The sequence below is a fragment of the Hydra vulgaris genome, chromosome 01, assembly GCF_038396675.1.
Source record: "Hydra vulgaris chromosome 01, alternate assembly HydraT2T_AEP".
Taxonomy (NCBI): domain Eukaryota; kingdom Metazoa; phylum Cnidaria; class Hydrozoa; order Anthoathecata; family Hydridae; genus Hydra; species Hydra vulgaris.
In genome coordinates this window covers 19,991,846-20,063,934 of record NC_088920.1, presented here as the reverse complement: position 1 = coordinate 20,063,934, position 72,089 = coordinate 19,991,846, and the positions used below count along the sequence as shown (strand labels likewise).

The window sequence follows — 72,089 nt, the reverse complement described above, 5'->3', positions numbered from 1 at the left end:
AAATATGCTGTTTTTATGAAGAAAGAAAAGGTTTTCTCAACTCGTCAATATTGCAACACACCTAACTTGTCAGTACGCCATCATAGGAAGAAATCATTATTTTCGTTTAAACAAGCCCTGTCTGCCTTGTTTAAAAGAAAAAATTAAAATAAATATTCCACTAAATGCACAAAACTTGGAAATAAAATGCATGCAAATTATATTTCTGCAAAGTTAATAATAAAATCAAAATCTTAAATATTTAAAGAGATTAAAAATACAATAGCTCACCCCAAAATCAATCTTTGTTGATTATAAAAGCAATATTTGTGCATAAAGGACGTATTTCTACTAAAACTAATTTAAAGGCAGTATAGACATGTTAGTCTAATCACTTTTTTGTCATAACCAATATTTATGAAAATGTGACTGGTATGCCTTCAGAGGCGCTATGCCATCATAGGCGCCTTTCCCCTATTTAAAACTGATGACAAAGCGATCAGATAAAAAAGCGAAGAAAACTTGTTAGCTTGGCAGTTGATCAATGCTTTTATCATGATAATTTCATAAAATTGATTCACTGTTAATTAATTTAAATTGATTTAAACATTTGAAGAAAATCACAGACTATTTGCACCTTGAAAAGTTTATAAAAATTATTGTTTTTAACCAGTTTATTAAAAAGGGAACACCTTGCATAGTAGAAAACCTTTTCAAGCAATTTAATCGAAGTTGGAAGCCTCGTCACATTAACCGTTTTCAGAGACAAATTGTGAAGCTGAACTGTATTGGCAATTTCCATCTTTGGATGACTATAAATGAAAAAGTATAAGACAAGCTCAGCTTTTATTATTTTTGTAAATTGACTATTATACAGAATTGGACGATTATACTGACGAAGTAAATTGACTACTATACATAATTATACGCAGCGGCGGTTTTAAGCACAGGCAAAGCAGGCATTTGCCGGTGGCCTCGCTTTTTTTTTTCTTAGTACAAGTAATATAAAAAAATTTTCTTAGTACAATAAATATAAACAACGAAACTCATTTATCAAAATTCAATATAATGTATGCGTACAGTATTTTTATAAACAGTATTTTTATAAAATATTCAACTTTACATATACATCTATTATTATGTATGTAGCAATTTTTTTTTGCGTTATACATAATGCCTGGCAACCATATGAAAGAGTATGCGGTTTCTAGTCTCATATACATTGATAATGATTGTGACAAATATATCTTTGCCCATATACACCTACACGTCTCAAAGGCTTTTTCTGTTTTTCCATCCTCCTAACTGAATGACTTTTTGTTTGTTTGTTTATTTATTTTATATAATATTGTCTTTACATTTTTACTGTTGCACAAGACATAATCTGAGCAGTGATGGGATGTTATGCTGGTTCCGGGTATTTTTTGTAGCGGTTTCTCTTTGAGCCATAGATCAGTGTTTATTCCATGTATAGGTGTTTTACCCATTGTGGATTCGATGAAGTATGGCTACATTTGCTAACAGTTATTGAAAATAGTCCCATAAGCGGGGCTGCCCCCTCCCTGGAATATCCTTGGTGAGTTGGTGAAGCCTTAAGTTGGAGACTCTCCTTGCATTGCTGTTAAAGCCATCTTGGGTTCTTGATTTACGAGTGGCACTTCCCTTATTATTGTTGTGGCTTTTATATTCACTCCTTACGCTGGCTTTTGATTAGACTCGACGTTACAGAACTTACAACAAAGACTGATTTTTCTTTTACTAATTTATCACATTTACATACTATTTTTATTATTTTACATTAATGTTTTCATGAGGACGCTTGTTCCTTCCTTCTGACTTTGAGTCTTTATGGATTTTATGAGTTGAGTTCTTTATGTACATTTTAATATACAAAATCCTGGTACGTTTTTGGTTTTATATTGAAAAGATTTGTAGTTTTTGTAGTATTTGTTTGACGTCGCTATGCCATTTTTGTTTTTGTAAGCACTTTAATGTCTTCATTAACGATCTTTTTATTTTTCCTGACAACAATTATGTTTTTAGTTTCTCGTTTGTTATAGTTTGTTATATTGCTATAGCTATAGTATGATTGTTGTTGGTATAAAAAATGTTGTGTTATGATTGTGTGCGAGTTACAATTTTTTGGTATAATGTAAGTAATGAATGATGTAAAAATAGAGATTATTTGTTTTCCATTTCACTTCTAAATTATAATTCTTATAGTTCAGACGTTCTTTTTTGGTGTTCTTAGTAATTTATGCGATTTTAATATTGACGATTTTCGCTTTTCTCCTGGTTATTCTTCTGATTATACATTTTATATTGACGACTTCTGCTCTTTCCTTGGCTATTCTTCTGATTATTCGCTTTTATATTAATATTATATAAATTATATTATATATTTATAAATAAATATCAAACTTTAGAAAAAGTTTAAATTTATATTCATCGTTATTTAACTATGAATCCTCATCGTGATCGAGACACTGGAAGAAAATGGGCTTCGGGTGCCGAAAAAAAAATAAATAAGAAAAAACATACAGATATGTTAAAGAAAATTAAACCAGTGACAAGTTTTTTTAATATATCATCAGGTACTAACACAACTTTTGATGCAGGTGTTAGTACTTCGCAAGATGTTTCTGAAAAATTGGTAGATATTTTATCAGACCAGTCTGAAACATCTTTAGCGTCTTTATCTTTTGATGTTTCAAATTCTGAAGTTTCTGCTGTCCTATTACCGGACACCCATGAAAAAGATTTTGAAATGAATTTGTCTCAAGAGTCTTCGTTAGCTTCTAATGATTTTGTTTTAGCTTCGAATCCTCAATTGCATGAAGCACAACAAGACATAACTGATGTGGTTATTGTTTCCGACGACCCGGCGTTATGGCCTATTTCGTTTAATGAACGAGAAAGAGTCGATATTGTTAAAAAAGGACCGACTCAGGTTAAACAAATAAATTTTAAAGCCGATAAATCGGGTCGCAGATTTAATACTAGTTTCTACACGAGAGTTCTTGCTAACGGTGAAGAAGTTTCTAGAAGCTGGCTAGTGTATTCTATACAAAATAATTCGGTATTTTGCTTTTGTTGCAAAATTTTTCCTACCCGAAAAATATGTTTATCGTCGACTGAAGGTTATTCAGATTGGAAAAATATAGGTTCTAGCTTAAAACAACATGATAAATCTCAGGATCACATTAGCTGTATGCAAAAATGGATGAATATGTCAGTTAATTTAAAATCAAATGCAACAATTGATCAAAATTTGCAGAGAATGATAGAAAATGAGAAGAAACATTGGCGCTTGGTACTTGAACGTCTTTTTGCTATAGTGCTAATGTTAGCTGAAAGATCATTACCTTTTCGTGGACACCGTGAGCAACTTTATCAGCCTAATAATGGAAACTTCTTGGCACAAATAGAACTTATTGCAAAATTTGATCCAGTTATGTTAGAGCATCTCAAACGAATAAAAAATAAAGAATGCTTTGACACTTATCTTGGAAAAGATGTGCAGAATGAAATAATTGGACTTATATCGAGAAGAATACTGAAAACTATCGTATCTTCTGTACAGTCATCAAAATATTTTTCTGTTATCATGGATTGCACTCCTGATGTAAGTCATAAGGAACAGCTTTCAATTCTTTTGAGATGCGTTAAAATTAATCAGGAAGAAGTACAAATTGAAGAATTTTTTTGTGGTTTTTTTCACATAACTGATAGCACTGGTTCAGGTTTAGTTGAAACTTTTTTAAATTTATTAGCTGAGTATAATTTGGATCTAATGAATTGTCGCGGGCAATCGTATGATAATGGTGCTAACATGCGAGGGCAATACAAAGGGTTCAAGCTTTAATCAAAGAAAAAAATCCCAGAGCTCTTTACGTTCCATGTGCTAACCACACATTTAATCTAATGGTATGTGATGCTGCGAAATCAGTATCAATTTCAATTAACTTTTTTGCTGCATCAACCGTTCGATGGGACACACTGCAAAATGTTTGTAAAATGACTGTTAAATCATTATCAGATACGCGTTGGATAAGCCGTATAAATAGTATAAAAGTTGTAAAAGATAATTTGGTTCAAATTATAGAAGCTTTACACAAAGTTGCAGATTCAAGTTCAATTAGAGTTTCTGTTTCTGAAGCTAACGGTCTTGCAAATGAGATATCCTTATATCAGTTTATACTTTCACTTACAATTTGGCATGATTTATTGTTTGAAATTAACAAAGTAAGTAAAGTTATGCAGAATCCCTCAGCAGATATTTCTATTATGATAAAATTGGTGGAAACTACGAAAATTTTTTTAGAATCATTCAGAAGTGATAAATCATTTGAAGCGATTATTAAAAAATCTGAAGAAATAGCTATAAAATTAGGTATTGAGCCAGTATTCCCTCAAGTGCAGCTTAGCCAAAAACGACGTTTTTTTGAATATGAAGGAACTGATACACCTCTAAATGGAAAGTCTAAATATAAAGTAGATTTTTTTAATGCAATAATTGATGTTGCATTAGTAAGCTTAAATGAAAGATTCAAAATGCTTGATTCATACAACAAAATATTAGGTTTTTTAACCCGTACCGAAAAAATGCGAAGTTTAGATGCAAATGAATTGTTGAATGATTGTAAAAATTTAGATTAATCACTGAGAAATCCTAGTACAGAAGAATAGGACGTGAACCATGAAGAGTTATACTCGGAAATAAATACATTTTTAAGAATGGAAGCTTCGGCGGAATCGAAAGATGCACTGGAAATTTTGAAGTATATTACGGCAAATTCTTTAATCGAAATTTTTCCAAATTTATTTATTGCCCTACGAATTTTACTAACTTCCCCTATTTCAGTGGCAAGCGCAGAGAGGTCATTTTCCAAATTAAAACTCATAAAAAACTATTTACGTTCCACTATGGGTCAAGGCCGCTTATCTGCATTAGCTTTAATTTCCATTGAAAATAAAATAAGTCGGTCCTTGGACTGTTCTGATTTAATTGATGAGTTTGCGTCTTTAAAAGTCAGAAAGGTTAAGTTTTAAGTCAATGTAATCGATCCTCCTAAAATCTGCGAAAAGTATAAATGGTATCGCATTTTGAGTAGTCTTATTAGTGCAACTTCATCCAAAATAAAAAAAATACTTAATGTACATTTAAAACCTATGTGCGTTTTTTGCTTCGTTACGTTCTAATAAATATCCATAACACAATAGAACACAAGAATTAAAAACTCGACTAATATAATAGAAAACTTGCCTATGGCCTCGCATATGGTAAATCCGCCACTGATTATACGTATATAAACTTGACTATTACACTAAATTCTGATTCTATTATTCTATTCTAAATTCTATTATTCTAAATTCTATTATTCTATTCTAAATTCTATTCTAAATTCTATTATTATATTCTAAATTCTGATTCTATTACACTAAATTTGACTATTACACTAATCCAAAATTTACTTGAGGAAATTAAATACTTTTTTAATATTATTTGCTTAACTGAAACTTGGGCTACCTCAAACGACACTAATAAAAATTCTAATTTTTATCTTTCTCGTTTTGAAATGATTTCTCTTGAAAGGCAAATAAATAAGCGTGGTGGTGGAGTTTAATTTACGTTCATGAAAATAATAGGCATTGCTGTAGAAATGATCTTTGCGTTTCTGACGGCGATGGAGAAATATTAACAATTGAGATTATTGATGAACGAACAAAAAACATTTTAATTAGCTGTTGTTATCGACCGCCAGACGGCGTGAGCGAGAACTTGAGCATATTTTTACAGCAAAAAGTTATTGCGAAAGGTAACAACGAAAAGAAAAAAAAACTTTCTAATTGGTGATTTTAATATGAATTGTTTTGACTACAATGACAATAACAAAGTTAGAAATTTTTATTATGCAATTTTTGAATCTGGAGCAATTCCTATAATAAATCGTCCAACTAGAGTAACAAAAAATTCAGCAACCTTGCTGGATAATATTATTTCCACAGACTTGTTCAACAGTTATATAAAATTGGGCATTTTAAAAATAGATATTTCAGACCACTTTCCTATTTTTCTAACCATAAACACTAACCAACCACAACAAAAATTAAATAAAGTTATAAAAAAACGTTTTATTAAACCATCAAATATTGAGTCTTTCAAAAATCAGCTCTCATTATTACATTGGAAACACTTAAATTCTAATGAAAACGCAAACAACCTTTATGAAAAGTTCTTAGAAACATTCACCTCTATTTACGAATCTTATTTCCCAATTGTTACAGTTACATTAAAAACAAAACGCTTTAATAATCCCTGGATTACCAAAGAATTCAAAAAATCATCCAAAACAAAACAAAAGCTATACATTAAATATCTGAAAACAAAAACACCAGCTAGTGAAAAAATTTACAAAGATTACAAAAATCTTTTCGAAAAAATTCGAAAAAATTTAAAAAAAACTTACTATTCAAAATTAATTAATAAAGTTAAAAAAGACTCAAAAAACACTTGGAAAGTATTAAAAGAAATTACTGGAAAACAAAAAACATGCTCAAGCTCTTTGCCACAAATGCTGAAAGTCGATAGCAATAGCTTGTATGAACCACAAATAATAGCTCATGAATTCAATAAATATTTCACTGAAATTGGATCAACTCTGTCAAGAAAAATACCAAATACCCAAACCTCATTTTATGATTTTTTGGTACCTATTGATAAAGATATTTGCTCTGAAGAATTATCTGCCGAACTATCATTTGATGAGTTTGAAAAAGCTTTCAAATCCTTAAAAAAAATAAAGCACCTGGTGCAGATGAAATAAACGGGAATATTGTTATAGATTGCTACGAACAATTAAAAAATGTTCTTTTTAAAATTTTCAGAGCATCAATTCATCAAGGTATTTTTCCTGAACGTTTAAAACTTGCCAGGGTTCCCTCTATCCATAAAGAAGGCGACAGAACCAATATCAGTAACTATCGTCCTATCTCTGTTCTTTCTATATTTTCTAAAATTTTAGAAAGAATTATCTTCAACAGAGTATACAATTATTTTAATTGCAACAACTTATTTCATGACAATCAGTATGGTTTCAGAAAAGAAAGTTCAACTGAACATGCCATTATTCAATTTATACATAACATCTCTAAATCTTTTGAAAATCTCAATATACACTAGGTGTTTTTATTGACCTATCAAAAGCTTTTGATACGGTCGATCACCGAATTTTAATCAAAAAAATTAAACATTATGGTTTAAACAATAAAATTTTAAAATGGTTTAAAAGCTATTTAACAAATCGAAAACAACTTGTGTATAGTAATGATGGTCAGCAAAGTGAAGCCCTGAGCATAACCTGTGGTGTTTCACAAGGTTCTATTCTCGGACCACTACTATTTTTAATCTATGTAAACGACTTAAACAATGCTTCCAAATTGAAAAGTATAATGTTTGCTGATGATACTAATCTTTTCTTATCCCATACTGATGTTTATGAACTCTTTTCAACTACAAACAAAGAACTCAATCTCATTTCTAATTGGTTCAAAGCTAATAAATTAACTTTAAATATTAACAAAACAAAATGGATTATCTTTCACTCCTGCGCAAAAAAACGTTTTTTACCAAGTAATATGCCTCAAATTTATATTGATGAAACGATAATAAATAGAGATACTGTAATAAAATTCTTAGGTGTTTATCTTGATGAGAATATTACTTGGAGAAAACATATTGATCATATAAGCACAAAAATTTCTAAAAACATTGGCATTTTATACAAAGCCCGAAATTATCTAAACAAAAAAAACCTAACCCAACTCTATTATTCATTTATACACAATTATATAAATTATGCAATCATTGCCTGGGGAAGTACGGATAAAAGTAAATTACAACATCTTTATCGCCGTCAGAAACATGCAATCCGCGTAGTTAATTATGCGGATCGCTTTTCACATTCAAAATAATTTATTGATTATATGAAGGTTTTAGATGTTTATAAACTGAACGTATTTAATGTCTTATGTTTTACTTTTATATGGAAAAACGATTTATCTTTATTTGTTTTAAACGACCTTTTTTTTTTAAAACCAATAAATAAATACACATTAAGAAACTTTAGTTTTTTATGTGAACCTTTTTGTAGAACTAAGTTCAATCAACTTTGTATTTCATATCGTGCATTCCATCTTTGGAATAAAATAGTATTACCAAACTTTGATCCTTCTATTACTCTTCCTGTTTTTAAAATTCAATTAAAAAAAATGAATTCTCTCTATGGACAACATTCTGAAATTCTACTAAAAATAAATGTAAAATGTATTTGTTAAATCTTTAGCTTATTATATATTAAAATGTGTAGTATCTTTGCATAATGTAAATACGTTAAATCTTATATGTATATATATATATATATATATATATATATATATATATATATATATATATATATATATATATATATATATATATATATATATATATATATATAATATATATATATATATATATATATATATATATATATATATATATATATATATATATATATATATATATATATATATGTTTTACATATATATATATATGTGTATGTGTGTATATATATATATATTTTTTTTATTTTATATATATACGTTATAAATATTACTTTTTAAGGTTCTGATGATAAGATCCTTATGATCTTCTTTTGGAAACCTAGCTTTATATTGTTAGTACGCTGAATTGTATTATTTGCGTAATTGTATTACGACTTATGTTTATGTATTACGGCTTATGAATTATGTAACAAGACTAACATCGTAAACTTAAATAAAAAAAAAAAATATAATTATATATATATATATATATATATATATATATATATATATATATATATATATATATATATATTAAACTTTTTTTTAAAAAAAAGCGAATTTTTTGTTACTCATTAACAACTATATTGTCGTCGTAAAAATATAGTGAAGATGAAGTGTACTCTTTTCTAAATATAATCTGAAAATCAATCTGAAGCAGTAATCTACCTCAACTTTCAAAAAAAAAATTATTTTTTGAAAATAATTTTTTTTGGCTATCTTGAACTTCAAAGTTATTAAAACAAAACACTTTAAAGAAACAATGTCGATATTATTAATGCAATTGAAACCGAAATACACAAGAAAATGTAAGAGTTATGTTATTTTGTGAGAATATAGAAGGTAATAAGTAGCCGTGGCGCAGTGGTGGCGCACTTGCTTCTGAAAAAAAGGATTTGTGATTCAAACCCTGGACAAGTTTTGCGACATCTGTCAGAAAGGAGGCGTGATTTTCCAATCAAATGCTCATCCGCGGTGCTCTATGATATGACTATAAGGACATCTTCAAGAACCTAAAAAAAAATCATCGTTTCTGATAAGTTTTGTAACATTGGATTCAAAGTTATAGAAGTTAGACCCCCTAAAAAAACCTCCAGCCTTAAAATGGTAAACTAAATATTTCTCGAGTGTCCAGTATATTTAACACTTGAAACTTGTAGGAATGTATCTTTAATATATGAAGAAGAAATACAGAAAAAGTTTTTGGATGTCTAGTATCTGCTGAGATATCTGAATTAAACTTTCTATTATAATAGGATTCTGGAATTGAAAATCGGTCCTTATGAATTTATTATATAGTTAATATCTTTTAAACAGATGAACATTTTAATGTAAAAATGTATTTATTTATTTTTTTTAAACAAGAAATTTAAAAGAAAGTACATTAAGGCTTATATTTTTCCAATATATAAATACATTCGAAACTCAAAAAAAAGCCAAGAAACAAATCTCAATAACAATAAAAAAATGTAAAAAATAAAATAATAAATAATAAATTTTTTTCTTAAATAATAGTCTTAATAACTTTGTTAAACATTTAAAATTTGATGATTTTTCTTGATATTCTTGCTCAGAAGTTTTGATAGGTTCTTGCTAGAAACCCAACAATTGTCTTATCGCATGGGCCATATAAAGCTTACTCCCTTTTGTTGCATAAATTTTATATAAATATCTGAGTCATCTAAAGTTTCTTGTACAATTTCAATGTACCATTCATTATCATAAACACATGCATGATATATTCCAGCATGTAAATCACTCATGTGTTCCGAAGTCGAGGCTTCTTTATTATTAGTTGCATTAACTGTTGTAAAACATGCATCACCTTATAAACATTTCATTTCTAGCTTCCTATCATTGCATGGTATAAAACAGTGATGTGAACGCATTACTGGAAATCTTTTAGAACTAGAGTAGCGGTCGTCAAGCATTTTCAATATGATCTTTTATAATAGTTTTTAGAAATACTAATGAATCTAATACCTGTTATACTTTCAGGACGCCATTTAAACATTTTAGTGACAGATGATATTTAGTTATTTTCCAGGCTTGTCTAGTAAGCAAGCTAAAAGTCATTTTACGGTCCCATCAATGCCATCAGATGGAATTTTACCATGACTTATTGCAAAAAAACGGCACTCTGCACGTACTTCATGGTCTTAAAATTGATGACATAGATTGCTAATGAAATCGTTGGACTGCGTCTTGTGCTATAACACTATAGTTTTCTGCAATATGAAGCAAAATAGTAATTTAGTTTTGTTGAAGGTTTTCTATCAGAATTCGAAAGAATAAGGACTGCGCCTTTGAAATAAAATGGTGAGATCGCAAGTTTTCAATTATGGAAACAATTTCATCAAGAAACTCTTTTAACGTAATTTTTAAAGTTATCACACTAACGACTAAGGGTGTTGTGATTAATCATTTTGAGAAATTTTTGATTAACGATTAATTGGTTTAAAAAAATGATTAATCGATTATTAATCGATTAATTTATGAAAAATAAAAATAAATTTTTTCTCTAATTACACAATAAATAGTATTATTTGAGTTTTTTTAATATAAATTATTTTTGTTTCAAAGTAATAAAAATTCCACTGTAATAAGAATGGTTATAATATTTTAATGGTTAAAAGTGGCAGAGAACTTTAATTTATATAGTTATTGAAAACATAATAAGTTATAATATTTTATAACTAACTCGTAATACATAATATTTTATAACTAATTCGTAATACATTAATGAAAAACGTTTCAGAAGTTCAAATACAAGTTTTATAAGAAATTTTTAATATAAGTAAATAAATAACGCTTATTTCATGTCCATTTTGTTTCTGTATAAGATATGAGCAAAGAAAGCATAACGAATAAATTGTCATCGTATAATCATCAATTAAGGATGTTTTTAATTTAGTTACAAAAAGCCCTGCTGCACTAAAACACCTTTCAACTTCGAACATTTGTTCAAATAAATGACTTCCATCAGGTTCCAATAAATTTGTATGATTAGCATATAAAACATCTACCACAGTCAAATGTATGCCATGACGTTGACAAATTTGATGATAAATACCCATTCGTCTCATTTTTTTTATTACATACGATTCATCTGTTATAACAGCAATTATGTGGTTTTTGAGCTGCAAACCGAACTCGCCTAGTTAATTTTTCTCTAATCTGGTTAGCATGCTTAAGTGTAATACTTTTAATTCCTTGTCTTGTTAATGGTATTTTTAAACCTTGATCTTTCCATCCTTTCATAATTTCTTCACTATTTGCTAAAGTTTTTAAAATACATCGTTATTTTAACTAAAGCTGTTAACTTTGCAAGAATTAACCCAGAACAAGAATTTTGTTTTTGAAAATAGAATGAAACTATCTTTTTAGAATTACTTTGTGCAACTAATGAGCCTTCTGAAGCAGGCTCTAATAGAACGTCGTATTTGTGAAGGTTGCATGCGGTACGTTAAGGATGTAGTTGATAAATGCGATTTAAATTTGGTGTCACAATGCTTGCATTTTAAAGTTCGTGAATCGTTTATATTTTCTAATAAATGAACCCAAACTTAGATTTCCTTTTTTTTGGCTGCACCCATATATCATTGCTGTTGCATATATTGTGTGATAAATTCTAAAATTATAAAATAATTTATAAAAATCTTTGCAGGTACACTATAATTCAAAACAGAAAATACATTCCCACGAAAATACATACAAAAAGATTAATATTAACATACCATTATGAAGTAAAAGACGAGGATTTAATTTTTTTTTAAAGTAATAAATGTAAATATTCGAAATGTTCTTGGAAATTATGGCTTATTCAATGTCAACGATCCGGTGTATGAAGACGGAAAAACTCTAAAGTGTTTATTTTTGTATAAAACCTAATCCTAATAAAAACGTCGATTAATCGTTCTATTTCTTCGAATAATCGATTGATTAAACAAATCAAAAAATAAACGATTAATTGATTAATCGATAACAGCCCTACTAACAACATTCTCCTTTTTTAACCACTGTTAAAATGGAGAATATTATTAGTGTGTCAACTTTATCCTCAAATTCAAACCCATGTTAAAGATATCACTCATATACTGTTTTAAGTTTTCTACATTATCACAAATATGAAGCATACAGCTGCGATTCTAAATGTCACGAGCTGTTTTTAATAAAAGTCCTTTATATTTAATGTTACCGGGCACGGCATATGTAATCAACTTTATATTTTGATGTACTTGACAGACACAAACTGAATGCCCACCAGATGAACTATCTACTGTTACACACCATTTTGTAATAATCGCTTTTAGACATGTTGTTTTTGACTATCAATTATAACTGAAACAAATACTGTCTTATCAGGACAAATCCTAGAATATTCGTCAAAACTGATAAAAATCTTGGTTGTTGTTTTAAGTGCTTGTGATATCTTATTTCAAGTTTTTTTTTTACACTCTCCTTAAATACCATTAGAACCCTTTAGTTTACGAGCTTTTTTAATCATTGGCTGTGGTACAGAAAAGTGTTCTGCTCTTTATTGTATTGTCCAACTATTTAGTGTTAATTTTAATAGATTTATTTTTTCATTTCTGTTTAAATTAAGTAATTTTTTGCTTAATGGCTTCACTCAATAAATCTTGGTCTGTCGATTTTTTTAAATATTCTTTGTTTATTGAACAACGAATAAAAATTTTATTATTGAAAATTCCCAAATAATTTGAAGTTAATGTTTGGCAAGAACTTGAGACCTCCTTTAACTAATTTTTTTTCAAAGCTGGGTTTGTCTCGAATAGACACTGATTTTAACGGAGACACGGTTTGTAGATTTGGGGTCTTAATATCAATGAAATACCTTGTGAAAATCCTTTAAGGTGGTAGTTGTGTATACGAATTGTAGCACAAAATGAGTAATTTCAAAATCATGCATTAAAATCTAACGGACTTATATGACATTTAAGTTTTTATCCAAAAGTTCTCCTTTCATATACGTATTGTATACACAATTACCTACCAAATCTACAACACCTCAATATAGACTTCCATAGACATATACTATTACAAACTTAAAGGATTTTCATACGGTATTTCATTGATATTATTGCCCCAAATCTACAAGCCGTGTCTCCGTTAAAATCAGTGTCTATTCGAGACAAACCCAGTTATGAAAAAAAAAAAAGTTAAAGGAGGTCTCAAGTTCTTGCTAAATATTAATTTCAAATTGTTAACAAACTAGCATCCTGAATGTTTTATTTGCAATTTCAGAACGAGTCGGAATATATGATGTATTGGCTTCATCATTGGTTCTATTGTTTTTAATAGTTTCACCTTTCTTACAACAAGTTCTACAAAGTTTTTGACTTGGGCGAAACTTCATTCTTAAAGCGGTTTTTTCATTGATTGACCGAAGAGATTCTAAGAAAAAAAAAAACTAAAAAAATCTATACAATCATTACAATTTTTACCAAAAATATAAAACCTTGTATAAACATAAACTGCACGACCTAAGGAAGTGTTGGATGCCAATATTGCCGCAATTTTAAAACGATCTTTCCAATTATGGAATTTAAAGGAACAAAGACTTATATTTAGAACTTCGACAGAAGAGAATAATCCAAGAACAATACAAGAACACACATAGCATGTTCTTTTTTTAAACGCGTCCATCACAATTTTTTTTGCTGTTAACATAAAGCAATGACAAAAAAATAACTAAGTAATTTTTAATTTTAAAAATTTTTGCAGAAAAAAATGTTTTTGTAAGATTTTTAACAATTACTTACTAAATGCTTTAGTTTTACGAAATTTATGTGGGTCACAACAAGCTACTTTTTTTTATGATGAAAACATATAGAACTACAATCATTTAAAATTAAATCAATGCATTATTTTTTTCTTTTTTCCCGAAAGCTTTGAATAACTCTTTCGCCAACCATTTCAGTAAAGTTTTATTACAATCAAGCTTTAGTAAAACTATGAAGGTTTATTAAAATTAGAAAATTTTTTTCTAAATATAAAAATATATGTTATTTCATTTATCAAAATTAATAAAATGTATTTGCATCATACGTATTCAATAACATAAAAGAAATATTGCATCATCATAAAATGAAGTAATACTTGGTCACTATTTTTTTTAACCCCACTTAAAAATAATTAACTATTAAGTTACTTTTTAGTTTCTTGTTTAAAAAAATAAAAAATAAACAAACTTTTACATTAAAATGTTCAACGGTTTTAAAGTGGTACTCCCCTATTAAAAACATCATTTAACAAAAAAAAAATTTTATTCGAATATTAGCAGTTTGAACATCCTGGATCATGAGTATCACTTTTTTTTCTTCAAAAATTAATATAAAGTTTTTAAATTAGTATTCAAAGGCAACATTTTCCGAATCCTTAGCAACGGCCTTAGCAACTGTGTCTGTTTATGTTTTAGCCCTAATTTAATGTCTAGATCCATAAATATAAGTTCAAAACTGACTTATTCTGTTTTACTCTTTGTTTCTACGAAGTGAAAAGTCATAAACTTAAACAACATTTGATGTGATATACGACTTTAGTTTGTTTAACAAGCATGTTAATAATTAATCTTTTTAAAAAACTTCATAATTGTTAAGAAAATTATTTTTATAGTTTGCTATTAATAATGGCAAATGAAAAAGCAACAACAGAAAAAGCAAGAGAAAATTTCGAAGGAACTTTTACACTAACAAAGTTGTATCAGAATTTTGTTCAACTGGTGACACCAGTGGTGTAAAGAAAATGCAAGTCATGAACAAAAATAGACAAAAATATTATGAATTAAATGACTTTCACTTTAGAATGCATTTTAAACAGCTGAAATTAACTTTTCAAAAGTACTCTTATTGTCAAATTTGTACAAGCAAGCTGGAAATATCACATAATATGCAGCTGCATAAAGGATTTTCTTTGTCTCTAAAAGTTTATTGTATTCATTGTGATAACATTGATTACTTTTTTACATCTCCTGCAGTAAACAATAAAAAGTGTGGAAATAAACCTCATGAAGTCAATATTCGCAGTTAATGGCATTCCGTGAAATAGGATGTTGCAGAGAATCAATGATACGCTGTGCAAATATTATGAACATGTCACCCTCTTTGAATTATTGAAATATTAACAGAGGTAATGACGAGTTACTTATCGCATATCAAAAAGCTGCAATTTATAGTATGAGAAAATCTGCTATGGAAGTAACACAAAGACTTTTAAAACTAAATAATAATTTATCAAGTCTTGTTGATTGATCTGCTTCTGTTAATGGTACTTGGCAGAAAAGGGGATATTCTTTCCTTAATGGTGCTGTTGCTGTGGTAGCGCACAAAAATAAAAAAGTTATCGACACTTAAGTGGTGTCCTAGTTTTGAAAAAGTTGTGAAATATGGAATAAAAAAAAGAGTTCTTTAAAATTTGAATAGTGGAAGTTGAAACATATTTGTCAAATAAACCATTCTAGATCAGCAGGTTCAATTGAAGCAGCTGGACCCATTTAAATATATTCTTATTCTGTACCAAAGTACAAGCTTCGCTATGCTAAGTATCTAGGTCACGGAGATACTAATTCTTTTACAAAAGTAGTTAAGTCAAATCCATATGGAGATTTATTGATTCCAGAAAAACTAGAATGCATAGGTCATTTTCAAAAAAGAACAGGTAGCAGATGTCGGCAATTGAGAAAAGATTTGAAAAGCGAGATATTATCGGGTGGTAAATAAATATGTCGAAATCGAAGATTAATAGATAAAGCTATTAATACACTTCAAAATTATGTAGGCATGGCCATTAGGGAAAATACATAAAATTTACTAGAGATGCGTAACTCTAGTCTAGCAATGCAGTGATACAATGTCTTTGCAACATTGTATCACTGCATTGCTTTTGCTTCAGGCGAAACAAATCACTTAATTTGTACTAAAGGCAAAAGTAGTTGCATCAATTGGCAGTCTGATAAAGTAACTAAACTTAATGCAAATAAAAGTAAAGTAACTTTGCCAGAAGTTTTAATGAGCAAATTAAAAATCAATTTTTTAAGAGTTGTCCAAGGTGGAGCATCTTAAAAAGTGTTTGCATGGCTTGACTCAATATTGTAACAAGCCATTCAATCAATTAATTTGGAATCGTTGCCCAAAAAAAATCTTTGTGTAAAAAAAAAATTGTTGAAATTGCAGTAAACTCTGCTGTTATTGCACACAATGAAGGATTATTAGGACTTGCTGAAGTTTTTAAATTGCTAGGCATTACACCAGGATAATATTTCAATCTTAGTGCACAGTGATTTGACAAAAAACGTCTATAAAATATTGAGTTAAAGTCAAGTGAAATAGCTAAAAAAAAAAAAAAGACATTAAGATCACTCAAAAAAGGTTATTTTGACAAAGAGCAAGAGGTTGAGGGTGTTCAATTGTATTGTGCTGGCCAGTTTTGATGTTTTTAATGAATTATTTTTTTAGTTTATAACTTTTTTGATTTTAAAGTTGTTTTTCTCAGTTTTCTACTTCTTGAATATTTCTAAAAACAAGGACACGAATATCTTAGAAACTATTAACTCTTTTTAGTTGAAATTTTCACAGTTTATTGTTTGATATTGTAGAAAGGGCTGGTAGCAGAATAAATTAAAAAGTATTTTTATTTCAGTTAGAATCTGCTATTATACATACCCTGTGAACCATTTCTTATGTTTGTTGCATCTCTATAAATGCAATTTTAGTTTGGCCTAATATTTTTTTAAATTTTACTTGGGGCTCTCAACCAACCATTTAGCTATATGCTTAAAAAATTTGAGGCGTCTCTACTGATATATTTATATCGCGAAAATTAAATCTAATCGAGGGACGAAAAGCACTGGATCATACTAAAATGTCAACATGTGACAATGAGGAATTTTAAAGAAAATTTCCTAAACATTTTTTAAATTTAATACCTGTTTACTTATTTTAATTCCAAGAAAAATTGGCCTTCATTTAGCTATCTTAGAATTGATATGCTGTAGACCTGGTAAGATATACGAATGCCTCATTCCACTCCATGTAGAATTTTTAATTGGACTGAATCGCTTTTACTTTAAACGATCTATGAGTTTTCAAAGAAGAAACAATTTACCACTTTTAAATACTTCTTTAGAGACCGAGAGATAGTAAAGGAAAATTAGAAAGTCTTGGTTGTCAAGCTAAATATAAAAAAAACATTTTTACTGTTAGGAAAAAAGGTTTTTTTTATTTGGAGACTCTGATGACTCAATTTTAAATCCCTTAAGAGAAAAAAATAAATAAAACATAATTAAAGAAAATGTTCTCTTCGAAAAATCACAACGATGATCTCGTAACTTTAAATAATTTGAAAGGGATCCTTTAAAATGATCGCATTTTGTTATTTTTATCTCGAAACAACTGGCCAGGAATAGGGCCTAAATATAAAATATATAAAAAGTATATATAGAAATAAAATAAGGAGAAAGCATTATTCATTACCAAGTCTGGTTGAGCATCACATTCTATCCTGCTGGATAAAAATTCTTCTGTTCGGCTTAGTTAAAAGTCCTCTAAATTGCACAGATTGAGTGCAGCAGCAACTGGGTCGGATTTAGCAATTTGAACAGTTAATGAAAAATATTTCATCAACTCCTCCCCTCCTTCCCCACCAACCTTCTTAGGATATAAGGAAAGTCAATTTAAAAAGTGGAGTGACAGAAACAAGCATAGCAATAGTAAGGCGGACATGCCCTTGCTAATTTTTTTGAGGAGGGGCGTTGCTGTTTATGTCATTAAATAATAACTAAATTTGTTTTGTATGGCTTTTGTAGTATCTATTTTTTTCTGACAACATTTGTAAAGAGAAATTTTTACAAATGTTGTCTTGGCTATTTCGTTCATAAAAAAGAAATGTTATTTTAAGCCTAATTTGTGTGCACCAACGAGAAGGTAAGCCAGAGGACTTTGCACTTCATCTTTATACTGTCATTTTGTTTAAGGTTAGCCCTTAATTTTTAGATTCTTCTGTTTTCTTGATAGTAGTTTACGTAAAGTATTTGTAATGTTGCCTATAGTTAGCCCTCCAGTTCTAGATTCTTTCCTTTTCTTGACTGGAATTTTTTTAAATAATTTTTAACTGTTTTTTTTAAATAATTTTTGCCATATTTTTTTATTGAAGTTATATTCATTATTACATTTTTTATTGAGAGTAATGTAGAATAAATATAGACTAATAGTCTGTATATATATGTATATATATACATATATATATGTATATATATACATATATATATATAAAATGAGGCATATTAAATGAAAAGAAAAATTCATAAAAACCAGATTTCCATGGTATTTTAACTTGTATTTTGGAGAGTACAGTTGAAGGAACTGCTGCTAAGCCTTAATAAACAAACATACCATTTTCTGGATTAGTTTATATCACTGCTATGATATGTCGAAAGATGTAGTTTAAAGAGTTACAGTAATTGCATAATGAAATCCATAATGAAAACTGTTTTGTTATAACTAAACTAAACTTACAACAAAAAAGAAATAATTTGTCAATAGTTTGAATATAAAAAAAGGGTTTGGAAGCAGTTTCATTGTTATATTCCTTTGCTTCATTTAATCTCATTTTCTCATTTTCTTTATAGCATGATTATCATGTATAACATTATCGCAGCATTTAAATCTTGTTCAACAAGTATCTAATAATTTTTCTTTATTTGGACATTTAGATTAATTTTTTCTGATTTGGACGTTTAAAGATAAGTTAAAAAAATAAGAATATCTTTTACTTGATCAAGATTTTTAACTTTTTGAACTTGGCATGCAGTCCCTATAACTAAACTTGTCTATGGCTTGTACAATGAACAAAATAGCTTTATGATTAAGAGCTTTTATTTAAGAAGCAATTCCTTTATATTCACCTGCCATACAACCTAAAATATTTTGTAGAAGGTTCAAAAAGTAGAGAAGTGAAAGTATTGTCTATTTAAAAAATAACTTTCAATTGGATTTTAAATTGTTTTGCAGAATTAACTTATTCTGTGAAATAGGCATTAGATAAATGTTCTTTATTTGTTACAGTTTTAGTTCTAATAAAGTGAAAAGTAGCATCGTTTTTTATGGCCATGTTTTTATTATCACATGAAACTATTCTGTACTTTTTAACAATTGGTACATATTGGTACGTAATATATTGGTTAGATGTGATTATTATTTTGCATTAATAACATCAGTATTACACCGTAAAATATTTAAAATATTTTGGTTTTTAATAAAACGAAATGAAAAAGTATATTCATTAAAAAGTTTTTTGAATTATTCAAAACCAAAATTACGATATATTAACATAATAGGAATATTTAAAACTGATGACAAAGCAATCAGATAAAAAAGCGAAGAAAACTTGTTAGCTTGGCAGTTGATCAATGCTTCCATCATGATAATTTCATAAAATTGATTCACTGTTAATTAATTTAAATTGATTTAAACATTTAAAGAAAAACACAGGCTATTTGCACCTTGGAAAGTTTATAAAAGTTATTGTTTTTAACCAGTTTAATAAAAAGGGAACACCTTGCATAGTAGAAAACCTTTTCAAGCAATTTAATCAAAGTTAGAAGCTTCGTTACATTAACTGTTTTCAGAGACGAATTGTGAAGCTGAACTGTACCGGCAATTTCCATCTTTGGATGGCTTTAAATAAAAAAGTTTAAGACAAGCTCAGCTTTTATTATTTTTGTAAATTGATTATTATACAGAATTGGACTATTATACTGAGCAAGTAAATTGACTACTATACGTAATTATACGTATATGAACTTGATTATTACTCTAAAGTACAAAAAAATTAAAAAGGAAAGTTAATTATAAATGAAACTATGCGGACCTTTTTTTTTTTCAATTGCTTAGGGGCGAATGACAAAACCCGCCCCTCAGCAACTGACGCAATTGTTCTAAATTTTTTGAAAATTGATTGGTTATAAAAAACTGAAAACTAAAATTGATTCGTTATAAAAAAACATTCACTATCTTTTTTGAAACATTTAATATTTTATTTTGGAAGTTCTGTAGCAACTGTCGCAATTGTAATTTTAATAAAAAGTGATTGGTTAAAACTGTTCAACCAATCATTCATGATTTAAAGTACAATTGAGACAAGTTTTACATCACTTGCTACAAAGTGATCGGAAAAAATCAAATAAAATTAATATTACATCGAAAAAAAATTTTCGAGTTTATATTTAAATGTTACATTTTTGTTGAATATTAGATTCTACTTTAACTTTTTATTAAGGAAAAAAATGGAAAAGAAAAACGCTTAAATTTAGCGGTGCAAAAAGACTGATGCACGCGCATCAGTAGCGACACCCGTGATCCGCACCTCCTATTGGGTAGCAAACTACCATTGAAAAAGAACCAGAAAATACTTTGCAGCACATGCCTCTACCTTTTAAAAAAGGGTTAGCCCTACCGGCTTTTTAGATAAAGTTCAGGGATAACCTTCAATCTTTAGCAAGAAAAAATGCCTGAGCAAAAAACTTCTGTAGTATAAAGATAAAATATGTTTGTTTTGGTTTCAGGACAAAGTAGTGCCCAGCCACTATCAAGCACTATCAAAATTGACCTCACTAGCTCTTGTAAATGTACAAATAAATTCGTGACTATCAATCAACAAATCAAAGAAATTGGTCAGAACTGTAAACTAAATAACAACAGCAATATGGTACAGCCGAATGTTATAAGAATTTTTGAAGAGCAGGTAATTAATTGAGTGATTTCTTCTCCTGCTGTGAATTGTTATTGCCGACGGAAAAGGAGGTTCTGGTACAGTTTGGGTTGATGCTTACTACAATGATTTATCAAGTCTTGTAAATCAGAGACGGATCCGTGGGGATATGGGGTATGCGTCTTCCCCAAAAGAGTCCGAAAGTCCTAAATATCCTAAATATTGAGGACCATTTTTCTTTTTTTTAGGAGACGCAAATGTTCAACATACAACATACAAACATACAACATACAAAGTTCAAAAATAATTCAACCTCCCTCTCACCCCATTAAAAATTCGTGGATCCGTCACTGTTGTGAATCATGAGTGTTATGAATCATGTTATTCAATCTTGCAAAGTTTCTGGACGATATTTGTTAAGCTAGGTGATTGATGGTAGTAGAGATTTTCTCAATTTTTCAAAGCTTTATTAATACTGCGTTAAGGATTGATACCAGTTCACCGCTAGGATCAATATTAGATGCAGTATTAACAAAAGTAAAAAACCATTATCAAAGACTTGAATTAAAAGACTAATTCCTGTTGCGGTATTAGAAGTTTTGCCAAATACTCGAGCTAACATTGAAGAAGTCTGTCTGGCGAAGTCCTTTAAAAGCCTTTTTCAATTTTAAATTTTTTATATTTTATATGCAAACGTGACACCCAAAATTCAAACCGTCTTTTACCATATCAAAAATTTCATCAGTCGCTAAGAATCTTCCTTCTGACCCTTTAGTGAAAAGACTGTTGAAACTGTTCGTCAAGACCTTTATAAACATTGGTCAAGGTATAAACAAAACAATAATCATCCAAAGCACAAAAAAAAAATTGTTATGCTGTATAACTGATCTGAACAGTAAGCAAGAACTGCTACCACAATTCGATTTATGAGATTAACTAGCAGAAAGTCATAGTTTACGGTTTATGATAAACATTTTAATCATTTTAATCCTTAACTGCTGGTTGTGTTTATAAATTTTAATATTGCATGTAAAAATATTAAAGAGTATTTAACTAAAAAACTGTATTGAGCTATTTTAAATAAATTTCTATTGGAGAAAGTAAAAGAACATGTATTACATTTTAATCAGATATTTGATGGTAATATAATGTAAAAAATAATGTTTATATAGTTATTTTTCACTTCGTTTTAAAGTCAAAGTTTTTGAAAAGGTTCTAAGGGCCAATAAATGATGAAGGAAATTTTTTTTTACGAACTGATTGTCGTTATGACACAGTTTGCAATTTTTTTTGCACTTTTTTTTTTGCACTTTGCCAATAGGTTATAAATTAGGAAGTGTTGAGATATTTATGCTATGCATAAACCAAATCAAACCACGCATCAAATAGCAAAACAATTTTTTTGTCTATAGAATCTAAATAGTACATGTGGGAATAAAACAGTTATAACAAACATTGTTGATATTACGTAGTAGACACTTATGAAACCTTTATTTTTAAAATTATGATCGAATATCACAATAAGAAGTAAAGTTTTGAGGTCTAGCAAAAATCAAACAAAATATAAACTCAAACTGCCATAAATTCTGAACTAGAAAAAAATTCCGAATAAAATTTTATATAGGATTTGGTTTGGCCATATGCTTTATTTGCACCAATTTTTATCAAATTTATATAAAGTGGTTTATTTTTTTTTTTTTTTAGGTGCCCTAAAAAGTAATCATGGCCTTATCACAGAGCACCGCGGATGAGAAGTTCACGCCTCTTTCCTAACCAATGTCACAAAAATTGCCCAGAGGTTTGGTTTGAACCACGGATCCTTCGTTTGTGTGCTACCACTGCGCTACATATGCTCAGTTTGGCACTTGCTGAGTAGCAAAGGCTGCCACTTGCTAAGCAGCTACGGCTGCTCAGCAAGTGGCGCGACCACTGTGCCACGGTTGCTCAGTTTCTCATTCTACAGGTGTTTTTATCGTCACACTATAAAGTCAAAGTTTCACTTAACTTGGACAAAAACTTTAAAAGATTTCAAAATTTGCAACATAGGGTACTTTGATGTGTACGCCATCATCCCATATAAGTGGTGTTCTTAGGTCAGCTAGGTTGGCATTATCAGGATCCGTGCAAACCGTGTACGATCTTATTTGAATCTATGCGTTTTTTTAAAAAGTTTTTAAAAACGAAATTCTCGTTCATACGTAATTTTTTTATTAAAACACCTATTTAGAATTAATAAAATAAAAAAAATAAAAATATCATTAAAATGTTACTATTATTAAAACAAAAACGTTTAAAGAATTCTCTTTACGCTTTATCGCAACTTTTTTATCTGTGTAACCAATGAAGTTAGATCACTATTATTTTTAATTGCATTTTTAACTAAATTATAATAATACATTTTGATAACTATTTTTTCTAATTTAAATTTTTATTAAAATTAATATTAAATTAATAAGAATATTAATATTAGTTTTTACTTAATAAGAAGAAAAGAATTAAATCGTTATTACTAACACATAGTAAGTGATTATCGTGAGAGTTAAAAAATACATCAAATAACGTTTTTCTAATATTCCATACTATAATTCCTGAGGGAATGATATTAATGGTTTCATCCTTTAAATACTCTTTAAACAAATAAGTATATATATATATATATATATATGTTAATTTTTGAAAAAAATTACCCCCCAAGCTGAATATAATTTTTCCTATTTTTTTAATGTTATCCTAATAAGTTATAAATAACGTAATAGACATACAAAAATTGCTAAAAATGGTTTTGCTTCAGACAAGAATAAGAAAGTTTGGGAATCAAATTTAGTGAGATTTGAAAAAGCTAATACTTCAAGAATATGTGCTATTGTTAAAAGCATTAGTGAAATGAATAAAATGTCTTTAGAACAGCATATTGTTGATTAATTTAAAAGTTTCTCATCAAATGTAAAAAGCAGAAAGGAGAGAGTTGGCTAAAGAAATTGAACTAATATGGAGAAAGCTGAATATTCCAATTTTACAAGGTAAATCACCATCAGAAAGAAAAATAGAAAATGTATTGAAAACACTTGACAAAAATAGTCGAAAACCTTGAACTCAAAATTTTACCCGATTGTTTAACAAAACTGATGAGAAAGTTGAGTGGTTGTGTCAGGAAGATAAAGAGTTTTATGGTCTGCAAATGTCAATAAATGGAAGAGCTATATATTGTGCCACGATTGAAGATACTGAAGGTATTCATCCAAGAAAACTGGTGTTGATAAAGAAACAAATGTTCAAGAAACAAATCAGCCAAGACTGAGATTTCGATGAATCAGCTAGTGAAGGAGGTTATTCAGTAACTGAAGAGCAGTGTTCCAGCAGTGATACTGAAGCTAAAGATGTCGAAAGTTTGTCATCATCATCTAAAAGACAAAAAACAAATTTGTCTGTAAATTTGGTGATTTCAGCAATGATTAGTACCAAAAAAGCACATAAAGTCTGCAAAACTTTATCAAAAAATGGAATTTCTATTCCTACTCCAACTCATAGTGGTGTCTACAAAGATGTCGGGAAAGAAGGAGAAAAGTTGAAAGCAAATTATATGGAGAACTTAAAAATAGAAAAGCGGTCTTTACACTTTGATGGAAAACACATAGAGAAAATGGAACATCAAGTAGTTGTTTTTAAATATGAAAAGAAAGAGGTTAGACTTGCTGTTCTTGAGCTGATGAACGGAAAAGGAGAAACAATATTTAATGGGATAAAACTTGTGCTGGATGAATATGAGCTGTGGCTAGCCATAAAAATGGTTGTATCTGATACAACATATGTAAATATCGGAACAAGAATTGGTGTAGTAACACTGTCACAGAAACATTTCAAAACCATTGGACTAGAAAAACCTTCTTTTTTAGGATGCCACCGCCATATTTTACATGTTATGAATGATCTTATTGAAAGATCAACAACAAAACCAAATCTTCATTACCCATATGTGACAAAATTACGGCAAGAGTACAAGAACCTGAAGTTATTACTTTAGAATACTGGAGATCCTTTGACAAAAGTGAATTGGATACGCTGGCGAGATGACATGGACTTCCTATATCACTTAATAGCTTGTTATAAAAAGTTCAAAAGCACAGGTACCTTTCCAAAAGTGAATTTCAAATCAGTTCCTGCTATAGACAATTCAAGATGGAACTTGAGAGTAATTTGTATTCTACTTGCTTACATTCTAATACCAGACTATCAAGAATCGAAATCTGCTCAAGCAGCATGCAACTTCATCTGTGGTTCATGGGGTGATATATGGTTTGGTGATCACTACTTCAATCCTGAAGATTTTGTTCATCTATTAGAAGCATGCAATGAGCATCCAAAAGCATTAAAATTGTTGAAGACATTTTGGTCCACAGAGCCAACACCAATTCCAACACAAGGGTCAAATATATGTGCAGAACGTGCAGTAAAAGTGATGCAAGATTTAGTGCCTTTATGTCATAGCATAGAAAAACTTAACATTAAATACTTATTGTTAAATATACTGTAAAATAATTTTAATTATTCTTGTTTATTGGTTTTCTATAAAGTACTGGAACATGTGTTGCAAAATTACATTTCTTATATTTCATAAATCTTGTTTTTAAATGGGGGGGGGGGTGAACTTTTCTGAGATAGAGTATAACTGTTTGATATTTTCTTGGTTTTTGCATAAAAACTCCACTAAATTGAGTAGGGGGATACAGGGTTGAAAAATTGTCATACCCCTAATATATAGCCGTATTTATTGAATTCTACCCGTATTTTAACGTATAACAAGAAAATGACTTTCAAAGATTATATATATATATATATATATATATATATATATATATATATACATATATATATATATATATATATATATATATATATATATATATATATATATATATATATATATATATATATAAATTATTTTATATTTATATATATAAAAAAATCTTTGAAAGTCATTTTCTTGTTATACGTTAAAATACGGGTAGAATTCAATAAATACGGCTGCGTATAAACTTTTTTTAAAAAATAAATATTTTTTTTTAATAAATAATTATATATTATTAAAAAATATATATTTTTTACAAAAAGTTTATACGCAGCCGTATTTATTGAATTCTACCCATATATATATATATATATATATATATATATATATATATATATATATATATATGTAAATTATGTTAGTGTATTTTAGATTAGTTTAGATTAGTTAGATAAGTTTAGATTAGATTAGTTAGATAAGTGTTTTTTACTAATTATATATATATATATATATATATATATATATATATATATATATATATATATATATATATATATATATATATATATATATATATATATATATATATTTATATATATATATTTATATCGCAAAAACAAAATCTTTGCTTTTTAATAACATAAGACTTTTAGTTTAAACCATAAATTAGTTTTACCTCTTTCAACTATTTTAAATTTTAAAATATAAAAATTTTAATAAAAACTATAATATATAATAAACGCTATAAACACTGAAACAAGCAAACTTTTTTAATTTAAAAATTTAAATATTAAAAAGTAGGATTTTATTTATAAGAATTAAATACAGAGTTCTCTAACTTTTAAAGTAAAACGTACGTCAATTATATTTTACCAACAGATAAACTTTATATATATTAAAAGTAATATAATAATCAAATAATTAAACAACTCGTTTGATTTTTTTCTAAATTATTCAAACAGATTGCAATATTACGTTTTGTTGTCATTGTAAACGGATGATTGATACCTAAAATTTCAGTTTGTAATTTATCAACAGAATTATAAATATCTAAAGCTTCGTTATATTTCCCCATATTGTACAAACAGATTGCGATATTATGTTTTGTTGACATTGTAGACGGATGGTTGATACCCAAAATTTCAGTTCGCATTTGATCAACAGAATAATAAATTTCTAAAGCTTCGTTAAATTTTCCCATATTGTTCAAACATTGCGCGATATTATGTTTTGTTGTCATTGTAGACGGATGGTTGATACCTAAAATTTCAGTTCGCATTTGATCAACAGAATAATAAATTTCTAAAGCTTCGTTATATTTTCCCATATTGTTCAAACAGAGTGCGATATTATGTTTTGTTGTCATTGTAGACGGATGGTTGATACCTAAAATTTCAGTTCGCATTTGATCGACAGAATAATAAATTTCTAAAGCTTCGTTATATTTTCCCATATTGTTCAAACAGAGTGCGATATTATGTTTTGTTGTCATTGTAAACGGATGGTTGATACCTAAAATTTCAGTTTGTAATTTATCAACAGAATAATAAATTTCTAAAGCTTCGTTATATTTTCTCATATTGTTCAAACATTGTGCGATATTATGTTTTGTTGTCATTGTAAACGGATGGTTGATACCTAAAATTTCAGTTTGTAATTTATCAACAGAATAATAAATATCTAAAGCTTCGTTATATTTTCCCATATTGTTTAAACATTGTGCGATATTATGTTTTGTTGCCATTGTAGACGGATGGTTGATACCTAAAATTTCATTTTCTAATTTATCAACAGAATAATAAATTTCTAAAGCTTTGTTATACTTTCCCATATTGTTTAAACATTGTGCGATATTATGTTTTGTTATCATTGTAGACGGATGGTTGATACCTAAAATTTCAGTTTTTATTTTATCAACAGAATAATAAATATCTAAAGCTTCGTTATACTTTCCCATATTGTTCCAACATTGTGCGATATTATGTTTTGTTTTCATTGCAGACGGATGGTTGATACCTAAAATTTCAGTTTTTATTTTATCAACAGAATAATAAATATCTAGAGCTTCGTTATACTTTCCCATATTGTTCAAACATTGTGCGATATTATGTTTTGTTTTCATTGTAGACGGATGGTTGATACCTAAAATTTCAGTTTGTAATTTATCAACAGAATAATAAATATCTAAAGCTTCGTTATATTTTCCCATATTGTTCAAACATTGTGCGATATTATGTTTTGTTGCCATTGTAGACGGATGGTTGATACCTAAAATTTCAGTTTTTTTTTTATCAACAGAATAATATATTTCTAAAGCTTCGTTATATTTTCCCATGTCGTCCAAACAGCGTGCGATATTATGTTTTGTATCAAGCGTGATTGTATTATTTTCACCATAAGTTTCTGTATTAAAACTTTGAACAGTTTTTAATATTTCGATTGCTCCTTCAAATAAACCTTTACATACCAATAATTTTTGAATAGAAGTCGTCATATGATGGAAGGTTTCCGAAAACTTTTTTCCGTTAGTACGAAACAAATAAATAAACTGAAAAACAAAATGATTTCCGTAATCTATATGATCTTTTACTTCATTCAATTCAATTTTAAAATAGTTTTCGATTAAATCAAGATATGTATTTGTACTTGAATTTCTCTTTTGATAACATTTACATGTTAACTGTGTCAGTTCGTGCATTGTATATTTTTTATCATCAAAACAGTTTAGTAAAGAATAACTCATTAGTAATCCAATAGCTTCATCTATTAAAGATTCGTCGTTTGTTTTCATTTGACTTGAGATTTGTGTTATAAATTGTTTACTGATGTCTTGACCGTCGCAATGAGATAAACAGTTTAATATTTTAAATAGAAAAGGGTGAGTTTTTTCTAATTTTATTAAAACTAAGTTAATTGCTTTTATTGCAGACTTTGATTCTTCTTCTGTCGGAAAGTTATTATTGTCTAATATTTCTGATGGGTTCGATCTATATCGATCTATGTATTTTTCTATCGAAACTTTATATATATTTATATATTTTATTGCCTGAGTAATTGCAAACGGATGATAACCAAGTTCTTTAATTAAGTTTCTTATGTTTTCGTCGCTTTTTTCTCTTGTATTATTTTTTACATAAGCGAATGCTTCTTCAGAAGAAAAAACATCAACTAGCATTTTATTTACATTATTTGACCATGTTCTCCATTGGGAGGTAATCAACGTGAATGAATTCGGTTTTCTTGAAATGTACATTGATAAGTTTTTAACACTTTCATCGTCGACATTGTCAAAAACATACAAAGTTTTTTCATTTTTATAATAGTTGTGAATTTTACCAACAATCACTTTTATATGAAAATAATTTCCTTTCGAATCATGAACCTCGAATCCTAATATTTGACAATGGTTCCTCATTGAAGTTTGTAAAATTGCAAATGCTGCGTCAATCCACACAACGTTTTTATAGAAGTTATACGATATTTCACAATATTTTCTGGCAATACATGTCTTTCCGACACCCGACATTCCATATAATACTAAAGTTGACTCGTTCGCATCTTGTAAAAAATGATCTTGTATTTCACTAAGTAGTTTCTTGCGTGAAAATAAATTTTCTGAAAAAGATTGAATACCTAAAAATAGACGTACGGTTAGATGTATTATAAAAAGTTCTTTTTTTAATTAAAATAAATTTAATATCATTTATTAAGTAAAAAGTTTTAACTTCTTAATAAACTTTTCTCTTTTTTTTTAAATGCATCGCGTTTTTATTAAATTTAAAAAAGTTTTTATATATATAAAGTTAAACTAGTTCGAAAAAAATTTTCGAATAAAGTTTTATCTCATACTATAATAATTACATATAGTTTAATAACGTTTCGTAAACAAAACTTAACGTAATGTACTTAGTGAACTTAACAGCTTGAAAAACATCAAGTAATTATGTTACTCTTGAGAATACAAGTAAAAATACAATTTTAATTTTAAACTGAGTTTTTGAGTTCAAATTTATGAAAAGGCCTATAAAAAAAAATCATTTTTTATAGCGTGTGTTCTACCAACCTGTAATGCAAATGTTTGGATTTCATAAATCATTTTTTTTTTAAATTTTTTTTTTTCATTACGAATTCCAAAAACTGTATAAATTTTTTAATTAACAAACAATATATATACAGTTTTCAACGTTTTGTCGAACGTTCCAATTTTGTCAAAAAATCAAGGTAACCTCTTCGAGCCGACCTTGAAAAATGGCATAAGGGGTTTGAAATGGGATATGGGCTTTGAAAGCCTATGATATCTGGATCATAAAAATGTTAAAATTGATATCAAAACATTATATCCAAAAAGGATATTCAACATTTAGTTTATTATTATTAAGAAAATAACAGCAGTAAAAAATTTTTCATTTCCACGGTACAAATAAATAAGTAATTTTTTAGTTCATTATCAAGAAAAAATGTACGTGATTTTTCATTCAAGAGGCACTGTTTTGAAAGTCTTAAGGCAGTTTTATAAATGTTTGCTGTTAAAATCAATAACACATTTTTAAAGTTGAGTTTGATTTTCTGGATGTGAAATGAGACGTTTATACCGTCGCCAATTAATATGAAATTAGTAATGTAAAGCTTTTTTTTGCTCACTACTAATTTCTAATGAAATGTTCTTTCTCATGTTGAAGTCCTTGATATGAAAAGCATTTAGTATGAATTTTGGAGTCATACTTTTTGCAGAATGTGCCAAGAAAAAGCGCAATGGGTTCCTGAATGACATTCACAACCCATTTGCAAAATGAGCCAAGAAAAAGCGGAATGGGTTCATGAATGACATTCACAAATTTTCTTGCACTCTTCACATCATTGTCAAAAAAAGGAAATGCTTAAAACGAAGCTTTGAGAGAACCAAATGTTTGCATTTCTCCACATTTAATTTATAACTTTATTTCAAAAAATTTCAAAATTACTGCACCAACATTTGTTCCATGTTTGATGGTATGGTCAGAAAATATTATTCCAAAAGTACATAGTCAAGCAATTCATTAAAGTGTTATATAGTGGATGATTGCTTTTTCCTTTTTTGACCCTTTCTCTTCAACTGTTTCAAGTTTTGAATGAGTAAAAAAAAAAGGTAGTTACATAGTTCATAAATTTTTGAATTATTGTATAGTTTCGTGACTTTGATCTTTAAAACTTGGTTGAGAGTGGAAGTATTTTTCCTCAATTCAAACCAATACAGGAATATCCAACCTTGGCAGGCATTCTTGTATTGATTTGAAATGGAGCAATTCAGAGCATTGTGCAGTCACTTTTGTGGGAGCTTCAAAAGTTGTCTAGCACTTGATGGACATGAATGAAGGAAAACTAAAATAAATAAAACCTCATTATTTTAAACCTCATTTTTTTTAAAGTAAAATTTTAGAAGGAGAATCAAAATTACCTGGTGTCAATGGTGTCAAGTTATCGTATTGTAGCTATTATTTGCAATGTTTTTTTTATTTGATGTATGTTTAATATAATTATTACTTTATTATTATTTTTGATATGTTAAATATTGCTTTGATTAAATACTATTATAATGACTTTTTTTTATTAATGCTAATATTTTTTATAATTAACGATCACTAATAAATAATGATAGTATTAATATATAATTATTAATACTATCATTATTTATTAGTGCTTTATTTTATTTTAATTTGCTCTTCAATGTTTTTGTTTTAGCTTTTTTTGTTTATCATTTTTTATTATTATTTTTTTTTTTTATTAATATTTTAATTCTCTATATGTTTTTTAAACATTTTTGTTTTAGGTGTCACTGCATTGACTAGATTGTAACTATTTAATTAACACCTAAACTTAATTATGTAAGTTTATAATTCTTGAAAATTTTCATGTTTTATGGTGAAATAAATGGATTAAAAAAATATCTTAAATAAAAGAATACATTGTTTAAGCAAGGCTGTAGATAATTTTTTTTGATGTTTGAGCTAAGGAACTTCAAAACATGAAGAGAACTCCATATTTAAGTATGACCTTATAAAGTTTACAGCCCCCCTCAAATGAGGAAGCTATAAACTTTTTAAGGTCATAAAAGCCGATCAACAAAAGATTATTAAATCAAATTTGAAATTCGTCGATAAATGTAGATTAAGTTTAAGAAAGAAAAAAAAAATACAAAATTGACTCATTGCGCTCCCTTTTGGGGCTGGGGGGGGGGGGTGCTAACATTTTTTGTTGCTCCCAGTCTCCAATCACCGCATTTTGTTTGCATAGCATCCTCATTCCTCATATATATGAACATACTTAAATATGGTGTTTTCTTCATGTTTCAAAGTTGCTTAGCTCAAACATCAAAAAAAGGTTGTGTACGGCCTTGTTAAGGTTGAGTTTGAAAAGTTATAAATGGTAGATCAAATCCGTAAAAAAATTTTCTTGATTTACGTTAATACTTGAATAAAGCCATAAATCTACTTACCTTTGCTTCATTTGGCATTTTTTCATTTTACTAAATACAACTATACGAAACCAAACTATCCCTTTACAAAATTTACAAACTTTACTTGAATTTATAAGGGGTAAAAATCTACAAATATTATTAATTATAAACAATTAAAGTCAAGAAAATAATTACTTAAATTACAAGAAAATATTTCTCACACTTTCGATTAAAAGATAATAATTATTAAAATAAATGACTTGTCATACTTGTTGACAATTTTGATGAGATTTTATTTGATGACACATTCTTACAAAAGATTTTTACAGCTCTTCAAAGAACTATTCTCTTTTTTATATGGTTTTTCTCTGACTGGCATTTCAACCTTTTTATTTCTCAATTATTTTTGTTATCTTACCTAAATTTTTTTCATGTAAGTATCGTTATTTCAACATTTTTATGCATTTTGACCGAATTTAACACCTTAATTGCTGATATTTTCACGCAATGCATGAGCCAAGTTAAACGACGCTTTAATTAGCAAAGTACTGTTTTAGTTAATAAAATGTATATGTTAGATGTAGTAATAACACAATTACAACAAAAACTATTGATATTACATTGTAGAACATTTAGGTAACTATTATTTTGAAAATAGTGACCGTATATCACAGTAATTGGTAACGTTTTGACGTATAAGTATCGATACTCCGAATTACCCGCAGTAATGGCAAAATTACCTGCAGTATTGACAAAGTTACCTGCAGTATTGGCAAAATTACCCGCAGTATTGACAAAGTTACCTGCAGTATTGGCAAAATTACCCGCAGTATTGACGAAATTACCCACAGTATTGCCAAAATTTTTAAGAAATCACAATTTTTGTTAGGAGTATTTTATTGACTTATCAAAAGTCGTTGAATTGATTGATCACAAAATTCTATTTAAAAAATAAGAGTACTATGGAATGAAAGAAAACGTTTTAATGCAACTTAAAAGTTATGTAAGTATTTATAAACAGTTTTTTGATATTAATTCAACTCTTTCTTCCGATTTATTAGATTTAACTTGTGGAGTCCTTCAGGGCTCTACATTAGGACTCCTTCTCTTTCTTATTAACATTAATGATCTCCCTAAAGCCAATAATTTAATGACCCTCATGTTTGCTGACGATACTAATTTCTTTCTATCTCATAAATGCATAACAAAATTGTTTCAAAATATGAACCTTGAACTAACAAAAATTTGTGACTGGTTTAAAATGAATAAATTGTCGCCTAATATTTATGATATGAAATAGACACGTTTGCATCCAACTTCTAAAAAGACAATATTGCCTAATGAAATTCCCGTTCTTTTTATAGACAAAATGCAAATAAACCTTAGCTGGAAATATCACATAGAAATTTTGTGTGACAAAGTTGTTAAAATTATTTGAATAATGTATAATGCAATAAATACTTGAAATAAACACACTTTAACACAACTATATTTCTCTTTTATCTGATGCTATATATATTATCCAAAATTTCCTGGGGTAATACAAATAAATCTAAATGATTACCACTTTATTGTCAGCAGAAACAGGTTGCTCGTCTAACCAATTGTAAAGATAGATTTGCTTATGCCAAGTCTCCATAATTTGAAATCAATATTCCTAATATTTTTCAGCTGAATATTTTTAACATATTTTATTTTATGTACAAACATTAAACTAACGCATCTCCTATTTCTTTTCATAATCTATATAAATCTTAAAAAATAAAAGTAAATGCAACTTAAGAAATGATAATTTATTTCAACAACTTTTTTTTAAACTAATTTTGGAAAGTCAAATATTTGATTTCGAGGTTCTTTTCTTTGGAACAGAATAGTTTTGAAAAACTTTGATTTTTTTTTCGAATAGAGTTACTCTCTATTCAAAAAATAAATAAGTAAAAGAAATCATTTTATTGTTAAAGACACATTTTTACATTTTTAACACTTTTATACCATATGAGTTCTTAATACATATATATTATACAAAATACAATAGTATATTGGATTCTTATCTTATGCTTTTATAAAAATAGTATTTTAGAAAGTATTTTGAGATAAACAAGTTTTTTTTATACATACTTACGAGATTTTGTTCTTAATATTTTCCTGGTATTTTGCGATTTCTAGATATTTTGTTATTTCTTGATATTTTTCTTTGATATTTGTTTTTAATATTTTTTATATTTTTTTATTGGACATTATATATACTTTATTTTTAAAACGTATATCGTGCTAAACAATTCATGTTTTTATAATACGACTATTTATGAGTGTAGAGTAAAGTTGTAAAACGAAAAATAATTAGGAAAAAAGTGATAAATAATAATAAAATAACAAAAATATTTAAAAAAAATATATACAATAAATAAAAAAACTGAAATAAAACTGAATAAATAATGTATATATATGTTCTGTGTATATGTATTTATGCATTTATTCATATATGTATGTGTATGTTAATGTGTTGGTATATATGTATGTATATGGGTTTTAGTTTACATAAAAGTGTATTTGTATCTTTGAATTTATGTATGTGTAGACATGTATACCTGTGTATGTATGTAAACTTTTAACTAACCTGTTTTGCTGTTTTCATAACCAACCTGTTTGTACATTTCACAAAGTCGAAAAACGTAGGACTGACAAAAACTTTGACAAAAAAAACTTTAATGATACACGAATTTCTGACAGAACTGGAAAAAAAAAATTAAATGGGCAAAAATTACAATAACGCTATTCAAAGAGCCTATTTATCCACGCGAAATTATAATATCAAAAATGTTTAACCTCAAAGTAGAACAACTGAATACCAAAATGTCTAATATACAAAAAGAAAATTAAAACATGAAAATTGAAGTTCACTTATTATAAAAAACAATGAAGTTTATATTCAAAAAATATGAAAAATCTGACGAATTGACCTTTATTAATTGAAAGTATAAAAAATAAGAAAGAAGAAAAGATACTTGCTTAAAAACTGGTGACATGAACATTTATTGACTGTAATCAAATTCTTATAACTTAGTAAGAAATACTCAATCATAAGATTATTCCAAGCACCCAAACACCATAAACACACAAAATAAGCCTATTTTTTTTAGATGAATAATTATGCGTATCATCAATGTATATCAATGATATGTGGAAAAAAAAAAAAAATGGAAAGACTGAAATTTTTAAGTTAAGAGAATTTAAAGTAATAGATATATCAAATTAATTAAAACAATTTTAATCAAGAGATAAGGTGCACAATATGTAATGAAAAATTTGTTAAATTTTTTCTGCAAATTTGTTTGTATCTAAAATTGTTATTTCTAAGTAAATATTTAATTAATTGGGTTTAAAAATAAGGTCTTTAAAGATGAGTAAAATTAAAGTGTTTTTCCAAATGTGTGTAAAGCATAAGTAGTAAAATAACAGAAAAAAATTTCTTTTTTGCCTTTTTTCTTACCTTTGTGGTAAATATCGTTTTTTAAAGAGCGATTGGAAAACAACCCATTTAGTTTTATTAATGCTTAGAGTTAAATAAGATGTTGAACGTAAGAAAAATTTGACACCTAAAATACAGTAGGTAAACAGTCGCGCCTTTTAGAGTTTATTAAATCTAAATTTGACTAAAAATGATATCGTCAACTCCAAAATACTGCTACTTTGATTTATATTTACACAAAAACTTTTGCATACACATTATTGCTCACTTTTTGCATGTTCTGTAACATTTTATTTGTGTCTGATCTACACAAATATACCAAAAATACTTCTGATGGTCATTTCAGCAAACCAAATCAGGCTTCAACCCTTATACAATATTTTTGCGTTTTATATAAAAGCATTAATTACATTTATAAAAAAGAAATCAAAAACATTATTTTCTTTTTTTTATACCTAAAATTTTTCGAGGTGTAAACGTATGCATAAAAATAATATTAATATTATTTTTATGCATAATATTAACACTAATATTAATTTTTTATTATGTGATATTATACATTTACAGTTTTTATGTTAATTATATGTATATATTTTATTAATATAACGGGACACCGCTTTTATTATTACTTAAAGTTCAAATAAGTCATTAGTAATTTTTTTTTATTAATAATCTTGAACAGCAGCTGTGCTAAATAAAAGTATTCAGCTAAACAAAAAACGTATAAACTAAAAACGATTGCTTTCACGAGCGTTAAAGATGCCAGCTAAAACAACAACAACAACAACAACAACAACTACTACTACTACTACTACTACTACTACTACTACTACTACTACTACTACTACTACTACTACTACTACTACTGCTACTACTACTACTACAACTAATACTAAACTACTACTACTATTAATGAAAACATCATTGAAACGAATTAAAAAAGAGTTAAAAACAACGGGCGTTGATATAAAAAATTACCCGTAAAACAACTAAATTTATGGCAGTCTTCTTAATTTGATGTCGTTTAGCTTTGAAAAGCAGTTGTGCTAAAAAAGGAGATTAAGTTTTATTGAATGTTATAAACATGGTATGAAAAACTAACTACAATAAAAAATGTAAATGTTACATAATATTAACTCACACATAATAAACTATACTTCTTATTAAAAAATCTTCACATATAATTATAAAAGCATACAAAAAATTATTATAGCTGTATTTATATGCACCCACTTTTTTAACATATTAGTTTACTTGAAATAAACGTTTTGAATTTTAAAAAATGAAATTAAATGAAGTATTTAATATCTGAAAAGAAAACCTTGTTTTTTTTAGATGTTTTCGTTTGTTTAAAACACAAAGTATGTTTGATTTTTCATAAAACAATGATGAACATATTTACTATTAAAGGTGAAAAACTTATGATACGAAATATGACACGGCAATTACAAATTTTGTAAATCACATTTTTTTAAATTACGTATAAATGATTTACTATATATTAAGGTTAAGAGTTTGTTATTGACTTTATGTAAAAGAATATGATAAAAATCTTCTATAGGGTAGATTTGGGTAATATTTACACCGAGGTAATATGAGCATACCAAAAGATTTATAAGTTGCAAGCAGTGAAGTTCAAGTTGCAATGTATTTTTTGAACTGACTTTTATGAGGTCATAAAAGAAAGCAATATAAATAGTGCAAATTTATACGCAATAATCTTTTTTCTTTCTTTTTTTTGCTCCCAGAAGTCATTTCGGTCTTATCACAGCGCACCGCGGGAGAGCATTTAACAAGAAGTTTACGCCTCCTTCCGTACCAATGTCCCTTGTTGGGCTAGTGCTGGCTTCGAACCTCGGACCTCTGGGTTCTTAGCTAGAACTCTAACCACTGCGCCACGGCTTTATCAAAAATTAAAATCGCCTTCATCTAATTAAAACGCAACTCAATTTTTTTGTGATTTTAAATTGTTATAATTACACATAAAAGAATCTGTAGTGCAAAATTTTGATGTTGATATATAGAATAATTTTTTTTTCGTAAAGATAACAATATTAGCTATAAATCCGTTCCATTTTTTTGACTTCATTTAAAAACACCATTTTCGTGTAATATGAGGATGCTCAAATTACCCAGTAATTTTTTTTTTATTATTTAGTTTAAAGTCTTAAAAGTAATATTGTTTCAATAAAAGGTAGCTTAAAATTTGATCTTTTAATAAAAAAAATTGTTAAAAACGAATCATTATATTTCACAAACTAGTTCAAACCCATCCAGCACTTCTTGTATTGTAAATAGCCAGAGTATTTATCACGTATTATCTGCCGCTTTTGATACCAGAATAATGTGCATTTAGTTTTAAGTTTTAAATTCGAGTTCAATACCACGTATTAATTAATAAAACGTGGTATTGAATAAAAAAAAATTACTGGGTAATTTGAGCATCCTCATATTACACGAAAATGGTGTTTTTAAATGGAGTCAAAAAAAATGAAACGAATTTATAGCTAATATTGTTATCTATAAAAGCCAACATAAAATAACGTCATAAAACAACACCGACAAGCTGCATCATGACAGCAGTTTAAGTATGATATTAGGTTACCGAAACGCAGGTAAATTGTTTTCCAGTTGTTTTTTTTATGTTTTTTTTATTTTATGTCTACTTATCTGTTACAATTTTTATTTTAGGTTTGTCATATAACGCATTAATGCAATATAAAAGATCAAAGTTTACATATTTTTTTAAATTTGTTATTCACATGTTTGATTGTAAATTAACTTTTTTTTTGTTTGAAACGTATTTGTACTCAATTGGTTAGTTATTTATAATAAATTTATTTAGTTGTATGCATTTAACGTTTTAAAGACAATTTCCTTTTTTAAAGAAACATGTATCAAGGGGATACCAAAAAATTAATAACTCATGAACAACTTCATATTAATCTTATTAATTAAAGTTCATGTTATAAAAAATATAACAAGAATTTAGCTTTACTTTTTCGTCAATTTAAAGCACGATGAAGTGTTATTTTTTTGTGCCAGTAACTAAAAACGTATTATGTTCAACTTAGTAATGTCGAGGAAAATGGTTCTGCCTTACACTGATATCACCTGTTAGTTGTAAGTTACTCAAATAATGTTAAATAATTGGTAAATTATTTTACCTCCACGTACTTTTTTATTTTAATTTTACAGATGGTTTAATTTTTTAATTTGAAGGCGTTTTTCTAAAAGGGTATTAGTTAAGGTTTCGCAACTTTAAATTGTGGAAAACAGCCACTATAAATTAAGTAACAGACCGACCGTAACCCGTATTACGGGTTGCTTTCTGCTAGTAACATATGAAAGCATTGGGTTTTAAAAACTCGTTTTTAATTTTACTTGTTATTTTATGCTTTTATAAAAGAAAAAGATTTAAGAATAAAAAAAGAAAGCGTAAAGGTATTCCACAAAAAAACCTTCAAGAAGTTACTAGAAAAGATTTCAGGTTTACATCTATCGACTAAGTTTACAGACCTATTTTTTTAATAATATTTCAAATAAATAACAAATGTGTCAATTAAAATAACAAGAATAACTTATAATAAAATAACCTATAATAAAAAAATATATATACTAAAAGTCTATAATAAAGTAACTAAATAAAATAACCTATAAGTTGTTGTTCAACAAAATATTCACCTTTTATACGTTTTTAAATTTTACTTGGCACACATAAGTAAAAGTCTACTTTTAAATATTAGCACAGTAAAATTAGAGAGTAGAAAATGGTTCTTGTCCATATTCTCTGTAGGAGGACACGCGCCACTTTCTACTTTTTTTTTTCTACTCTTATAATTTAAAATGGTCCTTATAATTTATTTTTTAATTAAGTTTTGTAATAATAATTTCTTGTCATTAACTCTGTAATAAAATTTTCGCTTTTTAAAAAATTTATTGAAAAATATTTTTGTTTCGATTTTTTATAAATTTTAGATTTTTATCATAAATCTTTTGTAAACTGAAAACACTAATCTTAGAATACCTACAGTACTGTTATATTGTAGATTACATGTACAGCACTGTTAGTAGCTTCTTTCACAAATCACCGTGGAACAAAAACAGTTTTTTGTGGAACAGTATTTAATGAAAATTCAGCGTTTTCATCATCAATGTTGTCTTTGAAGCCTGAGTGGCCCAGTGGGCACGGTATGTTTTTTAAACCTTCTTTGGACTTTTTTTTTAGATTCAAACCTAATAAAAATGTTTAAGGAACATTTTAAAAAAGTACCCTGTTCATCGGGAAGCATCAGAACCTCTCACCTGTTACTCTAAAATATTGAGTTGTTAGTCCCTGGCCTTGCCTCAAAGCCAAAAATTAACGTCTTGGCCATGGTCTTGGTTTTGAAAGTTTTATCCTTGGTCTTGCATGTTTACCTATCGAATTCAGAACTTTCTGGCTTTTTCTTTGTTTCATAAAAGTTATTATTTCATAATATCCTTTTCCTTTCTTTGCACATTGAGTCGCATCAATAACTTATTTGCTCAAAGTTGTAATTGCACACAAAATTCCGATCCCATGATCATGAATAAACTAAATAGTGGGCGATTATTTAAATTAGTTTATTTGGTCACAATTATTTATTATTAAATATTTTTTTATTTTTTTATTTTTAATGATATAAAAAATTTGTATAAAGAAATTTTGTTATTTATTTTAATTTATTATATATATTATTTGTTGAGTATTACCATTGTAAGTTGTGGTTTGCCAACTTTGTTAACTGAAAACACTATTTTTCGAAAGTTTTTGATTGGTGTATATTCAAAGTTCACGCTACCATGCAAGCAACCAATTTCATTTGGAACTTTTTGAACATTTTGTTTGATGATAGGGAAAATTGAATAAAAAAGCTAATCCATTATTGTGGGTAGATTTAGTCGAAGATGATATTGATCTAAACGAACCTCTGAATATAGCTGCAAACAAATAGCTTGCTTTGCTCAATCTCTGCAACTAGTGTTTTGTGAAGAATTTAAGTCTCAAGTTTCAAGTTTCAAGTTTCAAGTTTACCCATTCAAAATTTTCAAAACTTCAAAATCTCTTACATCAAATTTCTCTATTTTGCCGTGCCTATGAATCTGCAACGGGAAAAAGATATTATGTTCAGTCTAAAAATGAAACAAGTTGGGACAGCTACTATAAGATAGTTACTATCAGTTGTGTTGTTCCAGATGTTCTGTCGCTATCTAAAATTTAAGAGGAAGTGTTAAGAAAAAGCATTACTTTCTCATTAATGGTCAATTAATCTCATTAATCCATTACTTTCTAATTAAACTCTGCTTTAGGGACTACATAGCTGTTTTTACAATATATTTCTGTTTCTTAAAATCAATCATCTTGATGTTATCGCACCATGTTCAAAAATTCATAACATTAATATTGTAAACATTTTATTTATAATCAACCCGATGCATGCATACCATTTACTTAAAGATCATCCTAGCACATACAAGCAAAAAGAAGAAATTAGAAACAAAATAAACAGTGAGATATATTTTTTTAATTTAGGTTGTTTTCAATGGACGATTGGAAAGGAAATGGATTAAATGGATTTCAATGGATTGGTTTGGAAAGAATAAGACGTGTTTAAAATGTTTAAAAGACATATTACTACGTCTTTTAAACGCGTCTTTTACCTATATGTATCGACTTGGTAGTTATTCGCTAGCTATGCTAGCTCATTTCCCATTGGGATGGTTTTGAAAGAATAATGCAGTAAAGTAAATAGTGATTATAGACACACAAAAAGTCAATAAGATGTTATTCCAATAACAAAAATTAAAAAATAAGAGATCTTGAATAATAAAACTTTCAATATTTAAACATTTTGTTTTTAGGTTTTCCCAGGGGTTAAAGTAGAATAGAAAATCAAGTGGAACGGCCTTAAAAAGTTCAAATTGTTTGTTCAAAAGAATGCGGAATAACCCATAGACAATAGACCAGGTACGGAATTTGGGTACAAAACACAACTTTTTTCTAATATTGTTTATGTCAAATGCCTAAATTAAATAGTTATATTAGGGACAAAGCTTTTAAAATGACCAAGTTTGTGGTGTTCAAACAGAAACGCATAACATAAACAATAAAAAATTATGTTTATGAAATTTTTTTAAAAGTTTTACAATTTATCGATGAATATTAATTCAGTTAATAAGGGTAAAAAAAATTATTTTATCAACTTGTTGCTATCACGTTTGGGGCGGAGGCCCATCAATCATCATCATCACGATTTTGTGAAAGCATCTTTATTTTGCATAAGTATAAACATATATATGTTTGGAGTTGTCTCCATGTCTGGAAGTTAGCATCAAACACCAAAAAAAAGCTAATTTACGTAATAAAAATCCTAACGGTTTGTATTATTTTATTACATAATCTTTTAGATTATTCATAAATTACGCCCATTTAACGTTTTTCCGCGAAGAGTCCTAATTTTTAGCAAAAGTTGAAATAGCTGCCTGACTTCAATAAAAATCAGCGCGCAGAGTGAAATTGACCTACTACTACAATAAAATAAATTAGGCGTTGCATAACTTATGGACAATTCCATTAAAAAAAGCAACAACTCAAAAACAAGATGGTAGAACGATTGCAAAGAAATATTGAAAGATACGGAGCAATTTTTTGATTTGTTAGCTAAGGTAGCGTTCTCCCCCCCCCCCCCTACTTTCCCTACCCAAATGTGAAGTAAATAAATTGATAAAATGTTTTTACTATTCTCAAATAGACTAATAATCTCTCAAATAGACTAATAATCTCTCAAATAGACTAATAATCTCTCAAATAGACTAATAATCTCTCAAATAGACTAATAATCTCTCAAATAGACTAATAATCTCTCAAATAGACTAATAATCTCTCAAATAGACTAATTATCTCTCAAATAGACTAATAATCTCTCAAATAGACTAATAATCTCTCAAATAGACTAATTATCTCTCAAATAGACTAATAATCTCTCAAATAGACTAATAATCTCTCAAATAGACTAATAATCTCTCAAATAGACTAATAATCTCTCAAATAGACTTATAATCTCTCAGCATTAAAAAGTTATAACCCTCGTAATTTTTTCTTTCGCCTTTGCAGATTAATCGCGAGGTTAGAATTATTTTATCTTATTTTTTTTTTTATTTTTTTTTTTTATAGTTTATTTCGTCATTTTCATAATAAGTTATTTACAAAATATTTTGAGTTAAGACATGACCGGAGCAGGCAGAAGACAAAAGTCTTATCATCTAGCCCCGTTGTATCGTTTACACTATCATAAATCTATCATAAATTTTTACAATATCAATAAAATAATATAAATACTTTTAAATACAAATACAAATTTAAATAAATAAGCAAAAAAAATATATGTTTTACTTTTAAGCAAACGAAAGAAAAGTTAAGAATTGAAAAAGAAGATATTAAAAATAAAATAGAATTTGAGATATGTCATAATCAAGTAACTGTTTTTTTAAAATAACTTTGAAAGTTTGAAGTGAAATTAAAGTTTTACTTTCAATTAGAAGGAATGAGTTCCACAAATGTGGCCCTCGGTATGCTATTGAGAAATTAGACTGTTTTAATAAGGTTTTTGGTACCTGATAGTTATGCAATGAATGCTTTGTTTGATATTTATGATTTATAATAACAAAAAGGTCGTCAAAAATATTTGGCAGCATACGATATTTAAATCTAAACATGAATAAAAGAATACTGTAGATATTTAATTGATAAACATTAAGCACTCCAAGCTTTTTAAGCAGTGGATTGGCACTGGTGTATTTATTAGCATTTAATATAAGGCGGCTAGCTTGTTTTTGTTTATTTAAGATACGCTTTAATTTTGATGGATAATTGCTGGCCCACGCAATATTACAATAACTGATATAGCTATGGATAAACGAAAAGTAGATAAGTTTTAAGCAGTTTTTATCCAACATATGTCTTGTCTTGTACATAATTCCAATACTCTTTGAAATTTTATTTTCTATTAAATTAATGTGGTCTTTCCAACTTATTTGTTCGTCAAGTAAAACGCCTAAAAATTTAATGCAGAATGTCCGTTGTAAATTAGTTTTTTCTATTGAAATATTTGGGAGTTTTAGGGGCAAATTTTCAGATTTGGAGGGTTTAGAAAAAAGAATATATTTGCTTTTAGTTTTATTTAGAGAGAGTTTGTTGGCTTTCAACCATTCATTGAGGTTGTCAAGCTCACGATTAATAGTGATAAAGATTAACTCTATGTTTGAGTGGGTATAAAAAACCTGAGTGTCGTCAGCAAAAAGATTGAAATTTAATACACTAGAAGATAAGTAAATATCGTTTATATAGATAATAAATAATAAAGGCCCTAGAATAGATCCCTGTGGAACTCCGCAAGAAAATGTTTTCTAGTTTCGTACAGGTTTTGTCATAAGATACACATTGTTTGCGATTATTAAGATAGGAAAAAAACCATTTATAATTATTATTTTTGACACCATAATTTCTGAGTTTGTAAAGAAGAATAGTATGGTCCACAGTATCGAAGGCCTTTGAGAGGTCAATAAAAACCCCAAGAGTATATTGGTTGTTTTCAAATCCGTTTAAAATTTCTTTAACAAATTTAATTACTGAATGTTCTGTCGAGTGCCCTTTTCTAAATCCGTACTGATTATTATTAAGCAATTTATGTTTTATAAAATAATTGTATAGCCTATTATGCATTATTCTCTCTAAAATTTTAGAAAAACATGGAAGTATTGAGATAGGTCTATAATTAGATAATTTAGAAATATCACCGTCTTTAAAAATTGGAACTACTCTTGCTAGTTTTAAGAGGTCGGGAAAAATACCATTATTAAATGAAAGATTAAAAATAATTAGTAAGGGTTTTTCAATAATATCAAAAACTTCTTTAACAACCCTTGGGCTTATGTCATCAAGACCTGAGCTTTTGTTTGGTTTTAACATATTAAAAGCAAACCGAAGTTCATCAGGAGATACTTCAAGCTCATCCATCACACAGTCCTCTTCTTTAATATATGATTTAAAATTTTTATTTCCGGGAGTTATTTTATTTGCTAGGTTTTGACCGACGTTTATAAAATAATTATTAAAACTCTCTGCTATAACTTTTCGCTCATTAATTACTGTTCTTTCATCTTCAGTGTATATATATTTTGGTAAAGTATTACCATGATCTTGTTTATTTTTTCCTATCACTTCCTTTATTATATCCCAAGTTTTTTTGTTATTACCAATATTATTTTGTAGTGATTTTGAGAAATAATTTTTTTTAGCTTTCTTTTTCAGGTTTTCAAACAGGTTTTTGTAAATTTTATATTTTTTTTCGTTTTGATAAGTTTTATTTTTTAAGAATTTTTCATATAGTCTTTGTTTTTTCTTTGAAGATTTAATAAGCCCTTTTGTAATCCAGGGACTTTGCAGGTTTTTAAGCTTAGTTTTTATTTCCTTCATCGGAAACGCTTTGTTGTAAACATTAATGAACTCATTGTAAAAAAAATCATAAGCTATATTAACATCTTTGCAATTATTGAGTTGTTTCCAGTTTACTTTGAGTAAATAATTTCTAAACGCCTCAATATTAGTTTCATTAACCTGCCTTTTTACTTCCCTTTGTACTTTGCATTTTTTTCCTTTTTTAAAAAAATCCGAAATGAAAAAGATTGGAAAGTGGTCGCTTATATCGCTTTTTATGATTCCGCTTTGAATGTTGCATGTTGTAAAGTTGTTAGTAAAAATATTATCAATGAGAGATTCGGTTTGAAGAGTTACGCGAGTAGGTTTGTTAATTAAGGGAATAATGTTGTACTGAAAAAGAGTGTTTGAGAAACGTTTTACATCGCTATCAGTTTTAACATTAAGAAGATTTAGGTTATAGTCTCCCGTGATGTAAATTTGTTTGTGCTTTATTTTTTTTAAGTAGCATTTTAAGTGTTTTAAAAAAGATTTCTTATTTCCGCAAGGCGGTCTATACAAAGCAGTTATTAAAATGTTTTTTTGATTATTGTGGTTTAATAATTCGATAGTTAGAAATTCAAAGTCCGTGTTTTGAGTACTTAAAATTTCTATTTTCTGAAAATGGATTGAGTCATGAACAAAAATGCAAACACCGCCACCAATGCCACCACCTCGAGTTTGGTGGATTGCCTTATAACCTGGAATTTGAAAATTATTTTTTTCATTTCTGCACCATGTTTCTATTAAGCATATTACCGTAAACTCAGAGTTTATATTTTTAAGCATTGATTTAAAACTTTCAAAGTTTTTGTTCATACTACGAATGTTTAAAGTTAGAGTTGAAAATAACATTTGTGACGCATTCATGAGGTTAGATACTTCCTCAATATCAAAATAGTTAGAGTTGATTATGACGTCCTCAAAAAAGTTTACATCTGGATCATTATCATTATTCAAAAGAAGTGTGTTTTGTTTATTAAAAATTTCTAAAAGATTTGTTACGTTTGATTTGTTAACCATTTTAATTATTATAATATTTAAAATTAAGATTAAAAATGATTAGATTTCTAGCTATATCATTTTGAATTATTATAAACATTTTTTAAAATAATAAGTTTGTCATACCTGACGATTACATTTTCTCCATTTAGTTTTCTCACTTTCGCTTCAGAAAATAACTTCCTTCGTATTCTTGCCGTCTCTTGAGAGAAATCTTCATTGACGTAAATATTTAGACCTTTGAGTTTTCTTGTTTCTTTTAGAATGTTTGATTTATCTTTAAACCTTAACAACTTCAATATAATGGTTCGGGATCGGGCTTCTTTTCTCGATCCAACTCTATGCGCTCTTTCAATTTCGACTCCTTTTATTCCTAAATTTACACATAATAAATTCTGAACCTTTTGTTCAGTTTCATCCCAAGTTTCGTTGATATTTTCAGGAATTCCGTCTATCCTTAAGTTATTACGCCGCGATCTATCTTCGGAGATTCTGCATTTTTCGTTTAAAATTGTAATATTATAAGAGCTTTCAAGTTCTTTAGAATCATTAGCAGCTTTCACCTTTTGGTCGATTAAATGTTCGTGAAAATTTAAGCTTTCTTTTAAGTCTTTTATATCATTTTCTAGCAAGTGTATTCTTTTAGTGCAATGCAATGTTTTTGTTTCAATATCATCTAGGCGTGTATTGATTATTTTTAAATTATCGCTAAGTAAGTCCACAAATACTTTTTCTTGTTCTTTAAATAATGTTTGTATTTCTTTTTTGTGCTGAATGAACATATCTTTTATTTCGGATAAAGTAATCGCCATTTTTAATTTTTTTTTTTTTTTCTTTCTTTTTTGAGCTGTTAGAATTACGTCTGTTCACCACGGCGGTCGATACTGAAATCTTATAAATCAAAAAAATTGAGTCAGGTCAATTTTTTTTTTTTTTATAGATGATATATTTATTTTTTTGAAATAAATCAGTAAAAAAAAAAAGTTAACTTATTATACCTGACATTGCATTTTGTTCTATCTCCTTAATCCTGATTATAAATTAAAATTATAATGTGCTATCTCCGTTTTATCCAATCAAAAGTTATTTACGTCAGAATGGTAGATGCTGAAGTTTTTCTTACAGAAAAACAACAACAAAAACTTTAAAGGTAAAATATGCTCCTAAAACTTGGACGCAGAATGTGAAAAAGCAACTAAGACAATCTAATCTGCCGTATAAAAATAGAAAGGGAGAAAATGTTTTATTCAAGTCTGTAACCAAAAAAAAAAAAAAAGATTTAAATTCTTACATGAACATACACAACAACTAAATACACAAAATATCAGTGATGAAAAATGAATACGTATATTTGTTGATTTTTGGTTTATGGACAACATGCAAAAACTGAACTGAACAACTTTAAGAAGAAACTTCATCAAACCATCAATAAAATAGTCATTTTCCCATTGCCTTATTTTAGTTTTTGATATGATACCCAAAAATCAGTAATTTAACAAAAGTTTTGAACTAAGGAATTCTAGTATACAAAAGATTGACAATATCAATAGTCAAATTGATAGAGCACTCGCTGTTGAAATATTTAGTCTCCTTGGTGTAAGAATAAGAACAGTTCCTGTTCTTCAAAAAATATATACATTTTCTGTCTAAAATTGGATTTCAAACATTTTTCAGCTATTGCAGGCTATTTGAATTTTAAGATTGTTTCCCAAATCCAGAAAAAGCGTATGTAAATAATGCATTTTATGAGAGTGTTTAAAAGTAATTTATCTTATTACCGAAATAATAATGTTTTATATGTTATGCTGTTAAATGGGCTTCTTACTGAAATGTTATATTTTTAATGGACAAACCAAAAGTGCTGGTTAGCTAATTATTCTTTAAGATATCTTTTTATTGTGCAAGTATTTTCATACTTGGTACAAAAATATCTCAAGTAATACTTGAGATATTTTTGTACCAAGTATGAAAATTTAGATTCAGAGAAAACGATCGTTTAGAATTTTGTATAAAAATACAAGTTACTTTGCGTTGTACAAAACTAATAAGCTCCAGGTACGTTACGTAATGTAAACAGGAAGTATTTAAGCAGTTTATTGGGCAAGAAGAAATAATAAGATATCTAAGGAAAAGAAGAAAAAATATTTTTTAAGAAAATGTCAAAAAAAAAAGATCTACCACCTTAAATAAGGTATTAAGTTTGCAGAGAAAAGTTTAGAATTGTATTTTTGAAGTTTAACAAAATTTATTGTAAAGATCTCAAAAAACAATATTTTATTTTAATCTTAAAGAAATTCTTTAATAATCACATATGCTAAAATGATTACGAGTATTTTTGAATAAAAAAAAACAAACTATTTGACAACCAATCAGTTTTTCTGAAACAGGTTGCTTGTCAACAAATGAAAACTTAGACCCAGACACTATTTGCTTGTGTGATTTGCTTAATGCATTTATTTATCAGTATCCAAGCAAATTAAAACTCTTTAGAAAAATAATTAAAATACTAAAATTAAATTGAATTTCTTCACGTAAATATTTGTATTATAAACTTGAAAATCATAAACTTGAAAAACTTTTTGATCATAAACTTGAAAAACTTCTTGATCTTTTAGAAGAAAGTAAAATTCCTCGTTTTAAATTAATATCTCAAGATGAAAAAATTTTTTATTTTTGCGAAGGAGAAGCATTATATTAGAAATGATTTTAGTGCTTCTGACAACGAAAAAGAAATTTTAGTTCTTGAAATTGTTAGTAATCAAATAAAAAATATCCTATTTAGCTGTTACTATCGACCACCATATGGCGTTAACAAGAGCTTAGGCAGATTTTTTAAACAAAAATTCTTCACAAACAAAAACGCAAAAGAAAAAAGAAAAAAGTTTTTTCAATTCAACAATTGGAGTATTATATAGTATCTGAGTAATAAACTATTGCTTTTTTTCGATTTTTTATAATGTATTATTTTTTGTGTCATGGAATAGTAACTTAACGAACTGTAAATACAATAAAGTTGTATATAAAAAACTACGCGAGCAAAACACTAGAAACAAGAAAAAAGCTAATGGAATATGTCAAAAGATTTAGCAAGGTATGTGAGTACGTTATTATCAAGTATGACTAAATATTATAAAAAGAGTTTTGCAAATAAGGAAACGGGTAAGCAGGAGATAACTTTAGTAATAAATGAGGGGGAAGGGGAAAGTCTGTAAAAAATGCCTTTGCATTCTGAAAATAAAAAAATGTCCTCAAAACTATAGTTCTAACAAATTGAAATGTGCCAAATGTCGACTAGCAAACTATATTCCAGAAAAAACTGACTATAAGTTGAAAATCACCTACTTTGGGGAGACAGGGGGTACAGGCGAATCTTCTCCAACAAGCTCAAATTTTAAAATTTCTAATTTTAGAATGATTTCTTTTAAAAGAAAAATTTATAAATGAGGAGGCGTGGCTTAAGTTTATATAAATATAAGGACTTTTGGGAGTGCCTAAAAAACCACACACACCCTAAAAAAAAGACACTGATGCTCTCTCTGTTGAAATTAATAATATTATTAAAAAATGCATTATAGTAACTACTTGTTTTAAACCACTTGGTGGCAATATTATTGAATTTTCTAACTATTTGAAACAAGTTTTTTATCAAAAATTACATTAAAAAAGAAATGTTCACGTCGTTTTTACTAGGCGACGTGAACATGGACAGTTCGAAATATAATGAAATTGCCAACACAACTCTTCTTTGACAATTTATTTCAGCACGGTATACTCATATTTGTAAATAAACTATCCTAAGTCACTTCAACTTCATTTACTTCCATAGACAATATCCTGACAAACTCATATCTGTATATATCTCTAAAAACAGGAATAGTGAAAACAATTAATCGTAATTCTTTCCTCCAATATTTTTTTCACTTGCTAAAAATTCAACATCAGTTAAACAATTCAGAAATCAAAAAATAATGAAAAACCAAAAAAATTTTGATTTTAAAGAAATGTCCTCGAAAACAATTTGATGAATTGTTTTGTATTCGGAAAAAGTTTGTATTAAGAGCCTTTCTTGAGCTTGTTAAAGCTTTCGATGCTTTCTACTATTAAGTTTTAATTAAAAAAATAAATAAATATTGAATAAAAAAATTAATATGTTAAATGATTTAATGGCTACTTAGATAATGGAAAACAATTTGTCATAATTGACGGTGATACTAATACAAATAGTGAAACATTCAAAAGCCTTAACATTTTTTGAATGTTTGCAGATGATATGAATTTTATTCATCTACTTTTTTCGATGATCATTTTGATGACCTTTACCTCTATCGTTGACCTTTAGATGAGTCTACATTGAGCTACAAAATTTTTAAAGCCCGGTTCGGCGCTAATAAGTTCATTAAATCATTAAATGCACAAATAACTAAATATATTTTTTTACACTCAAAGCAACAAAAAAAAATGGATTTCCAACAACTCTACCTTAACCAAGTATTGAGGAAAGGTAAAAAAAAACACGTGAGCATGCGCAATAAAATTTTTCATTTGTTTGAAATAAAACTACGCATGCTCCTGTGTTTATTTTCCCTTTCCCGTTCCCGTAGAAAAACGGATAAGTGGAAACTCACCTTGAAATTTCTTTATACAAAACTGTCAAAAATAAATTAGCCTACGTAACCTTGGGAAGTACTCAAAAAGTTAAATTAGTTAGTAATAGTTAGTATTTAATTAACACTAACTTATCCGTGAAAACCCGTAATGAAATAAATAAATAGATAAAAAAGTTTACCAAACTAGAATCTATGCAAATATACTATTCATGCTAAAGTACAACATGAGTTCTCACACAATTTACAGAAAACTTCTTTCATACTATAAATTTAACACAAGGCAACTAGTAACTTTATCCCGGAAACATTTAATTCTTGAACTTTTATGTTTGAAATTAATTTGCACTATAAAGAAAAAACTGCCTTATTTATATATCAAACTAATTACGAAATAAACCTTAATTACAGTTTCAGACAGTACATTGTCTTTAAAAGTTGAACTTAAAAACCTCTGCATATAAACATTAAGATGAAAATATTTTCGAGATTAATTTAGGTAAAAATTAAAACTTAAGCTTACAACTGATCAGTTAACAATTTGATATGATAAATGTATTTTTTATAAAACACACAAACAAAAATAATCTTTTTAACTCACATACAAAAATAATCACACAAACACACACACACACACTTATAAACGCATATCAATATTGTGATTGAAAAAAAAATTAATGCAATAATAATTATAATATTTTATATAAGAACCAAAAAATTTTTGTGCATTTTTGTGAAATGCATCATGGTTTTCAATGACAAGGCTCATTTTTGTAGAGTTTTGTCAGAAGATCCAGCTAAAAAAAGAATTAAAGTGAAAAGGAAATATGGAACTAAATTTTTAAGAAAAATGAGATGAATGAAAAATAAAATAACAAACCGGTATAAGCTTAATAAATAATTAGAAATAAGTGATTTTTTAAAAGTGTCAATCTAAAGTGAAGGTGGCACACAATATGATCAAACTAGTGCTTGCGAATACAAAAACGAGGAAATACCGAACAATAAGTTGAAAAAGAAAAGTGCATTAAAGAAGAAATGACCGATAGGTAAAAAACGATGGATGATAAAGTAAAGACCGATAAAAAAGAAGCGACAGACGAAGAAGAGGAAGCCGAAACAAAAAATCTATTTTTTTATGAACACAAGAACTGCAAAAAAGTTACGTTGACTTACGATTGACGTTAATTGATGTTGACGCCTGTGAAGTCAACTTGTCATCCAAATAGACCCTTTATTTACCTGCAAAAATAAATTAATATTTGGATTATAATTATAGTTTCAAACTATTTTGGATTATCAATTTTTTTTCATATTTTGAAACAACACTAAAAGAAAGCCTTTTTTTTAAAACATGAATAAATAACTACATAGAAATTTCTTAGAGTTTTAGTGAAACTAAAGACTTTATTGGCGCAAGCTTTTTCAACCATTGTTCCTAAACAAAATATTTTTTAAGAATGAAAAAATTTTTTTAAGAATGAACAACCATTTCAAATCATTGTTAAAAAATTTTTTTTAAAAAATTTATTGTAATCATTGCTTCTAAAATGTCTACCATGGTACGGCTGGAGGTGAATGGACAACTCAGCTGGTCATTCTTTGGCCCCATGCCCCAAGTCTATAAGATTTTTGAAAAGATAATTAACACTTCCAAGAAGAAGATAGAGTTCGATTGGGGGAATAACATCTAAAAAGAGCACTTTCTATATTATTCAACAGTGTTTAGATTACATTTGCAAATTTTAGGCAAAGTTTAAAACTGAGTCATTAGCAACAAACTTGACCTGTTAGAATGTTAAGTTTTTTTTTTGTTGAGCGCAACTTGTTTTGTAGCTCTTGTCACTAACCAAAATTATTTTATTTATTAATTAGCCATCATTATTTTCAAAAATGTTTCTCCGCCATTAATTTCAAGTTTTGCAATTGCTTATAGCTGTGATCTCTATTAGTAACTTGTTACTTGAATCCTCCAAATTTTGGCAGTAAATAATATGTTTTTGTTCTTCAGTTTTTCCTTCTGTAGTTGCAAAGTTGAAACTCGATGCTGAAAGAAATCTTTCAATATTTTATTCAGATTATGCGACGATAAAGTCAGATAACCAGATTTTATTTAAGACTTAAGTGCAGATTGTTAAACTATTAGGAAAAAACCAGATATAATGTAAGCTACTGATTGTAATAATTTTCGACTGACATAATTTTTGAATAATAATATAATAATAATAATAAATAATAAATAAATATAATAAGAGAAACAATAGAAGAGAAATAGTAAGTATAAATTTTATTCTAAAATGTAAAAAAACTACTTTTACTTATGTTACTGGAAATAATCTCCCTCCTTTTGCTTGGCTGAAGAAAGACTTTTTCTCTTGGCGGAAAACCTTTGCCTTCATCTCAGCAAACTCCATTTACTCTGTTCCAACTTACTCTACGTTGACTAAATCTTGCGAGTTTTAGCGACTTGTTGCGAGTTGCAGAAATGATTGGAACCTTGAACTTTAATTGACGAACAATAAATCTTTTTTCTGTTGATTGAAAGCAAGAATTTTGAAAAGCTTCAGGCTTGAAAGATATTTTTGCTAAACATTTATTTCGAATGCCTTCGCGAGTCCCAAAAGAGGTTTTTTATGAAGTTTAAGCTTTCCAATTTGGCAAAAGGACAATCACTTTTTTTTACGTTTAAAGCTTATCTAAAACTTACAAATTAAACCAGGTTTAATTTAATAAAATAAGACAATCAAATGCTTTAGACGTTCGTTTCAAAAGCTTGAATACAGTCGTTAAGAAATTGTAGAGAGATATTAATGAGCATATCATTTCACTAGCTTTTTTCAAATTAGTTTGATATAAATTGCAAATACTAAGACATCATAAACACGTCATAAACACATCTTAATTACGTGCTCACTTGGACATTTAATATTAATCCAACTACCACAAATACTGATTATTTAAACCAAATTGGTTTAAGGGTTAAATTAAAAAGAGATCAGATTTTTCAAATTATTTTTTAGTTACCTTAATCAGATTTCACTTGTTTATTTTTTTTTTTATGTTTAAAGTTTATCTAAAACTTATAAATTAAACCAGGTTTGATTTATAAGGTTGGCTTATGAAATGGATTAAAAAGGGATCAGAGGGATAAAAAACAAATGACGAAAAAATAAAAATTCTACTTTGCATTCAAGAGTAATGAACATGTGATGAACTCAACCTCTCTCTAAATTGAAGGGGTTGTAAATTTTACATGGTTGTAGTTTCTAAACACCTAAAGTTTTATGTGTGAGATTTTTTCTTGTTTTATAAGGAAATATTACATTTTCAATATTTATGTTAACATATATATTTACCAGGGGCGTTGCGTGAGAAAATCCCAGGGGAGGGGGGGGGGGGAAAGGGGAAGAGACCTTGTTTTTCCCAACTGCTTAACATAGTTTTCACAACTGTTTTTTATAATTCAAGAATTTAAGAAATCAATTTCTGTCCTATTTACAAAATCTACTGATTGTTATACTACACTGCACTCACTCTCATGAATTGCCAACTATCAGTATTTATTAACTTCTATTAACAAAACATAGCTTCCATTACATATATACAAAATATTCAATTCAAAAGACGTCTAAAAGTTTTACCCATTCATTGTGAAATTGTATTGGTCCAAAAAAATATTACAATTTACAAATCCAATAAACTTTTCTGGCAGTATATATAGCAGTTTAAAATTTAACGAAAATGAGTTAGTACAAAGGAATATGGAGTATATTATTTTACAAAACTTATACGCACAATATTTTATCATCAGTCTATCATTTTTTGTCTACTGTTTGATTTTAATATGACGTTTCTTTAACTGAACCCATCGTTTAACAAGATGTTCGGGGTTAACTCCTTTACAAAGTTTTTTTTCGCACTTCAGTAGCATGAGACTATCCAATCTCTCGTCACTCATTGTTGTTCTCAGATGTGATTTTACAATCTTGAGTTGACTGAAAAAACGCTCATTTGTTGCTACACCATAAGCAGCTGTGATTACAAAAATGCATAGTTTATGGGCTTGTTTCAGTGTATCCTTTAACTTCACAACATGGTACAAAATGTCTTGCAGCGTCTTGGCTGGTATCTATCAAAAAAAGCAGATATCTATCAAAATTTCCATCTGGCCTTTCAGCACTTGAACGTCTGGAATATGATCCTTGTATCCAGGAGGAAAAAACTTGCTTGCTTTTGTTAAGTTTTCAATACCCAAATTATCCTTATTTAACTGAAAACTAAAAATTTTGGTGATAGGAGCAAATATTTCCTTTAATGCTGCCGAGTTTTTGGTTAAACCCATGGCTAGAGAGTCAATGACCTCTTTGAATTCTTTCCGGTAAAAAGCTTTCATCTCCATTGCTATTAATATATGGTGTCGTTCGTAATCGTTTATTGCATCAATGTGTTATTTCCTAGAAAATATTACTGCACTTTCAATCAAATTATTCATAGCATCTGTAACGGTACTTTCAATTACATTAATACTGTCAATGACATTGAAATTTGGACTTTCTAAGATTTCTGGTAATATTTTTATCTTCTCAATGATATTCTTCATGAAGAAAAAAGTAATAATGAAATCAAAAGTTGTTACTTTTTTCAGAAGTCCCATTGCCTTAGTTCTCGTGTTAGTATCAAAAATCTTATTATTTGAGATGCTCTGAAGAAGATCAATAACCTTCTCTAAACACTGATTTAAAGCCTTAACAGATTTTGCTCGTACGGTCCATCTTGTTCTAGACAGGTTTACAAGCTGTATTGCAATGTCAATGTCTTCAAGTTTTAATTTTAAATGACTAAATCTTTTTGTGCTTGATCTGAAGAAAACATGCAACTGTTCGAGGACCTTAAACAATTGTCGTATTAAAGCATTAACATTGCAGGCATGTTCAAGAGCAGTGTTTGTTTTGTTGTCTTGACAAGGTATGTAAGCTACATTATGGCCAACTTAATGGCGTACTCCTTTAAATTGTCCAGACATTGAACTTGCGTAGTCATACGACTGAAAAGCTAACTTTGATGTGTCAATGCCTTCTTTATGTAAAGAAGATAAAATAAGCTCAGCCATCCCTTTTCCAGTCTTATCAGTGCATTCGACGGATTTCAAAAGCCTTTCCCAAATCTCACCGTTTTCACTGGCTGTTTTCACAACTATACTCATTATGTCCTTATGTGACATATTGGGAGTAGTGTCGACCATCACGAAAAAAAAATTGGAGCTGTTAATTTCATCAATGATCTTTCTCTTTAATTCAGTTGCAGTTAAACTAATCATTTCATTTTGAGACGATGGACTCGTGTATGTAACTCTATATGGACGAAGGGCTCTATCTTCAATCCAGGCTTTTAGTGTAGAATTGTGGCGAGAGATAAGATTAACAAATGCAACAAAGTTACCTTGATTAGCATTGTCCGATTCTCTAAACGCTAGCCCTTGGCTTCCCAAAGTCTAGCATGTATCGATAAGAATTTCAACAGTTTTTCTATTCTGCACCTCTATTTTTTGCTCTTCTATTAGAGCAAGTCTATTGAATTTATCAATAAATTGATCAATATGCCCTTTTTATCATAAGAAAGTGTATTCATTTAATGCAATTAATATTCACTTAATGCAACTTCAATATGAATGAATATTCACTTAATGCAACTTTATGTGCTTGAGAGGTAAAGTGCGCCTGAAGCTTTTCAAGTTTGTCTTTCCCATAGCTTTTCATCTTGGACCAAGATCTCACCCCAACATTTATCCAAGCATCTTCAGTTTTTCTCTTCTTTCCAACACCCTTCGGGAAAAAGCGGCATACAAAACAAAATGTGGCATCCTTCTGGGTGCTATATTCTAAATGTTCAAACTCTTTGTACCACTGGGGATTAAATCTATTTTTACCGTCACTTGGGAAACTAGCAAGTTTTGGTTGGTGTGGCCCTAACTGGATTAAATACAACTGTTGATTATTCATAATTGTATGTGGACGTAAACCTGGGTCATGGCTTATCAATGCTGATGAATCTGATTTGTCAATTATAATATTTTAAGCTTTGGTATCGAGTTTTTTTTATAAAAGCGTTTTCCATTTTCAAAACATTTTTTGACATTTCCACAACAGAACTTGTTGCATTCACATTTTCAATTGCAGCGAATTTTTTATTTACTAATTTTTCTTTACAATATTTTTTATAAATGTCATTACAATCTTTAAGATTATTTATTAAAACACCCAAATTCCCCATGAGCGAAGTCCAATTTGTTGTTTCACTGTTTACTTCAGTAGTATCCAAGTTAATAATATTCGTGTCATCCTTTTCATCTTGGTCATAAAACTGGGTTAAATGATCTGATTTAGAAATCTGTAAATTTCTCTGCTTGTTCCTGGACCACAACATAACCCGGGTTTTCCCCTTTTGCATCATTATCTTGAATTTTTGAACTTGCGTCCTCATCAAATTTTTTATTAAAAAATGTTGTTTTTTCTTCTATGGATATACCACATGTTGAAGTTGATGTTTCAATTATTATCAAGTCTAACTTTGTATGTTCACTACTTTGTATTTAATCATCCAATTCAACATTAATATCAGCATTCTGAGGTTCCATTTTTCGTTTTTTTGAAGCTAAGGAGGCTACAAAAGGATTCTCTGGGGCTCCCACTGCTTGTATATGAACCTTTCTACCACCATGAACGGATCTTTCATGACTGGTTTTTTAGTCGTTATTAAATACTGCTTTGCATACGCAACATTGTAATTTATATCTTTTGCAATTCATATTTTTGTGCTAGAAAACAAACGCAGATACTATAATTTACCGTAATTTTTAAATAATTTAATGTTTATAAAAGTTATCACTCTTAATAAATGTCTTATAATAATAGAATAAGACTAATAATCTTATTATATATTCTAATTAGGCCTATTACTCCTAAAAACCTAATTCTGATCCTACTATATACTGATAATTGGAAGTAATAACAGGCGCAAAACGTTCATACCAGAGTTTAGCATTTATTTTATTATACTTTCTGATAAAAAAGCTTTATATAAAATTGTTATATTAAAAAATGAATCATATCATTTTAAATGCTATCATATCTTTTATACAAAGACAGAAATGTTAAAATCAATTCATGGAAATAAATATTCACGTTTCAAAGTAGAAAGTATGAAAAAAAATGAACTGCTTTTAGTCAAATATAAAATTGCAGCTGCTATTTTTATTGCATAAACTTGCAGGTGCCAATTTTATTATATAAAAGTTGCGCAAAAAAAAAAACAACGTGGAAATCAAAAGGGCCTTTCGTTATGAATTCGCAATTTATTTCGTCTTGTGGAAAACAGCCTTAAGCTGTTTAATAAACGTAAAGTTAATTTGTCAAAAAAATTTAAAAAGTCAAAAAAAAATTAGATTTTTGATGGATTTTTGCAAACATTTAATTTTATTTAACTAGAAAATATTTTTTGATTTTATCACCAATTTCCCAACTGTCCCAACTCGTGGCAAGGAAATTCCCAACTTTTCTCTTTTCTAGATTCTAGGAGGGAAAGACTCCCCCCCTACCCCCTCCAAGGCGACGCCCCTGATATTTACATAAGAATCATTTATGAAGTATGATATAATAAGTAATGAAATTGTGCGGCCGTAGCGCAGTGGTTAGAGCACTTGCTGTAGATTGTAGCAGGAGATTCAAGTTTGAAACGAGCTTTGGACATATTTACTATATCTTCCGAACAACTGACTCATGCGAACAATTAAGTCCATAATTTACTAGATAAATCACTTGCGCAGACTGAATCTAATTTGTCGAAAATAATCACTGAATCTTTTTTATCGCTATATATTATTCACTATTTATCACTGAATATAATCAATATAATTTCATTTCCAGACTGATTTTAATGCATTTCTACATTGTTCAAAAAGTTGTGCAAAAGGGCTTTGATAGCCATACGATGGTGCTAAGATAAATTTACCAAATTTTCCGTTTACGCTTCTGACAACAAAAAACACCAAGCCACTGCCAAATATATAAATTAACGTTTACGCTTCTGAAGACAAGAACGCCAATTTATTCATCGAGGTAGACGTTAGCCATTGTGTTAATTGTATCATTGATTATATCCTTAATGAATAAATATCAAAATTTTTAATTGTATATCAGCCATTTTATTGATTGTATCGTTAATTATATCGTTAATTGTATCGTTAATAGTATCGTTAGTAATATCTTTAATTATAAATGTTAATTATATCTTTAACAAGGGATCATGATTATTTCACCGTCAAACTTGTCTTTTTTAGGTTTCTCGAAAAGATTTTTTCAAAATTATTATTTTTAATCTTTTATCATTATCTGCACGTCTGGTTTTTTATAATTTTTTTAAATTTTTTTGTTTATTTTGGGAAGATTTTATATGTTTTTTATACGCACGAGAATTGACTCATGTTTTTATTTTAATTATGGTTAATTTTTATAAACGTGTTTTTTTGTAAATAACAAGAAAATTTTTTTCTTGTTATTTACAACACTTTATTTGAATTGCCTTACTTTTAAAAACCTGAGTCCATATCTCTTAATTATGATTATTTAATTAATATTATACTAAATATGTTAGAAAGACTACTCATATAAATTGTGAATAGTTTAAGTCTTTTTAAGAGGTATAACATTAGGTCGTTAGATTTTCTCAGTTAGATGTTCGTTAGATTTTGCTTTAAAAACATATTTTAACGCGTATTCGGAAGTGATGACTAATATCAGCGTTAAAAAATCAGTCTCAGTCAGCACAACCAGGACGGATGCATCTATTTTGGTTACTCGTATAAATAACGATTGCATCTATTTTGGTGTTAGAGATTTCTAGACATGGAGTATAGTCCAAATTTTCAAATGTTTATGTTTATGTTTAATGAGATGCTTTGCAAAAACTTGAAATGATTAGAGCCTGATAGTCTAGTTTATTTTAATAAGGTTTTAAGCTATTGATAATGTTTACATTATTAATAGCTTAAAACCTTACACATTGATGTATTTTAGAAAAAATTTTTACATGATTATTCTATGTCCTGTACTAAGGGTTGTGTGAAATTTTTTGCCTTGAAATTTATACAGTCAGTTATGTGTTACATTGTAGAATGGTTGCCTTGAAGTTGCTAATTCTCAATGCTAGTTCTACTTCTGCTTTATTGATAACACACAACGTTGCTAAGGAACGTTTATTGCTCCAGAACGGCACAATCATAAGCTGCTTATAGTATTATTAGTAGTAGTATTAGTAGTAGTAGTAGTAGTAGTAGTAGTAGTAGTAGTAGTAGTAGTAGTAGTAGTAGTAATATTAGTAGCAGTGGTAGTAGTAGTAGTAGTAGTAGTAGTAGTAGTAGTAGTAGTAGTAGTAGTAGTAGTAGTAGTAGTAGTAGTAGTAGTAGTAGTAGTAGTAGAAGTAGTAGTAGTAGTAGTAGTTGTAGTAGTAATAGTAGTAGTATTAGTAATTGATGTAGTAGTAGTTGAACGCGTTGAACGGTATTCGCGAATAATTCATAAACGCTCGAACAAAGTAAATATTGATAACGATGCTAAGTAAACTGTTTGACATCACTAAAGTCTTTATAAATTGCTACTGACGTTGCGCCGACAAAGTTTTTTGGTTAAAAGGTATTTTCTCATGTTAAAGCATACTTTGCAATTTTTGATGAACATGATGAAACCATTTCATGTTTAAGTTTAAATCGACACTCCAATCTCGCAAGCTAATAAATCAAGACATACCTGTAGAATTAAAGTTTGCAATATTATCTAAAACTTTTTCTCTTCTTTGAAAATCAGCATTGATTGAAAAAGTCAATGGAAACACAATTGGAGTTACAAACAAGTTAACATCGACGTCAACAGATAAATCAAAACACGGAGTTAATTTTTGGCCAAAGTTCTTTCAGCCGGCTTGTTCGAGCGACTATTAAAATTAAATGCCGTGTAGACTGGAATATTTTTATGTTTGGTTCAGTCTACGCTAAAATTTACAGTTAAGTAACTAAGGATCATGGCTAAATTGGTCAAAAGTTGAATGTTTTAATGTGTTAATATGTTGAAATAGGAGTTATATTTTTTCTTCATGGAAGAATGTATGTATTTTTACACATTCTTCGTATTATTTCAATCATGATAAATAAGTTTACAAAAAGATGCTCGATAAACCACTATGTTACCTCTTCTATACACACAGTTTTACATTTGAAATTGATACTTGCATTAATATCTTTCTTTTCAGCTAGAGATTTTGAAAGTTAATTATTATATCTTGAGTTATCTAATTTTTTCTTGTAAAATTGACATTTTTGATTTTCAAAATGTCTTAAAACCTAAAATAATGAACTAACTTTAAAATCTCTAACTAAATATGGACCCAACACACTAAGGAACATTTGCGGAACTTTTTTATAAATGAAGTAAAAGATAAGTATGAGTTTATCTCTGATGTTTCTATGTGATTTTTTGACTAATTTTTAGAAAACTGGCAGCCATTTTTAAAAAATGTTTTTTTACTATTTGATTAAAAAACAAACAACTGTTTTTAAGACTTAATCTTGAATGTTAAAATGTAAATTTTATATAATTTTTTATTTGTTTGTCGCTTGACATTTAGAAAATTTCTTAAAATTTTATAGTTGATAAAATATATTTAAAAAGTTTTTGAAGTTCCAAGTTTTATTTTTTTATTATTATTATTGTAACTTCATTAAATATTTTTATAAAGGATAAATTTTTTCCTTGGTTACATATTATTAACTTATTATTAAATTATTACTAAGTTGATAAACAAGTTTATTATAGTTTACAACAGTTTTGTTATTAAAAGACCTCCAGGAGTGTAAAGACTGGTAACTACTGTGAATAAACTGCTACAAAAAGTAAGTTAGGAATTATAATTAGTATATTCAAACTATTTGAATATGTTACATTATATAAGTAATGAACTAAAGTGTTTACAAGTTTTCTATTTTTACAGATTTAAATGTTTTATATTAATAAATTCTAATGCAAATGTTGGTGCATACCTTAAAAAACTGTGTTTCTCTCATTTATATTTATTAATATCCATTTATACGTTGCATGTTCAAAAACAAAAACAATTTGTAGTTTGTTTTTTAAAGTTGATAAACATCTGATACAAGGTATCAGATATACTTTGTATGAAGCTATTGTAATCTGATACAAAGTATATATACAAAAACCTTGATGTTTGTGTTAAGGTTATTTAAGTAAAGCCATGATCCAAGCAGGGATGATGCGGAGTCCCAAAAAGATTCCGGATTTGTATGTCACAAAAAGATTACTTCAAGAAGTGTGAATTTCAAAATTGGTATCACAGATGTAATGACTTGCAAGACTGCTCAGTTTTATGGCTTTTTATTAAAAAAATTGTGATGGCAAACATCAAAAAGAATGTACATCAAAAAATTTTGTGTTTTTTTTCATTTCTGAAAATCCTTTTGCATTATAATTATAATTCGATTTCAGAAATTATACAAATATATTTTTTTAGACTTGGATTTTATTTATATCATTTCAAGATATTTTCATATAACCTTCATAAAAAAGATAAGATACTCAAAATATGAAAATAATTTATTTCTATTAGTTTTTATAAATATTACAAGTTATAAAAATATCAATAAGATGACACCTTTCTTAATGTTATGCGTTTTGTTTATTTTTTAATAAATTAAGGTGCAGATGTATATAGTAGTTGGTTTAAGATTAAGTTAAGGTTAGCTATTTAATCCAAAACATAACGGGTGATGCGGAAGTTATCAGACAAAACAAGAACGTCAATAACTTATTTATAAATAAAAAAACAAACTACTATTATATTTTTTTTAAATAAAGCATTTATCTTTTAATAAAAATATATTATTTTTTATATGAAAAAACACCACCATCTGCAATTAATCTCAATTTTGCTCTGACGCCTTTCATATGCGACTGTAAAAAGTTTAAATCAATTTTATGTAGTTTTAGTTTAATGCGATCAATCAAAACTTGCTCTGTTGAAGCTTGCCAATCTTCTGTGCCAAATGTCCCTTCTGTGCCAAATGTCCCAAAAATTTTCAATTAGTCGTGCTTGAGGCACATTTGGATTCTTTATCAACGTAATAGACATATTGGTTCATCCAATTTAGAGAATCTTTAGAATAATGAGAACTTGTTAAATCTGGCCAAAATAAATAGTTAAAGTCTCCATGATACTTGTGAATAAATGGAAGAAGTCGTTTTTCTAAACATTCATTAATATAGATTGATGAATTGATCGCTACAGCCTTGGAAGTGCGAAACAATGGCTCGGACATACCACGGTCATAAATGGCTATCCACATTATTAATTTTTTTGAAAATTTCTCTTTTCCTATAAAACGAACACTTTCTGAACATGTCTTTTTGTTGTTTGTGTAGTATCCAGAATTTACCAGGCATGTTGTCCTCTGCAAAAAAAAAGTGTTTTTTGTTATCGATGACTAGAAGCGATTTTGTGTTATAGAGTTGGTTTAATAGTTTCCTACTTCTTTTTTTTTGCCTTTATTTGTTGTTCTATAGTGTATTTTGGAGTCTTTTCACGTTTTCTATATTTAATATTCCTTTTTTTTAACTGATGACCAATTGTCGATTGATTTACACCGAATTTAATACCTATTTTTCTCTGACTGACCCCTTTTCGATTGTTGACAAGTCTCGTTAATTCGGCTTTCTTTTCTCTAGTCCAGGATGTCGGACGACCTGGGTGCTTTCTATCAGAAAACGATTGAACAGTTTCAAGTCTTTTTAGGTTATCATATGTTGCACTTCGAGCAAATCCTTCCTTTTCAAAATGATTTACGATTTTTTTTTTTTTATTAGGTTTATTTACAAAAAACATTTTTAGTCGCTTTCGAAAAGATTCTCGTTCAGCTGCATTTAACCACATTTTAAACAATTGTGTTTCAAATAATAAAGTTTATATTTTATAGAACGTTTATGCCTACGCATAAAACCACAAAAACTAATTATTATGCTCAAATAATGAAATTAAGATTTGTCCGACAACTTCCGCATCACCCGTTATCTAAAACTAGGCTGTTCAACAAGCTATGCAAATTACGGTGTGTGTAGATTTATGAAATAGAATTTACAAAATGATAAATTGATAGGACAGTAGTAAGTTTTTATTTTTGTTTTTTAGGTATTGGCAGGCTGTACTTGACGACTTGCAATAATTGCTTTCCTGCAAAAAAATCAAAAGAACTTTTAACTATAAACTAAATTTCCAATACAATTACAAAACTTAAAACAATTTTTGTAGCAGCATTTTCTAAGAAGAATTTTCCCTTTATTTTATTTACGAATTAGATTACTTATATTTCAAAATTTCTTTAAATTATTTTTGGAGATTGTTTAATTTTGGTGTTTTATAAAAATCTACGTTGACAAAATTATTTTACATATAGATTTCAGTTTTTTAATAATTAATTTTTGTTCAGAAGTACAATTATAATTGGAGAGTCCGTTTTTTGTAACATTTTTTCTGCAAATATCAATTTGAAATGTGAAAGTTTAATCTCAAGATATAATTAAAACAATGGTAGGATGATGTACATAAACGTACACTATTTTTTCTTATAGATAAAATTCAAGTTTAGTAAAAGTTCTGTACCAATAAAAACCACTCGCAAAAACTTTTGATATTGATTCCTCTACTAAAATTTTACTATAAATTTTACATGGTTTCCACTTACTATGACTGTAAGTGTAAAAACACGCGCAAACTGGCAATCGGGAGATTTTTAAACAAAAGTTAACGCCGTGAAAAGGTTTGATGAACACACCAAAACTATAGCAACAAGTAAATAATTACCATAAAGTTGAAACTTTTTAGCAAAACTAATCAGTGTTTCTAAAGTTAAAGTGTACTGCAGCACTCCTTTACAATTAAAAGCTTGAGTTTTCTCTTTGTGACCATTGTGTAATAATTTTTCTTTCTTCCTGTTGTTGAATATCCCAAAAAAGAGTTCCACCTAATATGGTCGCTAATAGACTTTTTTCTAACTTTAGCGATTGTCTTCTTCTCATTCATCTTTTTTCTTGCTAAAAAGGTATAAATTTATTTTCAAACAATTTATCAACTTAGTATCTATGTATGTATATATATATATATATATATATATATATATATATATATATATATATATATATATATATATATATATATATATATATATATATATATATATATATATATATATATATATATATATATATATATATATATATATATATATACAGCGGTGGCCAAAAATTAAAGACCACTCATTTTTTTTTCAAAATTTATTTTTAACCTTAGTATAATTTTATTTTGGAAAAAGGTATCAAAAAAAGAAAAACCTTTTTAGAAAGAATTTTTATTGTATTTTATATTTATTATAAAAGAATTTATAATTTTTTTACAAAATAATGTTAAAAAATTAAAAAACTAGCTAGTTAAAAATATAAAAGGGAAAAAAAACTGGACAAAATTTTAAGACCAGTTTCAAAAATATTTCAAAAAGCAATAAAAAAATAATTTAGAAACGTGTTGTTCCTCCATTTGTTTTCAAGCACTCTTGTACTCGTTCTGGCATTGAATTCATTAAAGTTTTGATTACTTCATCAGGCACATTTTTCAAATGATGAGAGATTTTAAATCTTCCAAATTGTAAAGTTGTTCTTTACCAAGCTTGTGATCAAGCCACGACCATAAATTCTCTATTGGATTCAAGTCTGGACTATTGGCAGGCCATGGAAGCACTTGAACTTTATTAGAGTTGAACCAATCGCTAACAACATGCGCTTTATGACACGGCGCATTATTTGCTGGAAAATAAATCCATCTTGCAACTGCCATAAATCAATGGTATGAACAAGCGAGTTTTCCAAAATTTCGATGTACCTTTCTTTGTTGAGTCTACCATCGAATAAATGAAAAATGCCGACTCCACAGGCACTCATACAAATGCACAAAGGCCCAAATGCCTATTGAACCACTGCCTTGTTTTGTTCGTTTGAAAATGCATGATTCATCGAACCGTTCGCTTGGAAGTCTACGCAACATTACGCAACCTTTTCTGTTGTCTACCTCAACGTTCATTTCATCACTAAAGACCACACGGCTTCACTGATCTGTTGACCAATTTTTATGTAGTTTGCACAACTCTTTCCTGGAAAATTTTTGTTTTTTATTTAGGCGTGGTTTATTTGCAGCAGCACGCCATAAATAATTTAAATTGTAGAGGACCCTTCGCACAGTTCTAGGGCTTGCTTTCAGACCATTTGACAGTGTTCATTTCGTAGACAAGTCTGTAGATGATGCTTGTCTGTTTTCTTTCATTAATCTCACTAACGAGCGAACATCACGGTCATTTGAAATTTTATTGCGTCCAGTCCTATGACGATCATTAATTGACCGGGTCTCTTTGTATCGTTGAATTATGTTAATTATGCAAGAGTGAGACCTTCCGAGCTTTTCTGCTATTTGTCTGATGCTATAGCCTTCTTCTTTTAATACAAGAGCCGCGTATCTGTCTTTTTCTTCGATCTTTGCACGCATTTTTGCAATATTTTTATATCCTTATTGCAATTCAAAAAATAAATGTTTATTTGATATCGAAACTCAGGTTTCGACATTTTATTTTATAGCCAACGTAATAAGAAATTAAGACAGTTAAAAAAATAATGGATTATTATTTTCAATAAGTGCAAATTAAAGATTTGAAAGTGGTCGTTAAATTTTGTCCAATTTTTTTAAAGAAGATTTATAAGTACTCATCAGTTTTTTAATATGTTAAACGCTATTTAATTAGAATTAGATTAAAAAAATTATACCACTTTAATCCGTATGTTTTAATTAACAAGATATTAAAAAAAAAAAAATTAATATGTCAATTAGAATCTTCCTAATTTTAATTTAAAGATTAAGAAACCAACTAAAAAATGAGTGGTCTTTAATTTTTGGCCACCGCTGTATATATATATGAGCAGCCGTGGCGCAGTGGTTAGAGGTCTGGCTCAGAACCCAATGGTCCCGGGTTCGTCGCCGGCTCTAGCCCAATAAGCGACATTGGTAAAGAAGGAGGCGTGAACTTCTAGTTCAATACTCTCCCGCGGTGCTTCGTGATAAGACCGTAAGGAATTCTGGGAGCACCTAAAAAAATAAAAATAAAAACATTTATATGTATATATGTATATATATACACATATACATATACAAGCGTAAATACCAAAGTTATAACTGAAATTTGATTTAACTACCAATAGAAGAAAAGAAACAATTCCAAAATAGATTTATAAGGCTTTCTAAACAGAAAAGTTTAAATGAAAGTTTAAGACTCCTTGAAGAGATGATGAAGAAAAACTTTGCAGAAATAAACAAACGAACAGAAAATGAAACAAAAATAACAATAAACAGAAACGTTTTGAAATAGTCACCGATACAAATATCGTTAAAAGTATAAAGGAAAAGTTGATGGACCTCAAAAATCAATATATATAATCTGAGAATCGAAGATGTAAAACTTGAAACGATTGAAAGAATAGTGAAATAAAATCTTTCAAAGAAACTAAAAATTAACTTCAAAATAATTTTTGAACGTGCACTTAGATCAGGCTCGAAAAAAGAGGAACATTACAAATAAAATTATTGTTTTATAACGATAAAAAAATCATCTTCAACTGTTAAAATCTACATGAAGCGGGTATTTTTATTAATAAAGACTTTGCAAAAGAATTGATGGAATTGTATTAAATTTGCGGAAACATTAAATGAAGTATTAAATTTGTGGAGAAAAGGTTAATATTGTATTTTGAAGTTTGACAAAAGTTATTTTAAAGATCTCAAAAAGTATTACTTTATTTTAATCTTGAAGTAGTTCTTTTATAAGCACATATACTAAAATGGACACAACAGTGGTATTTTTGAAAAAAACAAAAACAATTTGACAAGCAATCAATTTTTCTGAAACAGATTGCTTGTCAACAAACTGTGATTTACCTAATGAATGTTCCTATCATTAGACCGGGTAACTAAAAAAAAGCAGTTGCGTTTTTAGTAATTGTTTAGCTTTACGTGAATAAAAACTTAAGCAAACTCGTTCAAATTTTTATTCAAGTAAAGCTAAGCAATTTACTCCAAACTGCTGAAGTTTTTATCCTAGCAATTTAAAAGAGTTTCTTTAGAAGAATATTTAAAATACCAACATTCTATTACATTTCTTTACGTAAATATTAGTAGCTTAGATCGTAATTTTGAAAAACATCTTGATATTTTAAATAAAACTAAAAATTCCTCGTTGTAAATTAATATCTAGAGATGAATAAAAACTTTATCTTTGTGAAGGAGAAGTATAATGCATTACATTAGAAATAATTTGAGTGCTTCTGACAAAGACAAATAAATCTTAGGCTTCAAAATTGTTAATAATCAATTAACAAACATCCTATGAAGTTGTTATTATCTACCAACTTGTGGCGTTGACGAGTGCTTGAGCAGATTTTTTGAACAATACTTTTTCAAAAAAAACGCAAAAGAAAAAAGGAAAAGTTTGTTTTTAGAAAGTTTTTTCGATGACAGTGATTATAAAGGTAAAAAAATTTCAATTTTCATTTATTTTTTTCAATTTCCATTTAAAAAGCTTTTTTAATTCAATAACTTGAGTATAATATTAAAGTATCAAAGTAATATCTACTTTTATCAGTTTAATATCTGTTACGTCGGCACAATTCGGCTCATGACCTCATTGGCATTATGTAATTGGATCCTAGGGAAGTTGAATAAGTGTTTTTTGAACTTCATATGAGAAAACTGGTATAAGTGTGACACAGCTGCAAAAACTTGCGTAAGTGCAAGCTGGAGTAAGTGCAAACTAGCAGGATCTTTAGGAGCAATAAAGTCGCCTGGGTCAAAAATAGAGAACGACGCCCGTATTTCAAACCAAGAAATTAAAAATCTCTAGGTTTTGTGAATGCATCAATTATCAATTTCTGATACAGCACATTGTACTCCTGTGTTACTTCCGATTCACTGTATAGACGGTTCATTAATCAAAGCTGACATACAAATCAAAGTATTAGCTTTAAAACCAATAAACAAAAAATCGATCAACAAAACCTTCAAGAAAGCTAAATAAAGGGTTTAATAATAAAACTTTTGAGCTTTTTTGGCCGCTTAAGTATCGATATTTTCAATGAAGCTCACCTTTATAGCCAAATGTTCTTCAATCAAAATAACCAAAAGGTCAGTAACGCAATCTTGGTCCATGGTCAAACATGGAGAGAGCTTTTTACAATCTTCAGTTTACTAAACGATTATTCTTTAGTTTACTAAACTTTTTTATCTTCTACTGCCACTTTACTCGTGTGTAGAATTAGCAGAAAGAACGTTACTTTAGAATTTTCAAATGTAGAAAGATTTGTAGAACAAATTTATAGTTTTGCTTCTACTTTTTTTTTTTGTAGCCAATGTAGTAATCAACAAAAAAATATTGAAATGGCAAACAAGACATAAAAATAAAAAATAATAAAAATACCTGAGCTTCTTTCATTGTTTTAAAATATTTTTTTTAAATAGATTATATAATCTCTTTTAAATTATTACCTTTGCGTTTTTGAAAGTTATTTTTTGTATCAATATTTAAACATTATATTCAAAAAAATGACTCAATTGAAAATAACTAAATTTGTTCAATATGTTAGTATTATATACAACTAAATATTATATATTATTATAAGAATGTATTGAAAACTTCAAAACATTGGTTTTTTAAAAGTATGATACTTGTCCGTTTAATAAATATAAACAGACGACATAATTTTTTTAAACTACATTATTTTCCGGCACAAAACGACGATAGTCTTATCGCCAAGCACTGTGCTATAATTAATAATTTTTTACAAAAGTTTTTTTTAGTAGTACACATGAACTGTTTAAAATATAGTTCGAATAAGTTCATATTATATAACGAGTTATTATAATATAAACCGAATCATATAATGATTCAAAATGTGTTTTTTTTTTCTTTTTATATATATACATTTCGCCGATTAATATAAAAAAAATAATTAAATTACAATGAAACTTTTATGTTATATATAAAACAGACTTGGGCTCAAAAAAGATACGTATGACTGGTGTCACCACAATCTTTTTATAGAGCCCTTTAGGAATCATCCAAAAAGTAAGTACGCTAGGAGAGGAAGAGGGAGTCTGCAAATAGCGTATATGAGATGAAGGGGGGGGGGGGGGAGGCACTAGGTCAATTAAAGTATGGAGACGCTAAATTAAAAAATATCATAAAATGTTGGGTTGGGAGGTTAAAAGTGTAGGTACTTTTAGGTTAGAGGGTACTCAAAAAAACGTATCGCAAAATGACGGGTGGGAGAAAAGGGATGGGCGAAAAAAAAGCGAACCTGCTTTATGGACAATCCCTTTCAATAACATTTAAAGCCAACATGGTTTTATTAAATTTACAATAAAATATTTTTTCTGAAAAATACAACGAGAAGAATAAAAACTTATTCATACATACATACTCATATTAACATACACACATAAACACACACACATATACTAACATACTTACATACAATACTGTGCAAAAGAAAGTGCCACTTAAGAGAATTTTAATGCATTCAACATAAAATGTCAAACAAAATGAAATTAAAACAAAAATATAGGTACAAACGTATTTTTTATTAAATTATGTAATATAATCCAAGTTTTATTAAAAACATTTAAACTCATAACTATACATAGAGACTTATTTAATATATAGTGAGACCACCTTTATTTACAAAAACATCTCGGAGTCTTTTATTTATACTTTTAAACAGATTTACAATAAATGTAATGGGGATAGTATACCATTTTTCTTTTAGAACATTCCAAAGCTCATTTACATTCTTTGGCAACCTTTCCATCTTCTTTCTGCCTAAGTAGTCCCGAACAAGTCGATTATATTCAAATCAGGGCTCTGAGGAGACCAAAGCATGGTTTGAAGCACTCCCACCTCTTCCAGATTTGACAAAAAAAATTTAACTAACTTGCAAGTATTTTTGGGATTGTTATCCTGTTGTAGGATAAAATAATCCCTGATCTGTTGTCATCCAAAAGACACAGTATGATTATGTGATATATTTTTTCTGTTATTTTTCTAACAATATTCCCTACCCATTTTATTGAAATACACCCTCAAACTTGAATATTCTTTCCACCATGTTTGACTGTTGATGCTAGACATGGCTCCTTTAATGCCTCTCCCTTTCTTCGCCTAAAATACTGACGTCTATTCGTCCAAAATATTTGAAATTTAGATTCGTCTGTAAACAATACCTTGTCCCATTGATTTTTCTTCCACTCTTAAGTACTCTCTGGCAAACTTTAATCTATTTCTTTATCACCTTTACGTAGTAAAGATTTTTTAATAGCTACACTGCCTTTTAATCCAGATTTTATTAAAGATCGTCACACAGTAGATGCATGTACTAAAGTTCCACTCGCTCTTTAAATATCTTGAACGAGTTCATTACTATTCATAGTGCATTAAATTTTGAAAGAAGATAGTGTATTAAATTTTTAAAGAAGATAGTGTATTAAATTTTGAAAGAAGATAGTGTATTAAATTTTTAAAGAAGATATTGTATTAAATTTTTAGAGAAGATAGCAAGTTAGATTTTTAGAGAAGATAGCGAATTAAATTTTTAAAATTGTGTATATGCTAACCAACATGATATGATTTAAGGAAGTACTACCTAACACTTTTATTTTTCAAAATTTGATATTTTTCTTAAAATTAGAAACTTTTTTATAGTAGTTAACACGCTGAGTATAAAAAACATAATTAAAAAAAATTTAGAAGTATTCAAAAAGTAGAAAACAGAGAAAAACTACTTTTAAAATAAAAAAAGTTGCTCACTAAAAAATTTATTCATTAAAAACATCAAAACTGGCCATGAAAATACGATTAACCACCTTCAATCTTTTGCTCTTTGTCATAACAACCTTTTTTTTAGTGATCTTAATTACTTTCTTGTTTTTTTAGTTCTTTCACTTGACTTTAACTCAATATTTTTGTCAAATTTCTGTACACAAAAATTGAAATAGTATCCTGGTATCCTGCAATAGTAACTTGTCTAGCAATT

The 72,089-nt window shown here is 28.1% G+C and overlaps 3 protein-coding genes across 3 annotated transcripts; 1 reads left to right on the top strand and 2 right to left on the bottom strand.

Annotated features, from left to right (window-relative positions):
- The first annotated feature begins 2,440 nt into the window (after positions 1 to 2,440).
- On the top strand, positions 2,441 to 3,844 carry LOC136074198 (zinc finger MYM-type protein 1-like). Its single transcript, XM_065786502.1, has one exon. It carries the CDS (start codon positions 2,441 to 2,443, stop codon positions 3,842 to 3,844), a length of 1,404 nt encoding a protein of 467 aa, XP_065642574.1.
- A 22,924-nt stretch (positions 3,845 to 26,768) lies between these two features.
- Positions 26,769 to 35,014, bottom strand: LOC136074197 (uncharacterized). The gene is made up of 2 exons (XM_065786501.1): positions 34,906 to 35,014; positions 26,769 to 29,488 (listed from the first exon to the last, which is right to left on the bottom strand). The coding sequence occupies exons 1-2, from the start codon at positions 34,940 to 34,942 to the stop codon at positions 26,769 to 26,771; spliced, it is 2,757 nt and encodes a 918-aa protein (XP_065642573.1). The 5' UTR covers positions 34,943 to 35,014.
- Positions 35,015 to 35,077: 63 nt separating this feature from the next.
- Positions 35,078 to 46,276, bottom strand: LOC136074196 (uncharacterized). Its single transcript, XM_065786500.1, has 2 exons — positions 44,629 to 46,276; positions 35,078 to 35,145 (listed from the first exon to the last, which is right to left on the bottom strand). Exons 1-2 carry the CDS (start codon positions 46,274 to 46,276, stop codon positions 35,078 to 35,080), a joined length of 1,716 nt encoding a protein of 571 aa, XP_065642572.1.
- Between the last annotated feature and the right edge of the window lie 25,813 nt (positions 46,277 to 72,089).

What these genes read in the sequence shown, in the direction of transcription:
- LOC136074197 (XM_065786501.1), bottom strand. Translation starts at nt 34,942, where the DNA reads ATGTACAAACAGGTTGGTTATGAAAACAGCAAAACAG. An exon ending in TTATGAAAACAGCAAAACAG is followed by an intron (nt 29,489 to 34,905) that starts GTTAGTTAAAAG and finishes GTCTATTTTTAG; the next exon opens with GTATTCAATCTTTTTCAGAA.
- LOC136074198 (XM_065786502.1), top strand. Translation starts at nt 2,441, where the DNA reads ATGAATCCTCATCGTGATCGAGACACTGGAAGAAAATGGGCTTCGGGT.
- LOC136074196 (XM_065786500.1), bottom strand. Translation starts at nt 46,276, where the DNA reads ATGGTTAACAAATCAAACGTAACAAATCTTTTAGAAATTTTTAATAAA. An exon ending in TAATCTTTCATTTAATAATG is followed by an intron (nt 35,146 to 44,628) that starts GTATTTTTCCCG and finishes TTTGTATATTAG; the next exon opens with ACATTTTGGTATTCAGTTGT.